We start from the raw sequence: 55,631 nt of genomic DNA, 5'->3' as shown, positions 1-55,631 counted from the left end.
ACCCTCCCCTAGACATACCCTCCGAGACCCTGGTAGAAAGGAAAACAAGAGCCTTGCTGGTGTAATGATCCTGACTTTTTTCCGAGGCCTCAGTATCACTCACGTGTGCTGCATAGTTAGGTTAGGCTGCTAGTGGGCTGAGACCACGGCCTACCATGCTGCCAATATTGCAGTTTCCTTTGGCTCTCCCATCTGTCTGTCTGCAGCCATCTCTTGGCTCCTATTTCACATGTAGACTGGGGCGGGATGGGCTTTTTGTGCTGTGTTTGTCCAGCTCTTAGCACACTGTGATCCTGGGCCACGACTAAGGCTCCTTAGCATGACCATGATCTAAGTAATAGCCACTTGTCTCCCCACGGCTGAGCTAGGGAGGCCGCAAAGGGAGATGTACAGCTCCACTTTGCTGTGCACAACCCAGTTGGGCAATTTCACAAAAGAGCTATTTCTGAAAAATCAGAAGAGGAGCACTGCACCCCAGAGAGGTGCAATAACACCACACTCCCCTTGGCTGGGAACTTGCTGCTGGCTGCTTCTGGGATGCAGCCTGGTCTATGATGCCAGGAGAGGCAGGATGCTGCCTTAGCACCCCCACTGCACTGCTGGCTGAGAGTTGCTTCAAGGTAAACCCCTCCTGCCCCAGCCCTGATCCCCCATCTCTAAAGCCAGAGCTGCCCCCTACATCCCAAAGTTTTCATCCTCAGCCTCACCCTGAAGCCCACACTCTAGTCAAATTATGTTGGGTCGTGGGCAACATCAATTTTCTTCAACTGGGTCATGAAACTGCAGCAATTAGCCTTAAAAAAAAGGTCAAAAGACAAAATACAAGCCAAAATAAATAAAATTGTTTACCCTGGTCTGGATTTTCCATTCTTAGTTGCTTCAGTGCTTTGTCTCCCAGGTGTATTCTGGTGCAGAAATTAATGCTGAGGGCCACTGCCCCTATATTTACCTGCACCTCCACAGGTATCAGGCGATCACTGCTCTCATTGGTTGCAGATGGCCGTTCACAGCAAATTGGACCTGTGAGACGGTGATCTATGGCCAATGAGAACTGCGATTGCCTGCCCACAGGCCGGAATTTGCCCACCCCTGTTCTAGTTCATCATAAAATTGAAAGGAGTCCTGACCCCTTGGCTGGTGGTGCGAAGCAGCTAGAAGAGGGGACTGAATGGAGGAAGTTGATCGCCTTGATTCTATGATGGTCAGAGGAAACGCTACAAAGAAAGATACACTGAAAGTGTATCTTAAGAAAACCGACGTGGATATTAAAAGCTGTGTAATGATAAGGCCTTGGCCTGTCGCCATTTTGGAAGACCTAAAGCGTTTGTCTGCAGATTGAAAAAGGAACAGCCATTAGCTGAAAAGCAAGAAGTTACATACCCATAGTCCATCAAAATCGCATTCAAATAGTATCATACCAGGCTATAAAGAAGAAGACCCTGTCCAAATGGCACCTGATGTCACCAGATATAGAAACAGATCTCAGGATGGTTAAAGAAAACTGAGTTTGACAGCATTTCTCTGGCAAGAAAATCCTTATCAATAGTTGGGGTTGTGAAATCCTCATTCTATGATTATGGTCCAACTATTTTCTTCCACTATTTGATCTGAGGAAGTGGGTCTGGCCCACGAAAGCTCATCATCTAATAAACCATCTTGTTAGTCTTTAAAGTGCTACATAGTCCTGTATTTTGCTTCACTTTCCTATTCTTTGTCTGAATGATCTCGGTCTGTTTTTTAATTGTTTTTGCCTGCTGTATAATTAATTTTGCTCGGTGTAAATCAATGAAAGTGATGGGATATAATTGGTTAGGGAATTATGTTACAATATGTTAAGGCCCACAGAAGAGTGAGGCTGGGTGCCTATACAGGCAGTCTCTGGGTTACGTGGATCCGACTTATGTCGGATCCGTACTTACGAATGGGGCTTTTCTCGCCCCGGAGGACGCAGGCAGCAGGACCGCCCAGACGCGCCGCGGTCCCGCCGCCCGCGTCCTCCGGGGCGAGAAAAGCTGCTCCGCGTCTCCCTGGTCTGCTGGGGGCGGCCCCCAGCAGACCAGGGAGATGCGGATCAAAGCCGTGGAGGACGCGGGTGGCAGGACCGCGACGCCCGCGTCTCCCTGGTCTGCTGGGGGGGGAGGGACGCAGCTGGTGCGGCCCCCCCCCCCCCAGCAGACCAGGCTTTTCTCGCGGACGCCTGTGGTAGAGCAGCTGGGGTGCTGCCGGTTGGTCCCGCAGCGCCGCTCCTCGGCGCTACTGGACCAATCCAGCAGCACCCCAGCTGCTCTGCCCCAGGCGTCCCCAAGTCAGCCGCTGCTGAAACTGACCAGCGGCTGACTACAGGAAGCTCGAGGCAGAGGGAGTACATGCCCTTTTTACCACAAATAGCATGCCATATTTGGTAGAGTCCAAAAACACCTGTCATGAACAGTGAGTAGGAGGTGTAAGAAGAGGAGGAGGAGGAGACAAACATGGCAGAGGTGGATCCGGCTATGTCACCACATGTGACCTGTGCAAGACTCCAAAAGCAGTCTAGCCAGTTCCACCACGCAAGCATGGACCAGCTCAACAACGGACACGAAACCTCAGGAAAGCATCAGTCCAACCTCAGGTATTGACTTTTCATTGTTTTACTCCATTGAGAAGTGATAGAGGTACAGCAAACAGATGTAGAGCTGTACCTTTTTTCATTTTCTTGTAGGGTTAGGCGGGGGGGGCACGTGGAAACTTTTATTTATGTATATCATGTTGTCCTGAGAGATCCTGGGGGCATTTGGCAGTCCTTTCTGAAAGGTTTCTAGGGATGACTGCCTTAGTTCTTCCTCTGTGGCCTTATTTCTTCCTTGTTCCTTTATCGTGGCACCCTGCAAGGACTTTAGGCACTTTTGCAGTAAGCAACTAGCAATATATACAGGCCTGGGCTGCTTTGGGATGCCAGCAGCTGCTCTGGAGTCTGTCTCTCCAAATGTGGCTATCTGACAATCTCTTCAGGAGAAACTTTAATAGCGAAACCCAGTTTTCAGAAAGATTGGGCCATTTGTTAAAGTTTCTCTTTTGGCACGTCACTTATACCTCCTTTATAAAAAGGTCCATCCACAACATACAAGTAGGTACACAGATTTTTTTCACTTCATATTGCTTTACCATTGACACCTGACTCCATTTGGCTGTCTCCTTTTCCTCCAATGTACATTTGGCACCACAGATGACTGGTGGCTCAGAGAATTTTAAAAGGTTAATAAGGTATATGAATGTGAGGTGTCTGACTGATTTTTCTGTGCCAAAAATCACAGCCTCTTTCCTTTGATTCAGGGTCTGTCACCTGTGGTTTCCCAGTGTTCTATAACTCCCTTCCCATCCCTAAATAAAGAGGAAGCTGTGCATAAAGTAAACCAAGATACAGTGTATTACGGAATGATACAAAATCTGGGAATTCGGGGTAGAGAGGTAACATACAAGAAAGTAAAACAACAAAGAAAACAGTGATACACTGACTTATTTAGTGGGACTGAAGCCCAGAACCAGCTTGATAAAACCTGGCCATGTCAAATAAGTCAAAGTAAGGAGACCCCTATACTAAGGCGTGATCTAGTGACCACTGGTGACTGCCCCTTGAAAGGTGCTCAGGACCTTCAACCCATGGGCTCCACAGTGCCTTTGAGGAGAACAGCTGATGGGTCCCTCAACGTTATTCAGGGAGAGAAGAGAGCTGCAGACGGTTCAGGGATGCCAGTGAGTTGATAGTGCTTGGTGTGCCTTTTTCTCCTCACAGGTGTTGATTGTGATGGTGATTGATGCGACATTGTGCTTGGTACGACACGGTGATTGGTGTGTAGGCCTGGCCAGAGTTTGCGGGACCCAACGCAGCACACTGTATTTGGCTGAGCTGCACAGCTGTGTGGCTCCCAGTCAGGGCAGTGAGTAAGTGGCCAGGTGGGCGGGGCTGGGATTTGAGCAGTGAGGGGCCCTGAATGCGTGCGGCCCAAGGCAACCCCCTCGCTCGCCTTGCCCAAAGGCCGGGCCCGTTGGTGTGACATTCTATGGTGGTGCAAGGTGGTGATCAGTGCAACATTGTATGGTGTTGCAAGGTGGTGATTGGTGCAACATGGTGATTGGTGCCACATTGTATGGTGGAGCAATGTGGTGATTGGTAGGACATGGCGATTGGTGCCACATTGCATGGTGGTGCAGTGTGGTGATCGGAGCGACATGGTGATTGGTGCCACATTGCATGGTGGCGCAGTGTGGTGATCAGTGTGACACGGCGATTGGTGCCACATTCTATGGTGGTGCAGTGTGGTGATCGGTGCGACATGGCGATTGGTGCCACATTGCATGGTGGTGCAGTGTGGTGATCGGTGCGACATGGTGATTGGTGCCACATTGCATGGTGGCGCAGTGTGGTGATCAGTGTGACACGGCGATTGGTGCCACATTCTATGGTGGTGCAGTGTGGTGATCGGTGCGACATGGCGATTGGTGCCACATTGCATGGTGGTGCAGTGTGGTGATCGGTGCGACATGGCGATTGGTGCCACATTGCATGGTGGTGCAGTGTGGTGATAGGTGCAACATGGCGATTGGTGCACATTGCATGGTGGCGCAGTGTGGTGATTGGTGCGACATGGTGATTGGTGCCACATTGCATGGTGGTGCAGTGTGGTGATCGGTGCGACATGGTGATTGGTGCCACATTGCATGGTGGTGCAGTGTGGTGATCGGTGCGACATGGTGATTGGTGCCACATTGCATGGTGGTGCAGTGTGGTGATCGGTGCGACATGGCGATTGGTGCCACATTCTATAGTGGTGCAGTGTGGTGATCGGTGCGACATGGCGATTGGTGCACATTGCATGGTGGTGCAGTGTGGTGATCGGTGCGACGTGGCGATTGGTGCCACATTGCATGGTGGTGCAGTGTGGTGATCGGTGCGACGTGGCGATTGGTGCACATTGCATGGTGGTGCAGTGTGGTGATCGGTGCGACGTGGCGATTGGTGCCACATTGCATGGTGGTGCAGTGTGGTGATCGGTGCGACATGGCGATTGGTGCCACATTGCATGGTGGTGCAGTGTGGTGATCGGTGCGACGTGGCGATTGGTGCCACATTGCATGGTGGTGCAGTGTGGTGATCGGTGCGACGTGGCGATTGGTGCACATTGCATGGTGGTGCAGTGTGGTGATCGGTGCGACATGGTGATTGGTGCCACATTGCATGGTGGTGCAGTGTGGTGATCGGTGCGACATGGCGATTGGTGCACATTGCATGGTGGTGCAGTGTGGTGATCGGTGCGACGTGGCGATTGGTGCCACATTGCATGGTGGTGCAGTGTGGTGATCGGTGCGACGTGGCGATTGGTGCACATTGCATGGTGGTGCAGTGTGGTGATCGGTGCGACATGGTGATTGGTGCCACATTGCATGGTGGTGCAGTGTGGTGATCGGTGCGACATGGTGATTGGTGCCACATTGCATGGTGGTGCAGTGTGGTGATCGGTGCGACATGGCGATTGGTGCACATTGCATGGTGGTGCAGTGTGGTGATCGGTGCGACATGGCGATTGGTGCCACATTCTATAGTGGTGCAGTGTGGTGATCGGTGCGACACGGCGATTGGTGCACATGGCATGGTGGTGCAGTGTGGTGATCGGTGCGACACGGCGATTGGTGCACATGGCATGGTGGTGCAGTGTGGTGATCGGTGCGACACGGCGATTGGTGCACATGGCATGGTGGTGCAGTGTGGTGATCGGTGCGACACGGCGATTGGTGCACATTGCATGGTGGAGCAGTGTGGTGATCGGTGCGACATAGTGATGCTCCAATGCAGGCGATGCCACAACGGCATTTGGGTCCAACACACTCAAGTGCAAGAGGGGCGCTGTCATGAGGTCACCATATTACACCCAAACATCTGGGCGTTACATGACGTCATCAGATCAGGCTGTGACGTCGGGTGTACTGGTCATAGCACCGGGTGACCCCACGAGCCGCGAACAGCGGCCGATGCGAGGGGGGGAGGGTCTGCCTCCCCCTCCCTTTTCCCCTCCCCCAACCCTTTCCGGGCACTTCCGCACTTCCGGGCGGAGGGGCCCAGCCGGCCGAAGGGAAACAAGATGGCCGCCGGCCCGTCGCTAGGAGACGCCCTGGCGTGATCCGGCTCTGCGGCGGACGTTCGCGTGCGCGGTGACGTCAGGGGGCGTGGCGGGCGGCTATTGCTACTGCGGCGGCCGCCGTAGGGGCTGGAGTAGCTGCAGGTAACGCGGGGAGGGGGGGGCCCGTTGCGGCAGGTGGCAGCGAGCCGCGGGGGCGGGGCTGGGGTCACCCGTTGTGCAGGGCGCGGGGGGGAGGGCTGAGGTGGCGGGTCCCCCCCCGGGCTGTGGGCCGGGTCACCCCGTTGCTCAGGGCGCTGGAGAGGCGGGGCCCCTCCCCGAAAGGCCTGGGGGGGCCCGGTTGTGAGGGTCTATGCGGGGTGCGTGGGGCGGAGCTCAGCCCTTAGTCCCCCCCCCCCAGGATTTCCAGGGGAGGGGCTGGTTCATTGCTCTGTGTCCAGCTGGTGTGGGCTCCTGTGCATAATCCAGCTCTGCTCCAGATTAGCTGCCCCCCCCCCCCCCCCCCTGCAAACGGGGGCTGTGCCGGGCATGGGTGGTGAGTCTGCAGCACTAGGCTCTGACTGTGGTTCCCCCCCCCCCATTATAAAGGGCCACCAGCGGCTAAGGCGCAGCTCGTGTGAGTGGCTAAACACATTGTTCCCTTTGATGCATCCTCATTGCTTTTTTTGGGGGGGTTGGGTTTTGATTCAAGTGAGCCAGGAATACGTATTTTATTATTCGAGTTCACGTGCCTGTTGAAAGGGGTATTTTTGCATTTTAAAAAAATATACTTTGAACCCAGCAGCAAATAATTCATCCAGTCAGTTTCAAGGTTGGTTCTGTAGCTTTCAAAATGGAAATGCAGTGCTTGTGGATGGATTTTTAATTACGTGCTCCTGTTCATGCAGTATTTGGACCTAGATAATGGTACAAACAGCACTGATGGCTATAAAGAGAGACACTGTCATACCAGCAGCTGATGCCACTCAGCATTATGAAAGCAAACATCCGTGCACATAGAACTGAAATAAAGTGTCATTCGTTTTGATTTTGGCCTATTAGGCGTACATAGTTTGAGCTAATAAAAATTCAGGACCACTTAGAGCACCATCTGCTTTAGCATCATCTTCTTTTGTGTGGCATTTCTTCTGTTTTCAAACCAGTTTTGAGTGAACCATCACCCTGCTTGTTATGATAGTTTGACAGACCTCTAGATAGCCTTTAGTTTTACCGGGGGCAGGGTGGAAATCACTATAAAATAGAGCAGCTGAATGAAGAGCAAAATAATGTGTTTTCTGCCCACAATGAGTATCAATGACAATGCATCTGACAAAGTGAGTCTCTGCCCATGAAAGCTTATGCCCGAATAAATCTGTTTGCCTTTAAGGTGGTTTTGCACTGTAACTCAGTATGCAATATGCTGCATTTTCAGAACTACTCCAGTGTTATCTTCTGTTCATGGGAGGGCTCCTCCCTGCCAATTCAAGGAAGCTGTCAGCTGAAAGTCTGCTGTTTCCTGGATGACACTTCAGTAGGCAATCTCTGGCGTTTTGGTGCCATGTGAGTTGGCTTGCCTGAGAGCTGCATGCTAAGTGCAAAGCTTAGAGCAGAAGGACAGCCCTGGAAGAACAGAGTTCTTAGATTGCTGAAGAAGAAAGTGAACGAGTGACAAACATTCTGTCTGTGGTGCTTTGCAGAGCCTGTGATGTGGCAGGTTTCCCCTTCTTCGTACCACGGGTCAGTGAGTAAGATCCATGATGATTCAACCAAGTGTGTGTGCCTAGAAAGTTATGAAATCATCAGGAGGTGCTGAAGAACTTGTTGACCTCTCAATCATCTTATGAAAGAATCATCACTTCCTCTCACTATTTTTAAATCAAAATATTTACATGAAGCGCATAGAGCTATTTCATGGAAATAGAATTTGCCACTCGTGTTTTCTACCATTTTTTCCTCTGATCATAGGAGGCACATTGTACAGGGGAGAACATGGGATTCAGACTCTGCTGTACATTCTAACCCCTACAACCTTTTTATTTTAGGGTTAGAATTCCACTTCTGGTTTGACCGTCCTTTCCTTTCATCATGGGGGAGCTTTTCCGAAGTGAGGAGATGACCCTGGCCCAGCTTTTCCTCCAGTCGGAAGCTGCGTACTGTTGTGTCAGCGAGCTAGGAGAGCTTGGAAAGGTTCAGTTTCGTGATGTAAGTGGCTACTTTCTTGTGTCAGTAAAATGCATTGGAGCGTTAAGATCCTGGCTGCTCTTTGTCTGGTCAAGGGTTATAATTAATCTTTGCTATCTCAGTGTGCACATGTGCAGCAGGCTCCTATATTCCAGCTAGTTGTTAATTATCAGTAAAGCGGGTTGTGCTGCACAACTTTCCATGCATCATTCTTTAAAAACGACCATCACTCCTGCCCAAGAAAACCCCTACTTGCCATCCTGGTAAACTTGTAATCCTGCTCCTTCACATTTAAACATGCCAAAGGAAACGTGTTTCTGTTTGCAGTTGAACCCCGATGTGAATGTGTTCCAGCGTAAATTTGTTAACGAAGTCAGGAGGTGTGAAGAGATGGACCGGAAACTCAGTATGTCCTGCTTTACTTAAATGCATGCCTCTAATTCTGTATGACCTCTACTAGCTTTGAGGGAAGAAAGCAGCCTAAACTTTTGAAATAATGTGCCAGAGCGACATGTTGTATTAGTGGTAAGGTAACATGGATATCACAGGAGGCTCAGCTGCTTTTGGAAAAATTTGTTTCACGTAGAGAAGATAACTTTGGGATTTTTTTAAAGCATCTACATGCACTGTATTCTGATGTAATTCTGCTGTGTATGGGATGTGTGGTTGTGGGGGAAGGATTTGCACCTGCTGGTCAGGTGTGCTGATGGGGAATACAAAGATGGAGAGAGTCTGATGTTGCAGTTTCTAGCTTTTTGTTTCTCCTGGTGATTCTTACTATGAAACATTTTCTGTCTTTAGGGTTCGTTGAGAAAGAAATTAAAAAAGCAAACATCCCGATCTTGGACACTGGTGAGAACCCAGAAGTGCCTTTCCCACGTGACATGATTGATTTAGAGGTAAGTGTTTCATTAAGGCTGAACTAGTATCTGAATCTAGCGAACACAACTTGTGCTAGCAAGTCTCAATCACTGAATTCTTTGGAATTTAGTTGTAAGAACATATCCCCAGCTGACTTAATTCAGCAAATTTCTGTTGTGTTCATTGTAGCTCCACCAGTTCGCATGAGCTCAGCATATGACCCATAAACATTTTGGGGTTTGCTGTAACTTCAATGTATGTATAAGATACAAATTAATACTTCATTTTAAAAATGACGAACCAAATTTAAAACTCCATGTAAAGTAGTACAACTCTAAATTGCTGGGGTTGTGCCAGTTTATACTCTGTTGGAAGATTTTAAAGAAGGCTTCCTGGATCCATACAGAATCTAGTTAAAAATTCTTATATATAGTAGCATTGTTATAATGTACTAATGTTTTAAGATGCACTGAGAAGAAAACAGGATGCAGATAGCATCTAGCAATTTTGGGTACCCTGAATGCAATTAGGGAAAAGATCTTGCAAAGTGCATTTGAAACTGTGTGTTTAATTAGGGCTAAATAGCATTTATTTTTAGTTGAACTTTACCTTTTTTCCTCTTCTTTTCTTCCCCAGGCAAACTTTGAGAAAATTGAAAATGAGCTTAAAGAGATCAACACAAACCAGGAAGCTCTGAAGAGAAACTTCCTCGAGCTGACAGAATTAAAATTTATACTGCGCAAAACTCAGCAGTTTTTTGATGAGGTCAGAATATCAGGGGGGTTTACCACTGAAACAGATAGTGGTTTATTGTCACAAATTGCCATTTTTATTCTCAAGAGTGTTCTTTTCAGTTGCTGTTTTGGATGACTCATTTCTATACTTTTTTTGGTTTAAGAAACTTTCTCAATCATTTCCCATATTTCATGCAATGCGTACACAGCCAATCATAGTTTTGCATTTTATGATTATTTATATTTACTTCGTATGTTCCCAGTAAAAACAGAGGACTAATTGTGTGGAGACAGGTTCTGAATTGATCATTTCTGTCCCTAACTTCTGAAAAATCTAAGCAGGTCAGTAAATTATAGCGTCACTGTGAGGGAGGGGGGAACCATTTCCCCTCCAATATGCATTTTTCTGTTTGGTACAAGTGTATAAGTAAATCCCAGAAATCCTCTGTTATGAGAGATGACATCCCAAGTTAATGCCTTCTTGATCAAGCTCTAGAATCTTACAATCTAGCACGCACTCGGAAGAGGAAACTAGCCATATACCTTTTTTGGAGGAGGAGGGAGATACTTTGCATGCTATGTGATGCATTCCATGCTAGCCCAGAGAGTTGGCTATGGAGTGCTTGAAGAGCTTTGTGCTCTGCTGATTGTGAAGGCACAAAGAGTATAATCCTGCATTGTTGGCTTCCTGAAAATTTTAACTATTCTTCTCTGATGTAAGCATGGTTTTTATATGAGTAAAAGAGTTACCATTAAGGTAAGCCTGCCCAGACTCTCACATGCATCATGGCTGATAACTGGGTGCTACTGGCTGTGATCAGCCAATGGGCTGAGTGCTGTATGATTATCTCTCTCCAAGTGTTGACTGTCACTTTGTAAGTTGCAGATTCCATTGTCTGAGTCTTTTTGGACAAATAGTGACAACCTGATAATCTGTTGCTTGACTGCAATAAGTAACAAGTGTTGTTGTCTGCCTGTTCTAATTGAACATAGAGAGAAAGTGCACTTAGTGTTATATAAAATCATTACTAATACACCTCTTCAGGGTTTTTATACTTCAGTAGTGTATAGTAAATAACACCTAGCTAATGCTTTTCCTCTGGTACAGTATTAACATCATATTTCAATATAATCAGCTCAAAATTCGTGTGGTGTTGAAACAAAAACTGAGAATCATTTTTCTCAACCAGTCAAAATCAATATCAATATTTATCCCTCCTTTAGCAGATGTCACAGCAGCATATAGATGATTGGTCGTATGGTCTCTGGATTAGGGATGTAATAGTGTAGTCGATTAACTGACAAGCAAAAGCTTATAGGTTAATGCTATAGACTACATGCATTTCTCCTTTTCCCTCCCTCCCTCCTCCCCCGCCAGTAATTTTTTTTAGCAGGCTGGTCAGGAGCCTGGCTTAGTCCTGGTTTGCAATGGGTCCGGGACCTAGGAGCTGGGTCAGTTCCAGCTCGCACCGGGTCTTGGAGCTCAGACACTTGTGCCCCCCTCCCCGCGACAGGGATTGCTGCCTCTTTATCAGAAGCAGCAGCACAGGAGGACAGGCAGCTCATCTACGAGGGGAGCTTTAAACTGGTTCTGCTCGCAGACCAGATCCTGCCTGGCATCGCACACTGCTACCTCTGATACAGAAGCAGCAGCGCAGAATGGCAGGGGGCTCCTTGGGAGTGAGGCTAGAACACATTGGCTGCTGGCCCCGCCCTCTGGGAACTATAGAATAGTTGACTAACCGCTAAGAATTCATGAGGTTACTTGACTATTCAGTTAAATATTGGTTAACATCCCTACTCAGGATAAGTACTCATTGTATTAATGAATTCAGTGGAATGTACATTTCAGGCTAACTGCTTAAGTTTACAGTGTATGTAGCTTTATGCCACATATATATTGACTAGGTCTAGACATTATCTGCCTTTGGGGAGACTCTTAAGATTGTGCAGTCCAGCTGTTATCACGGTTTTTTATTTTATCACTGATAAGGCCATCTTTACACAGTGCCTTCAACACTTGAAGACATTTTTTCATCTGTAACTTTAAGACTCTGTATTATTGGTTATTCATAATTATTTACACAAGAAATGGCTCATACTTGAAGTTACTTTGAAGTCTTTACTGTTTTTCTAGAATGTGCAGTGGGAGAGGGAGAATTAATAGAATATTGGTCATAAAAGAACAATTACATGTCTGATATAGCCATTTCTTGTCAGTTACGTAACATAACTTAAATATATATTGTTGCTGATTATGTTGATCCTTTTCTCAGTCTTCTTGTCTTTGCTTATGAAGAGCAGTATGAGCTGGAGAGATTTCTCTGAAGCTTTTACCTTAAGCATCCTAGAATAGGGGAGCGTAAAGAAGACTGGAAAAGTAATGGTTAATGGCATGCAGTCCCCTGTCTCCCTTTCCTCTAACTCCTCTCACCATTTGCTTTCTTTAGTTTTTGTTTTGCATCTGTCATCCCCCTCTGGGCTCTGGGTTAATAAATTAGATGGTGAATTGATTCCTTTTTAGTTGCTATGAAAATGAAGGTGAAGGGGCTTGAATTGGAAGTGCTTACTTACACCTGTTGAGAGCACTTGCAGAGCAGAACTTATTTCTTATTCAAGATTTTGGGTTTTTTCCACTAATCAAGGGAAGGAAGATGGCTAAATCTCTAATGTTGGGCCTGAAATCAAGGGACTCCTATGTGACTGATACTGAAAATGTGCTTTAAATGATTATTTGATGACCTTCACATTCTTTCTAATTTACATAGGTGTATACATGAATATATCCCTGGGTGTTGTTCAGAATAAGATGAAAATTCTCCTTTACAGTTCTGATGCTCTGATAGACCACTGCAAGCTGGTGGAAAATGATCAGAAGGGATCTTATGACCATTTTTCCTTCTTCCTCCATCCTGTTTAAGCAGCTCTTACTTTTCTGAACAAACTCCCAGTGGTCTGAATAGTCCTGCTACAGCTCCATTTCATAGTAACACTTGTTGTATTAACTGACCCTTTCAAAAGATGGCTTTATTACTAAGGCTTTGTCTATACTTAAATATTTTAATTCAACCTTCCAGGTAAGTCCAGCTGTGTTAATTGCGTAGCTGGAGTCGACTTACCTTAATTCAACCTTTGACACCGTCTTCGTAGCAGGTCTGCTCCCATTGACATCCCTTACTCCTTTTGAATTGAGGAATACTGGTGTTAATGGGGATGCCCTCAGCATTCAATTTAGTGGGTCTGTACTAGACCCACTAAATCAAACTCTGGAAGATTGACTGCCACTATCTGAGCAGGGCATTTACCAAGTGATCATCATCTGACAGGCTCAAGGATCTCCGAGCATGGCATGACTAGAACTAAATGCATTCCTGACTAGACCTAGGTAATAGACAAGTACAAGAGTGGTTTTCCCAGATATGTTTAAGCCAGAAACTATCCTTCTGCCTTGACAAATATTCTGAAACATAAAATGTGTTAGGCTAGATGAGTCACAGCTCATTTTTGCTAACACATACCTTACAAAAATCCAGCAACAATAAAATATTACCTTACTATCAAATACAATACAATACAAGCCCCTTTGGTAGAATTGATCTTATTTTGTTAGATCTGAGAATTCTGCCATTTTATTTTAAAAAAGGTCATTTAAAGTCATTCAGTTTGGTGTGTGTGTGTGTGTGTGTGTGTGTGTGTGTGTGTGTGTGTGTGTGTGTGTGTTGCTTGGGGGCACTTGTCTATTTTTGTTGTATTCTTTTATGAAATGTTAAGGTTTCCATGCAGTTTGCTCTTCTTTGGATTGAACGCCTAAGATGGTGATATGGATTGGCTTAAAAGGGAAAATGTTTCTTTATCACACTTCAAAAGTACACTACTGGTTACCTTAATTTTGTCATTTATTTTTACTTTTTGTAAACTATAGCTACGTGTTCATGAGCAGGCAACTGAGCTGTATCCTGTGTGTGGTACATCAGCCTGGCAAAATTCTTCTCTCCCAGAACAAATGACCTTTTTTGGTCGTCAAGTAAATCTTTTCAGGCTTTTTCATTTTGAGACTGGGCAAATGGATTTCGTGCCCTTACTGGTGACCTTGCATAACATTTTTACAAGGCTGTAGTGTACACACAATTTACATCTTTAGGGTCCAAATTCTACCTTGAGATGTGTGCATGGAGCACCCATTGAAATCAGTGGGGAACCCCATGCATATCTCAGGATAGCATTTGGTCTCTTTTTGGCACAGAGGAGTTCCTTAATTTCTCCATTTCATTTTATAAACTGCCAGGGTGGAAATTTTGGGACAGTTCTGAATGATGCATTATGTTAATGCTCTGAGAGGATGTGGTATGACCATCCTTCCTAACTTGAATCACAAGTACTTACACGTTATGTTCCCAGGAATTTCAGCCTGTAAATTCGTTAGAACCAAGTAATTTCAAAGTTTTTTCCATTTCAATATGAGAGAAGATAGGTGACATAGTATCTTGTACTGGGCTGACTTCTGGTGCTTCAAGGAACAAGTTTTTGAGCCACTCAGAAAGAAGCAGTGTGTCTGAGCTTAGTACAAGGTGGAACAAGCAGAAGGAGTAGTGAATATTGGAGGTGGTCACTTGAAATGAAGTGAACCATTAAGGGCAGCAGAAAAGGTGATTATAATAATCCATAAAACGATTGTCCCTGTTAAACTCATGAGCCTGATAAACAACAATGGGCTTACGTTCCCAGGCTTGTCTTTGGAAGGTGTGGTGCAGGTTTCCCTTGAGGATGAATGTTGAAAGATCAGGTATGGAGTGATCGCTTTGTGAAGGGTGCTCAACTAGGGGTGATATGATGTTTAGTCTTTTACTGATCATTCTAGTAAGGGATATATACACATCTCCAGGGTTTCCACACACACCCCCCCCCCTGTTATTCTGATAGGCTGTGGTGCTGCTTTGAATCAGTGTGTCTTGGTTTCTGGGGCACGAGCTTCTGATGATCATGGTGAAGTTGAGGGGTTATTTAAAGGACAGAAGAGGGAGTTCAGGAAAGATTTCTTTTCAGATGCACCCTCTCCCACCTCTCAAGTGTGGGTTGTCATTTTCATATCCTGCCTTGGTTCCATTGTGGAAAGGTAGGTGACAACTCAGGGCGCACAGTCAGTGAGTTTCTTTGTCCTGTATTGAAGCCAGTTATCCTGTATTTGGTTGGCCCCTTTCCGTGATGGCCAGCAAGTCAGGGGTTACTTTGAGTTAGTGGCAGTGGCATAGTTAATGGCATTAGGTCTGTTTACATTACTACAATAAATACTTATCTAGGTGCTGAATATATTACAAGAAAATAAGACATTCCCTCTCAAAAATGCATTCTTCAGGTTATAGGCATTGTGCATTTATGGAGGGCAGAGTCAGCATCATGGATTGAAAGAGGATCTAATAAAGGTGTAAAATCCCACTTAAAGAGTTAACCAGTTAAACAATATGGTTACCTGGGATCCCAGGGTTGGGGGCCACTCCAGGGGGTCTGCTGATGCACAGTGCGCTGTGGGCAGGGGCTGCTCGAGGCACCGTTTAACCAGTTACTCCGTAAGTGTGCTGGTGAGGCAAATGCTTCATAGGTAACACGAGTTAACATTTTACATTCCTAGCATCTAGCAGCCAGGACCACAAGTTTTTAGTCCAGGTTGTACCTCCCTAAGCCAGAACTCTCTTGTCTGGCAACATCCGTGGTACAGCAGGACCATGGATGTTACTGGACCACAGAGCCTAGGGATGGGGAGATCTTGTGGCAAGGCCGAGAGTGGCCCATGGCAGAGGCGTCTGGGGCTCTGGTGGGCACTGTGCTCTGTCCCCGGAGGCAGCTGACAGAACAGCGGGGAGCTCCAGCCCTGGCCAAACGGCAGGTGGGCTGGTGCCAGAGCCCAGCAGCAGTGGGGCCCAGGTGCAGGCTGTAAGTAGCCAGCAATAGGGAGGGAAGGGGGACTTGGAGTCCACTGAGAGGGCTTTTCCCTTGGTCCAGCAAATCCCTTCATTTGGGACTGGTTGGTCCCAAATGTGCTGGACCAGGGAGGTTCAACTTGTACTGGCTTTGCCACTGATGTCATATGTCAGCTTAGAAGCAGTGAGAGGTGAAGGGACTAGGCTAAGGTCAGAATGAATTTATTACTGCTTGTACTCCTCAGTGGGATGTTGTCAGGAGTAAAGATCCACAAAGCACGTGGTTCTTGGGTGCAGCAGAAGTGCGTGCAGGCTTTCCTTTTATTTTAGTCAGCTGGACTTACTACAGAAATCTTGCCTGGGCAGCAGAAATCTTGCCTGGGCAGCAGGCTTCTGAATCTGGCCAGAGGGGACTGAATTTGAGTGAGTGAATTTGAGTGTCACCTGACCACCATTCCATGTAAAAAGGCAACTGTTTGAAATGCTCATGGTCTCTGGTTAATACATAGACCATGCACAGGAATGCAGTGGTCATACCGTACATAAATTAATACTTATCTATACATCTATTCATCCATTTTTCCCTAAGTACTGATAGTAGCATGATGGGTCACATGATGCCATATTCAAAAAGTTAAGGGCATTCCTTGGGAACATAACTTAGGGTGAAATCTAACTTCCACCCATCTTCAGAATCCTATATCCCACAAGCTTCTTGGCTTTCTTTTGCAATCTCTTGAAGCTTTGCTGAGCCATTCTACTTACCTCTTGTTTTTCTCCTTCTTGTGTGAACCTTGGTCTTTGTTGTTTCATCTTCTTTGTGTGTGTGATTGTCTTTTGGGGGCATTTTTGTTTTGGTTTTTTTGGGTTTTTTTCCCCCTCCTCCTGCAAACTGTCTCCTGGTTCCTCGTTCCCTGCATGCCACTAACTAGTTTCATTAGATATTAATTGATTTGTGAATTCAGGCTGAATTGCATCATCAGCAGATGGCGGATCCAGACCTGCTGGAGGAATCCTCTTCGCTCCTGGAGCCAAGTGAGATAGGAAGAGGTGCCCCTCTACGACTTGGGTAACTGCAACTTTTAAGCATGAATTTAAGCTTAAATTCTACACCTTATGCCTAAGTTTAAACAAAGACATTAATTTTCTTACCCATTACAAAGATAGCTTCCTCAATTATCACCTCTAATATCATTAGCTCACAGACATTTACCTTCTCCTCCTCCCCCATCCCTCTTCTGTTCTGAAATTTGATTTGTCCTTTTCATATGTGTTCATTTTTTTAATTGTATCCTTTGGTATATATGGTTGTGACGATTTTCTTCCACTGTTTGATCTGAGGAAATGGGTCTGGTCCACGAAAGCTCATAACCTAATAAACCATCTTGTTAGTCTTTAAAGTGCTACATAGTCCTGTTTTTTGTTTTCCTTAAGTGTTTGAGACCTGATTTTGAAACACACTGAAAATTCATAGCTTCAAATTAGTCAATAGGAGAGTCATCTTTGAAAACAAGGCTACTCATTTTGTATCCCTTTTCATTAGTTGATTCCAAGTCACCTTTGACACACATGTAAAAGCCAAAGACACTTTTCTTGTACCACTTTGCTGACCCTAGGAGTTTGCACTAGTGGTCTTCTGACACATGTGCCTATGGTGGGGGTGAGGAACCTGTTTTAGGTTGGAGCCACCAACCAACAGAAAAATCAGTCGGGAGCAACCCATAAGAGAAGCAAAAATACCCCAAAACCCGCAATCCTCATTGACCTGATTCCTAATTGAGAAGCCGGGGGAAAAAAATACTCCAACTCAAACTCCAGCCCCATGAGGTGGTGGGAGGGAGCAGGTGTTGAGGCTCAGGGCTTATCCCCAGGGCCAGATTAACTCTTCTGAGGACCTGAGGCTAGTGGATTTTGGAGGGCCTGCTAAGTTCTGGGGTCTGGCTAAAAATGAGAAGTTTATTGTACAAGAAGGGGCTGCTGGGGAGCAGGCTGGGGCTGTAGGGTATGGGCAGGGTGTAGGAGTGGGTTGGGGGATGTGTTTTGGCAGGAGGGAAGGTACAGGAGCAGGTTGGGGAGTCTGGACAGGAGGTGGGTGCAGTTGGGGCAGGGATTTGGGGTGCCTATCTAGCACAATTCCTGGGGGCTGCAGCTGGCAGAGTGTGACTGTTTGCACACTACAGAGAAACACTTCCTGTAAATACCCCCCCCAACCAATGGGAGCAATGGGGATGCAGTGCCTGCATGGAGTACTTCCCTGCAGCATGCAGAGCCGCTTCCTCTCTTCCCAGGAGAAGCTTGTGGGCTGGATCCGGCCAGCAACTTGCTTTGATCAGGCCTGCAAGGCTCAGGAAACCCTCCTTCCAGAGTGGGGCGAGCTAGCACTTCATCCATGGTGCCCCCTTGCTGTGGGAAGTAAGTCCCAAGCCTCGCGAGCCAGATAAAGGCACACTGCTGGCCGAATCCGGGCCATAGGTTTCTCAGCCCCTAACTTATGGTCTTTGAAAGCTGTATGGCCTGTCGCTGCCCTTCCTGCCTTGTATAGCACTTGGCATGGAAGTGACAGGCGCGGCATTTAAACTGACAGCAACAGGCATGGAAGTCATATGACTGAAGGGGAAACGAATGCATTCAAACTGGAAAGTGCTTTTTATTTTTTAAGCGCTTAATTTACGGTCAGTTAAGGCTTGCTTTCAAAAGGGATGGAGGGCACTGCCTTTGATATGTTCCAGCTGTTTCCTCTCTGTGTGTCCCATTTTGATTAAAAATCTAACCCAAAATAGGTCAGCTGGATTTTGTAACTTTAGGCCTGGATTGATTAGCTAGCCTCCAATTAACCTCTTGCGGCCCCAGGTTCTGTGTGTGCCTGTGCTCTGCAAATTCTACTAGAGGCAACATCCTAATTCACAATTTTTTTCTGCCTTGTGCAGATTTGTGGCCGGCGTGATCAATCGGGAGCGAATCCCCACCTTTGAGCGCATGTTGTGGCGAGTGTGTCGAGGGAACGTGTTCCTGCGTCAGGCTGAAATCGAAAACCCCCTGGAGGATCCTGTGACGGTAAAATGAATTGCTTTGTGTGGAGGCAAAATATTGTGAGATCCCAAATTAATAACAAACATACAAGCAGACGTGGGCCATGATCCTGCAGTGAGCTCCGTGAGGGGTGGGTCTCTTCACTCCATTTCTGCCAGCATTGTAGTATCATGCCCTGAAATGACACAGGCATTTGTACTTGAGAAGTGGTTTCCCCCTGATACGCCCTGAGGTCAGAGTTGTTTTTCACCTGCATTGATAGTTTTTCACCTTGCATGATTGCACTATCATTGCTGTCGTCTTCCCTGCCTGCTCCCTGTGCTAGTCACCCCCTCCTATCTTGGAACTAGAGTTCTGGTATGTAAATTAATCATTAAAATTATTAACCAGTTAAATGATACAATTATACCAGTTAACCATTGGCAGGACAGCAGCCAGGCCTGGGTTTCCGCCCATTCTCCCAGGCTGTCAGAGTGGCTGAAGTCCTGCCTGATGGCCTGTCTGGGCCTCTCTGGCGCAGCCAGCTATACTTAGCCAGGACTGATGCAGCCTGGTGCAGTTGGCGATCCAACCAGTTACCCAGTAAGCATTCCGGTAACTCTGATGCTTACTGTGTGACCGGTTAACCTCTTACAACCCTACTTTGGGGTGGGGATTCTTTATAAAGTGCCGTGCCAATCTGCAGTTCTGGGTAAGTATTATTCCTGTCTGCAGCAGAGGCTGAATGTCTTTGGCCTTGTTTGGGTTTGGTAGAGACTCACCAAGTTGGGAGTCTCTACATGGAGTCTGTTACTCTTTTGCACTATTCTGTAAAAGTCTTTCCCTTTAATCTTTTGAAGGTGGTCACCAAATGTGAGCTTCAGGGTCTTATACTAGCTTTTAGTTCTGTTGCTCTTTCTTACCATTTAAATGGAAAGCTTTCTAACTAGGAGGAATACTACTTGTATTTTGTAATGGCATATGCCAATGTATAGTACCCAAGCATTGGAAATTGGGCAACTCCATGGCAGCTTCAGTTAAGAATTTAGCAAAAGAAGGGGCTGCAGTGAAACACAGATTTGAAACGTCATTCAGTTCTTCCTTCCTATTTTCCCTATCAGTTTGGTTGCTGTGTTGCTCTACTGATTGCTGTAACTGAAGTGAATACCAGCTGTCTGACAGAGGCTATATTCTTAAATTAAGGAAATGTTGGACAATGAGGCTACACCTAGTGTAATTTATTCTCAGAAAAGTTAAGCTAAATTTCCTATGTAAGGTAGAACAACATCTTATTAACAAATGCAGGAAAGGGGAGTTTAGATATCTAAGTCCAAACAGCTGCACAAAGAATGTGCTGTTGACTTCCCTGGAGAATTCCAGGTTTTTAGGCTCGGGGCATTCCTGTGATTAAATAAACCACATACATCACCTTATTTCCATTCATTCTTGTACTTGCTGCTTTTTGCCAGAGTTGGTCTGGTTGGAAGAGAAAGTGATACACACCTCAGTACAGCCAAAATAAAAATTTAAATACAACAATAAAATCTTCTAATTTCCCCATGATTTTTCAGTTTTTATTCTTGCATAGACTTTATAGATCTGTTAAGCAAACAGGACATTTAGGCTGTACTTAGGTCTGGTAAGGAGAGACCATTAGACTTAGAGAGGCTACAGGGAAGTTCCTTTCACAGTGAAGTTTTTGTCATGATGTTGGGATATGTTCTTGATTCAATACATAACTTCCTGTGAATTTGTACATGCAAGAGGAAAAATAAGGAACTGTGTTGTAATGTGCTATAATAGCTGTCTTATACTGCATCTGTTTTTGTTGGTTCTAGGGTGACTACGTGCACAAGTCTGTGTTTATTATTTTTTTCCAAGGTGATCAGCTAAAAAATAGAGTCAAGAAAATCTGTGAAGGGTAAGTAGAAATCAGATTTCAAAACAGCTGGTGCTCGATTTTTTTTTTCTCAGCACTTCTGAAAACTGTCACTCATATTTCTAATGCATCTTGAAATTCAAATTGAGTGTCATAATATGCACATTAATAGTTCCTAACATTTGTATTAATCAGAAAATCTATGATGCTGCTGCAAAAAATAGCATAATAGAAATCCTTAGTTGACCGTGACAAAGTAAGCCTAACAAACATCACATGGTATGTGTTACTGATGTGTAGTGGACAACCAAATTAGCCACCCTCCAGGTTTTTAATCCTTAAAGTGGATGAATTGCTTTTGCTGGTACAGAAACACATCTGAAAGCAATCCAGCTATCACATACTGACGTTCGCTCCCACACATTCTTCTCATTAGAAACATGACACATTTTCTGCTTGGGGAGACCAGTGCTTCTGAATGGTAGCTATGTTGGTGTAATGTCTCTCATTTTAAGCACCACTGGTTATTAGTTGAAGATGCTGTTACGACTTGTGGTGTTGCCTAACCTCTCAGCAAATTTTTTCCTGGTTTTGTTGTTTCTCTCTTGCTCAGAATGAATCTTACACCTGCAAAATGCACTGTTAATGTCAAGGGCTGGACTTTGATAAAATCCCACTAAAGCCCATAATCCTAAAAGGCTCTTTTACAAAGCATTATGTGTCAGTTTGGCTTTTCATCTGAAACCATTCAGGTGAACTAATTCCCTGCGCTTCATCAATATCTGTTTTCCACTGAGGAGCTTTGCATCTCCTTTAGGTTCCGTGCTTCCCTCTACCCCTGCCCGGAGACCCCGCAGGAGAGGAAAGAAATGGCTTCTGGAGTCAATACCAGGATTGATGATCTTCAAATGGTAACCATGCAGAACAAATGGCGTCATAGCTGCTTTAGCCTACATAAGAGCAGTCATACTGGGTTAGACCAAAGGTCTATCTAACCCAGTGTCTTGCCTTCCCAGAGCAGCCAGTGCCAGCCATCCCAGAGGGAATGGCCAGAACAGGGAATTCTCAACTCATCCATCCCCTGTTGCCCATTCCCAGCTTCTGGCAAACAGAGGCTAGGGACGCCAAATGTGGGGTGGCTTACATGAACTTAAGGGTGGATTTGCCAAGACGAATTGGCCAAGCTTAGATAGTTTGCAGCTAAATGAGGCAGAGAAGCTGCTGTGACATTAAACAGTTTTGACATTGCAAGATCAGAGAACAGTTTTCTTCCTCTACTTAGTTCCGTTCAGCTGCGTTGTTAGGGAGGTTCAATTTTTCCAGGAGGCTGAGTGAACAAATCTGTACATACTGGCCTTGGTAGTGAAATTCATACTATCAGGCAAGGGGTGAATATGCACCGAGAGTAAGAGAGGAGTGCATCTTCAAAGCTAGAAGTGTGATGCTATGAAGGGTCTGGTAGATGATGATGGTCAAATCTGTGTTCACAGTTTGATTAACGAGCTGGCATTAGTTCATTTTCTGCCTGTCTGTGTGCTTTGGTGGTGTGCTGGAGTATTAAAACCTGATCTCTCTTGCACTGCAGCTCTGGGTCAGTGCAAGCAATGATTGAATACATGGTGAGCAAAGAGCTGAATTGCAACCTGTGAAGGTGCTAACTCTGTCCCAGCTAAATCCAGGGGGAGGGAAGCAAGATGCATTGCAGGAAGGCTGACAAGGATTGATTGGGTGGAGAGATGTATGGAAATAAAATGTCAGGCGAGGAATCAGCTGCAAATGCTGCAATGGAAGGCACTGAATGCAGGGCATTGTTTTAATATAGATGCCAACTCTCCAGCATGAAGGTGCTTAGAGCAATTGCTTAGCAATCAAAGAAGGGGATCTGGGCCGGGGGGGGGTGGTACCTACAGGCATGGGCCAGACATGGTAGCCAGTCCTTGAAACAGTTCAGAGTCAGAGCAAGGGGCAGGCAGGGAGCCTACCTCAGCCCCGCTGCACTGCCACTTGAGGTAAGCGCCACTTGGTTGGAGCTGGCATCCCAACTCCCCTGCACTCCAATTCACTGCTTGAGATTGGAGCCCCTTCCTGCACCCATACTCCTTCCTGGAGCTTACACCTTGAACCTCCTCCCACACCCCAGCCTCCTGTCTTATCTCTGCCCCAGTTGGAGCCTGTATCCCCTACCCAACTCCCAACCCTGAACCCTCTCTGGGACCCCAAACCCCTCATCCCCAGCCAGAGCCCGCACCTCCTTGCAGACCTCATCCCACTGCCCGTGCCCAGAATCCCCTCCTACACATTGAACTCCTAATTTCTGGCCCCATTCTGGAACCCAGAGGGAGCCCAGAGTCTCTGTGCCCCTCTCCCTTGCTTCCTGCCTCCCCACTGCAGGGCTGGGTGTGGCCCTTGGCCGATATCTTTCTGTGGGTTTGTGGCCGCAATAGAGCGAAGGTTCCCCACCCTGCTGTAGAGTGAGGAGACTAAAGTGCAAGTTCCAAAGATGCAGCAGTGAAGGGGCATTGGGCTCTTACCCGCTTAATCAGGCCTGTCCATGTGCTCCTGCCCCTAGCCGCTACTGTCTTGTGCCCCCCCAGCATAATACCAATTGCAATGGAATACCACGCTGCTGTCTGTCCCGCTTTTCCATGCAAGGTGCTGAACCAAACAGAGGATCATCGCCAGAGGGTCCTGCAGGCCGCTGCTAAAAATATCCGCGTCTGGTTCATCAAAGTGCGGAAGATGAAGGCCATCTACCATACCCTGAACCTGTGCAACATCGATGTGACCCAGAAGTGTTTGATTGCTGAGGTCTGGTGCCCCGTGACTGACCTCGATTCCATCCAGTTTGCTCTCCGAAGGGGCACTGTGAGTATCTCCTCGCGCTGGAACTGCAGCTGTTGTCGTTCACCCTTGCCTCCCGCACAAGTCTCAGTGGGCTGACCCCTGACTAATCATTGTGCTGGAGGAGCCAGGATGGACTGTGATGTTTGAAAGGCATTTCTTAGGCCAGGATGGGCAATAACTTTTGGCGGGGAGGGGAGGGGGCACTTCAGAAATCTTTGAAGTAGCCCTGGGCCACCCCGGAAGGGTCAGGGCCTAAAACAGAAGGGGCGGGGCCAGGATGTTTTCGGGCTTCCCCACCCACAGACCATGATTGTTCTGGGGGGTGGGGGAGCCCCTTTGCCCTGCCCCTTCCCACTAAGCACCCAGGCCCTTAGCAGGGTGGGAAGAGGCCAATTAGGGCTTGAGGAGCAGGGGAGTGTGTTGAAGTTTCCTCCTGCCCTGCTAGGAGCGTGCAGCACTTCAAAGTGTGATGTGCTTCTGGCAGGGCAGAGGAAACTTTGTGCACTTCTCCCTCCCCCAGGCTCTAATTGGCCTTGGGGCAGGGGAGCAGCAGGGCCTCCGCAGGCCAGGTCACCCCGCTTGGGCCACATCTGGCCCGCAGAGGCCCTTTTGCCCGCCCCTGTCTTAGGCTGTGCCTAAAAATGGTGACCACCTTAGAGGACACTTTTTACTTATTTAATCTGTAACACTACAGTTACCAGAGATGTGCATGTAGTGAGCTCCATGGGGCTGGAGCAGCTCTGTGCCTAGGACAGGCAGGGAGCTGCTCCAGCCCTTGCAGTTAACCGGAAGGGGTAAGCGTTACTTGTTTAGGGTGAGACTAACCGGTTAACCTTTCACATCCCTCGAGGTAACTTGTCCAGAACAATAGCTGCACTTTTTCCTGGGATTTGGCAAGTCTGCTGAGCTGCTTGCAGCTTGGGTTGCCTCTGCTCATTGGACTGTGGGGATTAGAGCTCTGCAAGTTGGCAAGCCCAGCCAATGAGCACGCCCACCAGCTGGTCTCCAGAAATGCTTGGCTGCTAGGATCTGGGACGGCAGACACGGCTCTCCTCAGAGATTCAAAATCTGCCATTGAGACACAATTCCTGTTGTCAGTGTTTTAATGAAACCTCCCTTCCCCATCGGCTGCTGAGCTCCTTGGTGATCTATAGGACTTCCCCTCCTGCAAAACTCCAACATACTTTTGGGCCCTGAACTTCTTGAGGACTAGGCCCTGGATGATTCTTGCCAGTTCCCTGCAGTTTTCCTGATGCCAACAAGGGGCAAACCTGCCTTTCTGTATCCTGCTGGTCTAGGGAATGAAGCGTTTCTAACCCCAGTTTGTCTGTTTTTAAAACAGGAGCACAGCGGGTCCACTGTTCCATCCATTCTGAACAGGATGCAAACCAATCAGACCCCGCCAACTTACAACAAAACCAACAAGTTCACTTCTGGCTTTCAGAATATAGTAGACGCCTATGGCATTGGAACCTACCGAGAGATAAATCCAGGTAACCACACAACCTGTCTGTTTGTCCCTTTGAGCTGCTGAGTAAATGGCCTTGCTCTCTTAATGTTCATAGTCCTTGCACAAGATTGACCCAGCTATCTGAGCAAGTGTATTCTGCTGTTACTGTGAATTGTAAGATACATTATTGCTATCTGACTTTGGAAATATGTAGGCTAATGGGTGGAAATATGTAGGCTAATGGGTATGTTAAGTCCTTGGCATCTTCCTTGCAAATGACAGGTACTTTGCATGAGTAATCAGGATCTTAGCCCAAAAGGGCTGAAGAGGAAAGTAGGACCTGCATTTCATTGCTCAAGAAATTATATCTGACCCTTTGACTTATTAGCATACACTCTGGTTACATTATATTCATGTTTTACTATTTTTTTAGATCTACTTAGATCAGTTGTAATAACCCCTAAGTGTATGAAATTCTTTCTTGTGCTTAAATTCCCCCCTAAAATTACTGCCTGCTTAACTGTAAAGTTTCCCAAAGTTCTTCATGCATAGAGCCCTGCATGAAGACGAAACTTATATTTGTTTCTGCATCTGTATCCGCAAAAATGAGCCGCAGATATCCATATCCATATCCACTGATGTGGATATTTGCTGGGCTGTAGTCACGCTGACCAGTTGACCTTAGCTGACTCCTGTGCAGTTACTGTGTGTCTTTATAGGAAGTGTGAATTGTAGGAACCTTTAGCTTTGCAAATGTTGATGGTTATGCTGCACCACTTCCCTTTGCAGCATGTTGCAAGTGGTGTTGGGTAAGGGGAGTGTGATCTTTCATAAAGTCTTCAGAAAATGTCTTGATGGCAAATCGGTGTCTATTGACTGAGGGACAATGTTTTAGGAGATGCAGAAGCTACCCTGTTCTATTTAAAGTTGTTTTAAGGATAAACTCTCATCTGCAAAGAGCTATTTTCTGGATACTGAACCAAAGAAGGGTGATTTCAAAGCAAGAAGGGCTTCCCATCAGTTGTAAAATGCATTTCTTGGAGTGGTAAACGCAGAAGTGCTCCGAGAGATCAGTCTTATCAAAAAACATTGCGTGCTATGGAATGAATAGCATCACTTCTCCCTTTGAGCTGTGATTTTCAAGCTAAATTGTCCTGATGGTCGTCGGCTTTATGCAGGTAGGTCCTTTTACAAGAGAACTGGGCCATAAAATGTCAACTCAAGGCAGGTGTGGATTTAGTGGATCAGAATATAATAGCAGCTGGTCATAAGATATAGAATCCTAGGACTGAAAGGACCTCCGGAGGTCATCTAGTCCAGTCCCCTGTTCTCAAGGAGGGACTAAGCATTATCTAGACCAGGGCTATTCAACACGTGGCCTGTGGGCCACATGAGACCTGCGGGTGGGAGCCAAAACAAAAAAGTAGTCAATATAATGCTCTTCTGTTGAGATGCGTTTTAGTAGCTAAATTCTTGGCCTGTCATTGCTCATTAAAAGTGCTTTTGTATGGGTGGAAATCAGATAAATATTGCATTTTATTAATATCAGCAGAGCTGACTTACATGGGGCCTGTCTGTTGTGTAGCCTTGCCTTAATTTTTGTATTCATGCCCATCAGTGTGAAAGAAGCTATTTGCATATATATTTGCCTGTATATGCAACCACACTTAAGTTGTGGCCCTCAACATGTGCTGTGAGTATCATTGTGGCCCCCAGGACTTCCAAAGTTGAGTAGCCCTGACCTAGACTATCTGGCAGGTGTCTGTCTAACCTGCTCTTTCCGTGAAACCTGCACATAACTATCAGACACAATCGAGTATAAATAGGTGCTTGGATTTTGGAAGTGGCTGGTAGCGCTAGTGGGAGCATTTAAAAATCATGTTTTAATCCTTTTAAATGTGCTTTCCCAATAGAGGTGCTCCCAAAAAGTAATCTGTTGCAACTTCTAAATTTAAAGGTGTGAATGAATAAATTCCTCTTGTCCCCTTGTAGTCCTATTTTGTGTTTATATTAAAAGATTTGTCTACTTTGTAGCTTCTGTGCACTGCAGGGGTGGGGAATCTTTTTTGGGTTGGGGGCCCCTGGCCCACAGAAAAATCAGTTAGGGACTGCACACAAGTGAGAAGCAAAAAAGGGGGAAGAAAACTCCAAACCTATTCCCCTCGTACCCCAGAACCTCGAGGGCCCAGGCTAGTAGATTTTGTGCTCCAGCCCTGTAGAGGGGTGGCAGGGGACTAGAGTGCCAGCATGGGCTCCCCAATGCTAGGAGGGGAGCCCTGAGTCTCTAGGGCTCGATCCAGGCAAACCAGGGACCACATCCAGCCCCTGGGCCATAGGTTCCCCACCCTTGATATACTGGCAGCAGTTGTGATCAGTTGCCATGGTCGCTTAGAAGTAGCACGAGTATTTTTATTTTATTTTTTAAGAAGTTAACATGCCAGGTTTAAAGAAGTAAAATGCTGCAAAATGAGACTAGAGAGTAGAAAAGCGTTTTTTTACCGTAGATGGAGGAGAGATGATTGAGGTCATACATAGTCATCTCTGTTGGACAGCCCAGGCTAGGGATCGGTGCCTGTCTTCAGTCTTATTTCTCAATGTCTTGACAGTGGTGTATCCACTGGGGAGATGAAGGTGAAAAGTAATGGCTGTGGTGGGAGAGAGGAAGAAGTCAGCACGGGCACAAATCTGAGACTCGAGGAGCATGGGAGGTTAGATAACAATTGCCAACTTCAGAGAAGTTATACAGATCTTGCCTTTTCATTTAAGTCTCCAGAAACTTATTTCCACACATGAACAGAGCTACTTTGATAAGTCTCATGATAGCGCTATATAGTTTTTCAGCATCTCCACTGGAGGTTGCTGTGAATGAATGTCTGAATTGTACTGCTAATAGAAAAAGTGGAAATAGCCAAACAGAGAAATGTCTGGTCTGTTTTCCCCTCCTTTCCAGCTCCGTACACAATTATCACTTTCCCGTTCCTGTTTGCTGTGATGTTTGGAGACTTTGGCCATGGAATCCTGATGACGCTAATTGCTGTGTGGATGGTGGTTAGGGAAAGTCGCATTCTGTCGCAGAAGAATGACAATGAGGTAAAGAGTTAGGCCAAACTCAGTTTGCTTTTAAAGCAGAGACCTAAATTGATTCTCTCTCTCTCTCTCTGCCCCAAACTACCAATAGTACAACTATTTTTTTCATGTAAAGTTTGTCAAACACAAGCAAACTGACAGCAAACAAAAGTCCATAGACCACAAGATGAGTAATGTCCTTTCTCAGAATTGTGGGGATTTCTTTTGGTTTGCATGTAAGTGTCTGAAGCAATGATTCAGACAGTGTGGTTTGATGGTTAATTGGTGAGGTTTTTGCCGCGGTGAGTGCTGGTTCCTTTGATAGGTGATTGTAAACAAGAGACTAAGCTCCAGTTGAGCTTGCTCTTGCTTATGGTCCACCATCCTAAACCTCCCCACAACATGGTTAAATTGGCCATGCTTGTTTAGGGCGTGGAGTGATGAAAATAAACAGGTCAGCACTGAAACACGTTGGCAGAGCATGGGAGAAGTTTGCACCATACCTGCCCATGCTCTGAGGATCTCTGGAAAAATACTCCCTAATACCTGGTCACACTGAAAGTTAAGACATTTGATCAAAAGGGATATTTTCAGTACATCCCCTGAGCTGGGAGGTGTGACAGACAGACATGATACACGCGAATGGGCTGGCCATCGGTCCTCTGTGCTCAATTTGCATCCTCCTTGCAGTTGTAATTCCTGCATCCATCGTTCATGCCGTGGAGTATCAAAGGCCCACTGGATTTCATCCAAGACTGGCAGCCCTTCCCTGGAATTGGATGGTTTCAGCCTGTCTGTGTGTGTTTCTCACAAACTTCTTCTTTTTTTTTTAAACAGATGTTCAGTACCATTTTTAGTGGCCGGTACATCATTCTGCTGATGGGAGTGTTCTCCATTTACACCGGCCTTATCTACAATGACTGCTTCTCCAAAGCACTTAATATGTTTGGCTCGTCATGGAGCGTCCGGCCGATGTTCTTGAAAGGCAACTGGACGTAAGTTCTTAGGTGCTTGAAAAGCAAAAGTATGGGGCAAATTCCATATGCCAAAATCAGTTTTGTAATCGCATAGGAATGTATGCATGGCAGGCCCCTCAGCAGTGTTATTTCTTTAGGAAACGTTTCCTAGGAGAGCAAAGCCCCATGCTATGTAAAGAAATACAAAGATTTGAATGGCCTTTGGATAAACGGTGTGTCAGTTGGCTCTTCCTGGTCTAGCTCCCCAGAGGCACTATTAAAATGCATGGAAAGAGGCAAATTGCGTGGTGTGTTTCTCCCTTCCTCCTGTGTGTGCATTTTGCTTCCACCCAAAATAGTTATTTAGCTATGTCTTGCCAAAGAACCCGGGTATTCCTTCATGCAGGCTGTTGAACTGAGGTGCTTCCCCTTTGAGGATCAGAAGGAAGCCAGTGATGTGTGTGCTCCAGTTTGAGGGCAATTTTTACAGTTTATGAAGCTTGATACCTCTTTATACCCAAACAGAGAAGACTTACTTCGGGACACCCCTGTGCTGCAGCTGGACCCTGCTGTGCCAGGAGTCTTTGGTGGACCGTATCCATTTGGCATCGACCCAGTAAGAGTTCTTCCTTCTAGTACATGTGGCTTATGTAGCTGTAACTTTCTGGTGCACAGTTAAATAAGCTAAAGGCTTGTATGTTCTCTTAGCAACTTCGGGGCAGTAACTGTTAAGGGAAAATACTGAGCTGGGGGGTGAAGTAGGTTCCATTAGTGAGATCTGAGACGTCACCTATTAGTATAATGGCTTAGGGTATGGGAATGGTGACCAGTAGGATTTCTGAAGATCTCTGACTGACCCCTACCCTAGCTGTTTAGGACTGCAGTATCCCACTGAATTGGCTTTAGGCGTGAGACCCTGTCATGCATTTCCTAGTGAACTTGTAGCTGCTTCTGCAAAAAGACACCCAGGTGCCTTCGAGGTGTGTGGTTCTGGATAACACTAGAATCTTTCTAAGCTACCCCAATTCAGAAAACTGCCCTTAAAACAGATTTGAATTTGAATTGATCCTGTGTAGACATTAGAGGGGCATGCTGGTGGTAGGGGCCAAATGAGGAACGGCAAGGTTTTTTTCCCAGGCAACATCGTAGATCTGAGAGCTCAGTTTTTCTCTTGCCACAGCTGATCACTTTGAAAGCGAGCCAGGTACAGACCTTTCTCTGCTTGAGTGCTGATAAAATCAGCTGTTACAAGGGAAAATAAATCACTGAATTTAAAGTTGGCTGGTAGGTGAAGAAACAACCGACGATGGAATGTTTTATTTAAAAACATGTCTGTTTATAGTGTCTGTCCCGTTAAACTGGACAGCACAAGATAGTTAAACATAAGTAAATGCTACTTTGGTTCATCTGTCTTCCTGACACTCACTGATTCAGACTGAATCCATGCTGTTTGTGACAGATTTGGAATATTGCCAGCAACAAGCTGACTTTCCTCAACTCCTTTAAGATGAAGATGTCTGTGATTCTCGGCATCGTCCACATGCTTTTTGGTGTCACACTGAGCCTTCTCAACCACATGTAAGTGTTCTGCTTTTACTAGGACATGCACTTCAGAAGAGTCTTCCTTGTATACAAGTGCAGAATGTCTGTATTAGACTTATCAGAATGAGATTAGACTCTTAGGTTTTCACATCTAACTCCTTGTGGCTCTTGCAGCAGCTTTGAAGATGGAGAGAATTCAACGTGAGTTACTTCATTAGTCAGGAAACACTGCATTATGGTTATTTCTCCTCCTAGGAGACTATATCTATGTATCAATTACAGCTCTTCAAAAATTTAGCATTAAATATGGTTAGAAATATAGAAACTCACAATTCATTTGTTTTTACAACTCTTCCTTTTGCATGATCCATTGAAAGTTAATGTCACTATTTTGGTCTGTATTAAGGTTCTCTCACTCCAGTCAAATATGGTAATGTTCTAACATCTGTCAAATTCTAATTCTTTCTCCGTAGCTATTTCAAGAAACCATTGAACATCTACCTTGGATTTATTCCTGAAATGATTTTCATGTCGTCATTGTTTGGCTATCTTGTTATCCTCATTTTCTACAAGTGGTCTGCTTATGATGTTCACACTTCAAAGGATGCTCCAAGCCTTCTGATCCATTTTATCAACATGTTTCTCTTTTCCTATAATGATCCCAGTATCAAGATGCTTTATAAAGGACAGGTATGTGGTCTCACTGTAGTGAGACTGGATGACGGATGATTTGTAATACTAGAGAGCCTTTTGCTCCATAGAGCTTAAATTCTGAAAAGGAGAGAAAACATGAAAAAAGAACAGAGTGATTTAGCGTAGCACGCTTTATCCTGAAGCACCCCGAGGCATTAGTGACGCTCTTTGTGCATTATGTTCTCAGAAAGGCGAGCAAAGAGTAACTAATCCAGGTGTACCTGAAAGTAACTACAGGTTGGACCTCCCTGGTCCTGCACCCTGGGGACAAGGGAATTTTCCAGACCAGGGAGATCTGAGAAGGGGGCACCAGCCTCCCTGCTGGGCTTCTCTCCCCAGCCTTCCAGCCCCACCCAAGCTCGTGGTGGCCTCACCGTCTTCCCTGTCCCGCCAGCTGTGGGCTTCGGAGCTCTGCTGCCCCTCTGGTCCCACCAGCTGGCTCCACTCAGAGCTGCCAGTGACCTCTGCCACTAGGGTTCTCTAGGCCCACAACAGCTGTGCTCCTGCCAAACCACGGATGTTGCTGGACCAGAAAGTCCTGGACCACAGAGGTTCAACTTGTAGCAGATTTTGAGCATGATCAAGACACCAAATACCCTCTCCTATTTTTCATGGTACTTTTATGGGTTTTATAGGAACCAGAAGAGATTAGGACTTACTGTCCATTTCAGTCGTCTAGTGCTGTCTGACTCTGTTCTAAGACTCTTGTCTAGGACAGACTTAGGAGAGAGTGCCAGCTTCCACACAGCTGCTGCATGCAAGTCTACTTGGATTTCCCATAGTCATCAATGGATGACTACACCTCCCCTTGCTCAGGGTGCACAGTGCGATGCGAATGCAGCTTGAGGTGTTGCAGCTTCAGACAAATAAGAACGGTTCAGTCTGCTGGTTTGGGAAGTGATTGTTCTAATAGGATCTGTGTGCCGGGGAATCTGGGAGTTAGGTTGCGATATGCAGGAGCCCTGTTCTGTGAAGCACCACAAGGGGAAGGGGGCATGCACATCTCACCTCGTACCATGTCTCTGTTTTTTCCACAGCTAGGGCTTCAGTGCTTCCTGGTGGTTGTTGCGCTGCTGTGTGTGCCATGGATGCTGGTAGTTAAACCCTTGGTCCTTCGCCATCAGTATTTAAGGAGAAAGCATTTGGTGGGTGACTCTTCTGGTTATTTCTGATTGAAACTATTAGTTCAAAAGCTGCAGGCTCCATCTTGATATGTTTATATAGGCTCACATTGAGTCACGTTCTCGGAAGCCCCTTTGCGTGCTCACCTACACAAAGACAAGTGGGTTTTGTCGGACACAAGGTGATGCCTGCCTCTGAGATCTGGATCTAGCTCTGATTCTGCACTAGAAAACCTGTGCGTGGATACTGTTGTAAAATGAACCCCTCCTGCTTGGGTACTGTCAGCCCACGTAGGAGCGCGGAAGCCATCGATGGTTGAACTCGTTTCTGTGGCTTGGTTGCCAACGTGCAGAAGCAGAGATGTGTCTGTTAGTGAATTGGTTGACAATAACGTCCTCAACCTGATTAAAGGAGCTTGGAGATGAAAATGAGACTAATTTTTGCTTGTGAATGTGGGAGCTTTTCTCTTAGGTTTCCTTTGTCTTTGGTGGCTATGCAACTGTGCTTGTGTATGTACAAAATGTAGGAACCTGGCATACATGCACTGAGGCTACCTGAAATTCTCCCTGCATGTACGGCAGACAACTGTTAGGATGTTACAGTCAGTCAAAATACAGTTCAGTTAAAGACACTCCCTCTCCCTTCTCTGACCATCTTCCATCCTCCCATGTCCCCTCCATTCGTCTCCCTTTCTCTTTTGTTTTTCTTCCTCTTTCTCCTTCCTTCTTCCATTCACTATCAGGAAGGGCAACCCGTGGCGGGCCAAGTCAGCACAGTCCAGAACGAGCAGGCACTAGAGGCAGCAGCGGCTGCAACAGTGAGTGGCTTTAAAATCACGTGACGGATTTAAAGATGGGGAGTTGGTTTAAAAAAAAAAAAAAAATTACACTCCATAACCTCTGAAATAGTGTCTACATATCTGTACTTCCTACGAGATAATGAGATCCCCTGTGGGGAAGCCGATCCTGACTCAGCACGATAAAGTCCAGTATCCTCAATATAATTGTGATGAATTCTTAAATAGTTGCGTACACAAATGAAGGAGAATTACCTTGTAACCCTTCTCTGAAAAGTGCTGGAGAGATTCCTAGCCCACAAGAATGCCTAGTCTTCCTACCTCCAAGATGAAATCTCCTTGTTTTACATTCTTGCATATTTGTTTTTATAAACTAGAAACTAGATTTGACCTCTTCTGTTTGAAACCTTTCTGTTTACATTCCATATTCCAAAAAGTCATACATATGTGTGGTCCTCTCACCAGCACTAACCCTATGGCTTCCCATCAAGAATTATTAGATTTTTTTGAGGGGGGCGGCTTTGTGGGGACTTGCAGAGCCTGATGTTCTAATGAAATGGCTGTGTCCTAGACAGAGCTAGGTGTAAATTTATTAACTACCACCCACGGCCAAAGCCCACTGCTAACTAGTGCATTAGGCAACCGAAAGGACACTTTTCCATTTTTTGTCACGTTTTTTAAATTTGCCTTTTTATCCAAAGAGACTAAATTATGCCAATAAACGATCTGAATTGGATTTTGTGCTCAGTTTTATAATAAGTGACCAACTTAAAATCAGGTTTAGTCTTCAGATATTAAATAACCTTACAAAAATCTTTCAGGAGTGATAAGAAAAATCTAATAAATTGCATTCTTTTGAGTGTGTGATACATCCATTATATTAAGTGCATAAGGCCAGCTGTGAATGAGGCTTTTTGCACACTTTTTCTAATAGTCATATCCAGTGCACAGCAGAGGGTCAGATCCCCATGTGATGGGAAAATGTCATGGCTTTATTGACAGGAGTTGCGCTAAAGCAGTTGACACCAGCCCCAAAGAACATACATTAGCCAGGTGCATGTGAGAAGGCTGTATGCTAATCATGTGGTGATGAACTCTCAAGCACAAATCTCTAGTGACTAGAAGTGTGACCAGCAGAACACCACTTAACATTTGCAGATTTGGTAATTTGTAACAATTTGATGCCAGTTTTAAAAAAATGGAATCCAAACACAAGTCTTATCACTCTTTCCAAGAAATATACAGCTTACTATCTTAATGTGTATCGCTTGCTTCTGTCTTTTCTTTTTATTAAAGTAAGCTATCTGGAGCCTATTTGAAGGTAATCTGATAAGAATTAGATAAATCCATTCCAAGTTGGACACCTGGCCTGACAATAAATTGTATCAAGACAAAAACAAGGCTTTCAAAACCAGCCTCTTATAACAAGTGCGTTATACTAATAATTGGTGCTTTAATGTGAAAAAACCAAGCATGTTATCTGCATTGATGAACTATGAAAGTAGAGATGGAGGACACAAAGTTTGATCTTTGGTTTTCATAGTCATACTTAAATTATAGCATGTTAAAGTTTTGATTTTAAAAGCCATGTTTACATTCCATACCCCCAAAATATTTGTGCACACACTGAAATGCTTCTGACACCTAGATATGATAGAGGCACCTAAATAAGTCCTATCTAATTAACTTTTCCTGTTCTATGGGAACTTTTCCAAAATCATTTTTACTTTAGGAACACCTATAACTGCTAAATGCACCACTATCTAAGGGCAGGTGCTAACTTTGTAGGTCAGAGTGTATATTGACTGCATTTCAGGTTTGCACCCTTCAGCCCTATCAGGTTTTGCAGTTCTGAACATACAGAGTTGAGTCTCAGATTTCCAATAAAAAATTTTCCTCTGTTGTTGGATGTTCTTGAATGAAAATAAATGGAAAAAATGCTTATAGCGTGGGAAATTGGCTGCTGGCTGTTTAGAATCCTGAAAATAAAGTTAAGCGCAAATTAGATTTTAATTGTCTTTCTACATTCCACTTGCAGTGCATGAAAGCTTTATTGTAAGAGAGCCTCTTGAACAGCGAATGTCTTCATTGCTGATGTTAGCTGTTACGTGGAAGTATAATCCTGTAGCAGGTTTAATGTAACTGAACAGGCCTAATTTCCAAAATGAAGCAGTCCTAACTTGATCAGATAAGACCAAATGAGTTAGAACAGAGTCTCCTTTTTAAGTATGACCTTTAAAGTTTGAGAAGACACAACCATCCTTTGGTTCCTCAAGTACTGAATGTCTAAACAAATGCCTATAATAGAATCATTTGCACAGTTCAGGACTTCCATGTAAGGGAAGGTCTGATTCTTCTTCGAGGATGTCCCCGCGGGTGCGCCACTATGGGTGCTGGGCTTGCCCCAGCGCCGCAGACGGAAGCTTGTTAGGAGCAGTATTCGGCCGGACCGCTCATGTGCCGTGGGGCTCGCGGCTTTCGCGCTCTAAACGAATGCCTAGAATGGAATCGTTTGCACAGTTCAGGACTTCCATGTAAGGGAAGGTCTGATTCCCACCCCAATGCCATTCCTCCCACTGTGCGTTGTGGACATGCCTGGTACAAATTGGTGTGGTGCAAGGGTATAAATATTGGATATTGGCATATGGGATAAAGCTGCTTTGTGACTTACCAGTAAATGGTTTATTTAATATACAGAAGTATTTGCCTTTCTGGCAGATTCCAGGAGTTCCAAAAGCTATTTGAATTTTTTTAACATTGTTGTACAAACTCCCTCAATTTCATCCAGTGTTCCACTTTGAGAGTCTATAACTCTTGGTCAAAGGTGAAGATGTTTTATGTCAAATTTTATGACATCAAAAATCAATTCAAAGAGGTTTTATTGTTTTTCAGACCCAGCAGTTGTAACCACATGTCTCCCACTCAAGCAGGAACAGCAGTATACTCCATTTGTGAAACTTGATTGTGCCTTGACTTTTACCATTTAATATGAGGCTTTCTTTGAGCTGCTGCTGCTTTCTGGAGGTGTCCAAAATGCATTCTCGGATCCCCTCCAAGTGTCACGCTAACCCACAGCAACACTCTGCTCTGTCTCTTTGCCCACCTCTTAGGGAACTCACAACTTCGGTGGGATCCGGGTGGGCAATGGACCGACTGAAGAAGATGCAGAGATAATTCAACATGACCAGCTTTCTACCCATTCTGAAGATGGAGATGAGGTAAGCTTCCAATCGGTCTTAACTTGGCTGCTCTAAGATGAAAGGGGCTGTTTCCTGCTTAATATATTGACCAGTGTCTAAGATCCTAACTTGGCTAAAACTGCAGCAATTTTAGATCTGGTCTTAATTTCCTGCTTCCTCTTGCTGCCTTTCACTTATCCTCCCGAATGAAAATTCTCTGCACAGGTCAAGGAATGGCTCTTTCAGTCTTAACTCTCAGTACAAAGAGTGGACATCTGATAGCCTAACTTTTTATCCCTTTAGGCTCCATAGTAAAATCTAGGCAGTTGTTAGACACACTTTATCCAGTTCAGGCTCCAGTCAGAATAGTAATTGTGTTTATTATTTGAGTCGCCCTATTTATTTATCTCTGGCATTATAAGCCTGTGTTAAAAAATCCAAATGCACTCAAGTCTTGTTTCAAATTCACTTTGATTAACATGTTTCCCTGATTGCCTTGCCTCTTCTAACACACATGGGGAGAAAAAGGAAAAGTCGTGATTTCTCATCTGTGGGATTTTCTGCTGCCTGTTTGGATAGGGTAGTAGACTGTTGTTGCCATGCATTACACAGCCTGCACGATGTATGCTGTGCGCTACCGTTCAAATATGCCATGTTAATAAGGGATTTGCTCAACTCGTGTTCATGACTAATGTTTATGATTATGGGACTCTGCACTAAATATAAATTTATGTTTACAAGCATGCAGAGGATGAGGTGGTAAGATGACAGCCAGCTTTGCATTCATATGTATTTGTGCCATTTCTCATTGATGTAAAATCATCTGCTGAATTAACACAGTTTTTTTTTTTTTTTTTTTTCTGCTATGTGACTTGTTTTTCCATACTAGTTATTTACATGTCACGAGCTGTTTCTGGTATTCCATACAGCATCATCTCCATTTTAAAATCCCTTTTCTGAATTGCTGCCTCTCTTTAAATTGTTTGCTTTTTTATCTCCCTTGATTTTTAGACTGCAAATCCTGCACAGTTGTCAATCAAAAGATCTACAAGGGCCTTCTAAATGTTTATATTGTAGAGTTGCTGGAGAAGCAAGACTTCGTTATGCACTTGGCCTAAAAAGATACAGCAGTCTTTGGGAATGTCTGGGTTTTATGCAAACTACTTATAGATTCTCTTCACCTTCCTCTCCTCCCCCCCCCCCCCCCCCCCCCGGCTCATCCAGAGCTAGGTATTGTATTGACTGAATATTGCCCTAAACTGCAGCCAAATATTGGAACCTACAAAATTAGATTTGCAGATGTCCAGAGAATTAATATTTTCCTCTTTTAAAGAGAGGGTTTATCAGTGAGAATTGCTCATATTCAAACAAATAGATTATCTGAGAGTTGGAGACACACAAAATACTGTTTTGGAACAGACTGTTAAATCTAACCAGCCTCTCTGCTCTTCTTGGTACTGAAAGATCATTTGTTCTTCCTACCTTCCCTAGTCCTAGAATTGGTCTGATATGTTGGGGAAGATCAACGCTGCTGTGGTTGATTTTTCCGGGATTTGATTTAGCAGGTATAGTGAAGACATGCCAGCTCAAACTTGGAGGGCTCCCCCCACCGTCAGTGCTAGTACTTCTGCTCCTCGCATGGAGTAAGGGAAGCTAGTGGGAACACTTGCTCCTGTTGCCCTCCTGCTGTGTGGAAAGCAATTTAAGATATGTTGACTCCAGATACGCAACTTAGCTACGTTAATTGCGTATCTTAAGTTGACTTCTGCTCCAGTGTAGACCAGGCCTTTGGGTGAGTGTGTTTCTAGGCTCTAGCAGGGCCGAGTAACTCTGGAGGTAATCTCTTAAAAGGGCAGTTGTTCGGTTCATGGATTTGTGCTGTGGGTGTACTTGTTTTGTCTTTAATTGAAATAGACTGGAATGTGGGGAGTGTCCATGCAAAAGGCCCTTGCATAGTCTTCTCCAAGCAAGCTGGTGCATGCACTGATAAAGATCTGGGATCACCAAAACATTCATCAGATTTTTTTTTTTTTAATGTAAAGGTGATTCTTGATCTTCATGACACCAAATGATGATAAAATGCTAAGCGATAGACTGTGCCCTAGCATGGCTCCATCTTCACCCAGCCAGGAAAAATACAAATTCGTATTCTATTCCAGTTCCCACAAGACTTATAGATCATTATATTTTTATCAAGCCCTCTAGTGTTTGGGGCTCAGATGACTGTTGATACAATGACTAAATTGGTCTGCTGATGAAATAACTGTAGAGTTTTTCTCAGCCTTCAAAAACAAGGATATTCAGTTCATTCAAACAGCAATACAGAGAAGCCTAAGCAGATAACCTCCTCTGACACTTAGCACTTACTGGCTTGTTTCAAGATGTGATGTAGAGGGTCAGATTCCAGTTCCACGCAGGTAACCCCAATAATGTCAGTGCGGTTCACACGTATAACTAGAAGCAGACTTTGGTCATATCCCTCCTAAGGATGTAAAAGACTAGTTGATATTCTCCCCCCCCCCCCTTGCTGCCTTTCTATCAAAGGAGGGGAAGGGGTACTTCAAAGGGGCAGTTGCGGCACAGCTGATGAGCTGTGTGGCGGCTTCCCCTTCGAAACTGCTGCCTCCACCCATTTTTAAAGGGGCAGTGGAGCATGGGGTTAGCTAGGGACTCCCCAGCTGACCCTGGGTTCTGGGGAAGTGCTGGGGAGAGCAGGGGTCAGCTCAGCTGCCCCTTTAAAATGCCGTGTCTGCGCATTTCAAAGGGGCAGCTGCCATGGGATGTGCTGTGCTGAACCAGGGGTCAGCTAGGGACTCCCCAGCTTATCCTGGGCTTCTAGCAGCATGCAGTGTAGCATGGAGCCTGGGGTCAGCGAGGGACTGAGTCCCCTGCTGAGCCCAGGCTCCATGGCTTAGAAGTGCACAAGAGCCCCTGCTCCCCTCGTGCATTTCAAAGCAGGCATGCTACGTGCAGTCAGTGAGACCTGGCCCCCGGCTGCACACAGAGTTCTGCATTCCTCCTTTGAAATGTACAAGAGCCCCAGAAGGGCTCACGGCCTGCCGGATCAAAGACCCCCTTGGAGGTCACGACCCATGGGTTGCTCGCCACTGGACTAGTCGATGGAAATTCCGTCAACTAGTCAATTAACCACATTTTAACATCCCTAATCCATCCTAGATGTATGACTGAGGCTAATTTTCAGGATGTTGAATGGAGCAAAGTCTCCTAGTGTGAACTGTGGTGATATACTAAACATACCACCATGATGTACACTCTACCCTTTATCAAGTTGCCTTTTTTTTTTTTTTTTAATATAGCGCCATGTGAGGGTAGCACTTCAGAAATGGGCAAATCTGGAATGCATAATTCTGAAACAGCTGTCTCTGCAGAAAACCCATGGACTTGTGGAATCTTTGCAGTGAGACACTTTTGCGTCTGCAAATTTTGCTCAACATGGATCTTTTGAGAGAGCTGTTACCCATAGGCATAAATCAGGGGTGGGCAAAAGGGCCTCCGTGGGCTGGATCCGGCCTGCCAAGCTGGTGGATCTGGCCCGCGGAGGCCCTGCTGCTCCCCTGCCCCTAGGACAATTAAGGCCTGGGGGCTGGGGAGTGCACATGAAGCCTTCTTCGCTCTTTCCCCACCCTGTGAGCAGTGCACGGCACTTCAAAGCGCTGCTCGCAGGGCGGGGGCAGAGTGGAGGAGGCTATGCACGCTCCCCAGGCCCCAATTGGCCTGGGGGCAGGGGAGCGTGCAAAGCCTCCTCCCGCCCTCCCAGAAGCATGTGGCACTTTGAATTGCAGTGCACTGCTCACAGGGCAGGGGTGGGGAAGGAGAGCGGAGAAGCCTTCACGTGCTCCCAGGCCAATCAGGGCCTGTGGGCGGGGGAGCTGCGTGAAGCTTCCTTCGCCCTGCCCCAGCCCTGCGAGGAGCCCACAGCATTTCAAAGTGCCACGTGCTCCTTTCAGGGCAGGAGGAGGCTTCCCGTGCTCCCCTGCCCCCAGGCCCTGATTGGCCAGGGAGTGGGGGAGCATGCCAAGCCTCTTCCAGGGCATGGGTGTCTAGTGGGCGGGGGGGGGGGGGCAAAAGGGCTCCCCTACCCCCAGACCAATCATGGTCTGGGGCGGTGGGGTTGCCCTTCCATTTCCTGTTTAGGCCCTGCCCCTTCCAGGTGGCCTAGGGCTACATCAACAATTTTTGAAGTGACCCCCAGGCAAAACTTATTGCCCACCCCTGACATAAATCTTAGAGCTGGTGAAACAGGCATAATGCAGATCTAGCTGATCCATTTGAAGATACGTGAACGCTGCTGCTTTTAAAAAAAAATAAGCAAACTGAACAATGAGCCAAGAACTCTGCTAAAGCCCATCCCATGAGAGTCCTTGGGTTGACGCACAGGAGTGGTCCTTTCCCTGGCAGTTATTCACTAAATCTGCCATGCACCGAACTTGTTTAAATATTTGTTGGATTCAGTTTATTTTACGCTGACTGGTTCTGTGTGCGCTGGGGAGAGGACTCTGTTTATCAGAGCAGGTTATACTGAGAAATTCTTGCAGTTTATACTCCTGTGAAGAGGCTGATCTGGGCTCTCGACCACTAGTTTGACGTATTTGTTTGAAATGTTTATGGCTTTGACTATTTAAGAGGGGAGGGGGGAGAACAAGAATAAAAATAGCATGCTGTCTGTACACCTTTCAGAACATGATCACTTGGTGTCATAAAATTCTGCATTCCCATTAATAACATGCCTCTGAGAAGTTCTCGGAACATGGATTAGATGCAGAAACATGGGACTCTTTTTCCAAGCTGCAGTGTTGCAAATGCCTACGTTTATTTTGAGTTGATTGCCAAAATGTTCGGAAGGCATAGAGATTGCAGATGAAACAGTGAGGAGAGTTGAGCTTTTTCAAGTTAACTTTTTGTGCATTATTTCTTCCTTCAGAGAGCTAGTTTCAGCTCTTATAAGATCACTTCAATTGTGACCCCCCACAGTGCTAAAGATTCAGTATTGTCTCAGGCTTTTTCTGATTTTTTTTTTCATACATTTATCTCATGCCTATGGTGAAGGAAAGCTGTATTTGTAATCCCCTTTCTTTGGTAGAAGTAGACTCATTACTAGCATGTTCCTAGGGAACCACTTCTGAGCAATCTTTTCCTGGTAAAATCCTGGATCAGATCATAAGTTTTCATTGCCTGCCATGTGAAAAGACTTTTATTAATCTACAACTTGCAGTGTTGAAGGATCAGTTCTAATTAGTCTCACATTTAGCAAAAAGTGTCAACTGCAACTGTGGAATTCTGTCTATGTTCTTCCTAAAGGATCTGAATCCAGGTGGCCAGTAGAAGTGATCCATAGGAGCCCAGATTGTAAATATATTGCCTTTGCCATAGCCCCAGACAGCTTGCCATTTCCCTGATGTGTCAGCCCTCGCTCACTACGACTGCCTTGCATCTGGCCTCACTTTCTTTTTGCTCTGTTGTTCTTTCTGCAGTTTGATTTTGCGGATACGGTAGTACATCAGGCCATCCATACCATTGAGTATTGCCTGGGGTGCATTTCCAACACAGCGTCCTACCTGCGACTGTGGGCTCTCAGCCTGGCCCATGCACGTAAGTACCTTTCCCAAAGCTGGCCCTTTGGTCAGTGTCTCACCATCAGCCCAGACAAAAAGGGCACTGGGTGTTATGTGTATGTGCCACAGAGAAGCTGCTCTGGTGGGTGTGTCATTTATTCTGCAGTGCATTCCAGAGCAGTGAGGGGTTGTCACCAGCTGGCCTGCAGCCTTGGGTGCCTCACCATGCTTTGCTGGTGTAACTCACATTGGGAGCTGCTCACAAGCAACCAGACAGCACGCAGGTCACACCCTGAGTGCCTGTGTGTAGCTTCAGTCCTACTACAGCCACTCTGACCCCAGCAGCTTCTCAGCAAATACCAGCTACTCTCCCACTTCCAGCAGCCTTGGTTGCTGCCTGCAGGGTGATCTCAACACACTCCCAGTCCCAGATTTTCCACCAAAAATGTGTGCTTGCCTCTTGTCTTTGAGGAGCCAGTTTTACCACTCCTCTTCCCCAGACCAGATTTGTCTGGTAAACCTATTTCAGTTGTCATTTCAGCTCCTCTTCAAAACTGCATGTGCAATATTGCTACATGAATTCCACCTGATATTGGCCAGTAAGTTCTTTGCTTTTTGAATGATACCTCACAAGGCATATTTTGTACAGAGATGATTACGCTAGTGTGGAGGTTGTGACTACAGGAATGTGCTTGGTCAGTGTGATAGGATCGGGATGGGGTGGGCATATGGTTGGGAAGAGGGTATTTACTGGTGTAATCAGAATTTTAGCCTCTGTTGTTGAAGCTCGGTGTGCCATTAAGAGTGTGTGACAGGCTCTCGAATGTAGTTGTGGTGGAGGCTGCAAGAGCAACTTGTGAGGAGCCCAAAGAAATCTGTGCAAAATGGAGACGGTTGTAGTTGCCTTCAGCACAGAGCTGGGTCCTCCTTTAGATGACACAGGCCAAGCTGAAGAATCGTCCACTGGATGAGTGGAATCTATTGCAGAGCTCCATGCCGCCGCCTTTGGCTCCGGGGCTGTGCTTCACTCGGCCTGCACTGCGGGCTGCATGCACCGATTTGGGTTCATTGAACAATTTTTTTTCTAGTCTACAGGCAATTACAAAAAAAAAAATCCTTGGCCAAGTTTAATCAGGAAGTTCCCTGCTGCAGTGTCACACTGTTCTTGTGTGGGTGACTAGTGAGACGCAGGAGCTGCCTGGGGTCTGCTTGTGCATGGCTGTTTAGGAAAAGGTCCCTGGCTCGGGCAAAGTGAGAGGAATTTAAAGCACTTAGTAATGGCAGTGCTGGTCTCGGACTGTGTGTAAGGAATTGGGGCTCAGGTCCTGATGGCCTCAAGCTCGTCTTGTTCTTCACAAGCAGCCCAAGGAGAACCCTCCCTCCAATTGCTGCAGCACTGGGAGCAGCTGGAGCCGGATAGAAACAGGCCATTTCTGAACATTCCCGTAAAGCCAGTGCACAGTGAGATAAAGCTTCCCCTTCCAGCCACCCAAAAACAGCTGCTACTTTTCTCTCTACAGAGCTTTCCGAGGTGCTCTGGACAATGGTCATCCACATCGGCCTCAGCATGAGAAGTCTGGCTGGAAGTTTAGCTTTGTTCTTCATCTTTGCTGCTTTCGCTACCCTGACCGTGGCAATCCTTCTGATCATGGAGGGCCTGTCTGCTTTCCTTCACGCACTCCGTCTGCACTGGTGAGCTTTCTGGAACGTAGAAGCTTTAAAAATATTGTAAGCAAAACGAGTACTGATAATTCACCACCACCAGGAGTGCTGTCTCCTATGGTGCTGCATACACTCACCCCCTCCCCCCTTCTTGCCCCCCTCAAGAAAAGTTATGAAGTTGGGTTATAAAATTAAGCGTTGGTAATAGAATGCTGAAACCTGTGTTGCCTGGTGCTGCTGGGACATTGCGTGGATAATGGTACTGAGCAATGCTCCATTCATGTGCAGAATAGTTTTGTTATGTGCACTGAGGCACGTGCAGATGTGCACCACCAATAGAAACACATGGTATCAGTTGTGGGTGACTGGGCGCTCTACCAATCAACTGGGCGGTACCTGAATCTCCTGGGCAGCCGACCAAGTGCTCAGCTTACAGGGACACTGGTACTGAGTGTAACTAAACTAAGTGTTTGTTCTACAGCCAGCAGTTTTTGGCAGGAAGAATGTTTTTAAACCTTTTAGGGACCTTATTTTCTGTTTTGATGGTAATAATCCTCACTCCTGTCCCCTACAGTTAAGTCACTAGGCTTTACTTGGAAGTAACTGTTCTGTGCCACGAACAAGTTCCATTGAAACCAGCTGAACTTTTCTAGGCAGCCTGTGTTGGGATGTTGAAGGTTTGGGGTTTTGCTGTGTTGCCTGATTGTCACTTTTCTCATTAATGGTGTTACACTGTGCCCAGTAACTGCAGTTCCATGTGTGGCCAGCAAGACAGTCCATTCTTTATCCAGAAAATGGGGTGGAAGAGAACAAGAGCAGTTACACCGTGAGGCCTCAGCCTGGGGTGATCATTTGAGATATTGGGCTGGGATCAGAGAACTGTCTGCCTTGGCCCTTTCTCCTGTAAGAGAAGTGGACTCGTTTCCGGAGAGGCCAGCTGTGTTTTGAGAGACAAGATTAAACCAGTGGTCTGGGCAGAGGTCACTGCTGAACCCTCCTTCTTCCAGTAATTCGTTATGTACCTCTCAGTTGGGTAAAAGATGCAGAAAGCCCTTCCAGTGAGGGCGGGCCCAATGGAGAAGGCTGTTGTTGCTCCCTTGGTAGCGGTTAACAGATGCAGAGGCTTGCTGCGGGAGAGCTCGGAGGGGTTTCTCACTTTCAAGTAGTGTATTGGTGATGATCGGGGATATCATTTTACACCCAGCAGCAAACACGCTAGTGAGTCGGTGTCAGCCTGATGAACTGTTTAGCTGCTGATTTGCTGTTTAACCCATTTTAATGGGAGATGAAGTAGCCCTTTACGGTGGCGGGTCTGGCTGTCTTGAGAGAGTTTATTCTCTTATTCAGTGCGTGGTGACTACTCTCCCTTGCTGCTTCATGGCTTTCAAAGCAGAATCGGGAGCTACAAAACTTTCCTCTGGGAACTCAAACTGACTTCTTAAAATCTGATTCTAGGAGCTCTCTGAGCTCTAGGCCCTTGGTCCGTTGCAGTAACTCGATTTTTATTCAGCCAGGGTAGCAGATTCTCTCTGGTGTTTCCTCTGTGTCCATTGTTCTTTACATTACACCTTTCCTTCCAGTGAACTTGCTGAGAGCACATTTAATTTTACTCTTTTGTACATCCAGAGAAAGCCCCTTTGCCACTGCTGTTAGCCCTGCTCAGCAGGGAGTTCCGCTTGTGTGTGCAGAGAGACTCCGTAAGGGAAGAGACGTGAGATTAAGTGAAGCATAATCACTTCTCCCTGCCCAGGCTCAGTAAATTCCTAGTCCCTGTTTTTTAAAGAGCACTTAGTCCACTTTGAACTCCATCTGCAGAGTGGCTGGTGCTCTCTCTGGTGTGACCAGAGGAATGGTTTAGCTGGCTTTTGGGTTCCCCTCAAACTTCACCCAGAAGTAGACAGGAGAGATTGGGAGTAACTGCTCCTCCTCCTCTTCTCCCATCTCCTTCAGTAATTTTACTGAGTCAATTCTGAGTGCTTCACTCTTTTGTCCAACCCTAGAACAAAGTACCAATGTAGCTTGTGAGGCATGCGCTCCTGCTCATCCATTTGCCATTCTGTCTGCTTCCTTGTGTGAAGCGAGCCAGTTACAGCCTGAAAACAGGCACTAAGGGCTGTTGTCGGCACTCATTGAAAATAAACACAGCGCCATGTTTTCTGTTCTGGGTGCTTTGGAAATCCCGTGGGTAGAAAGCCAAACTCTGTGTCTTTGAGACGGAGAGAAGAAATAAAGCAGTTTAACGTGGTGTTTTTTTTCCCTCAGTAAGAAATAAACTCTGATGGTAATGCCGACTGCAGCTTTTGGGACTTCCTCTGATTTCTTTTTGGGATGGAAACTTAACACTTTTGCACCCTCTAATGGCACAGTTTTCAGATATGCGTTGAAACTTTCCAGTACAGTCAGGGATCTGCAGAATTCAAACCACAGTCGTGATTCATACAGGAATTCTAAAGCGTAGCCATCTTCTGTGGGGAGGGGCTCTCTGCAACTACTGAAAATGGCTGCGGGGTTTCTGTTTTTCCTGGCATCCAGCCTAGAAAACTTCACATTAGTTACGTTAGAGCCCGTTGCTTCTAGCTAGTGTTCCTTGTCCTCTCACAACTGTCATTGACCGTATGTAACAAAGTCCAACAAAAATAATTTTGATCTTTTACCCACTGTAGTGTGTTTTTGTTATCGGCCAGGGCCAGATAGCGAGCCGTGTGTCAACTTGTACATGATGTTCCCACTCTTCCGATGTTTAATTGCATCTTTGAATTAGTAGCTGGCCTTCTAAGTCGCCTCTGAGTTGCAGCATGCGGTCACACTTGGCAAAGAGGAGGTAGAATATATTTTTTTTAAATCTTTAGACGTTTTTTCCTTCAAACTTAAGCACTGATTTCTTTTTTCCACAAGAAAAACATTCTGAAAGCATGCCCTGAAACAAAGCAGGTATATTTTTAAGGCATCCACCTCTTTTGCTAAGCACTCGTAGCCTCTAGACGTATGCAGATAGGGCCTGATTCGCAACCCCATGCAAGCAATGGCTCAGCTCGTACAGTAATACAGGCAGTCCCCGAGTTACGCGGATCCGACTTATGTCGGATCCGCAGTTACGAACAGGGATTTTCTCGCCCCGGAGGACTCGAGCGGCGGGACGCCTGGTCCCGCCACCCGCCTCCTCCGGGGCGAGAAAAGCTGTTCCCCGTCTCCCTGGTCTGCTGCGGGAGCCAGCAGACCAGGGAGACGGGGAGCAAAGCGGTGGAGGACCCGGGGCCGGACCCGCGACCGCTTCCAGATCAGCTGGAAGCGCCGCGGGTCGGGCCGGGTCCTGCGCGGCTTTGCTCAGCGTCTCCCTGGTCTGCTGGGGGGGGGACGCAGCTAGTGCCCCCCCCCCAGCAGACCAGGGAGATGTGGAGCAAAGGGAGACGCTGAGCAAAGCCGCGGAGGACCCGGGCCGGACCGCAGCGCTGATCTGGAAGCGCCGCGGTCCGGCCCGGGTCCTCCGCTGCTTTGCTCCGCGTCTCCCTGGTCTGCTGGGGGGGACGCAGCTAGTGCCCCCCCCCCCCCGCAACAGACCAGGGAGACGTGGAGCAAAGTCCAGGGCCTGTGGTACAGCAGGTGGGGCGCTGCCGGTTGGTCCCGCAGCGCCGCTCCTTGGCGCTACTGGACCAACCCGGCAGCACCCCAGCTGCTCAGCCCCAGGAGTCCTGATTCAGCCGCTGCTGATCAGTTTCAGCAGTGGCTGAATCAGAACGCCTGGGGCAGAGCAGCTGGGGTGCTGCTGGGTTGGTCCAGTAGCGCCAAGGAGCGGCCGCGCTACTGGACCAACCCAGCAGCACCCGAGCTGCTCTACCCCAGGCGTCCCCAAGTTAGCCGCTGCTGAAACTGACCAGCGGCTGACTACAGGAAGCCCGAGGCAGAGTTGCTCTGCCCCAGGCTTCCTGGAATCAGCTGCTGATCAGTTTCAGCAGCAGCTGACTTGGGGACGCCTGGGGTTCTTAAGTTGAATCTGTATGTAAGTCAGAACTGGTGTCCAGATTCAGCCGCTGAATCTGGACGCCAGTTCCGACTTACATACAGATTCAACTTAAGAACAAACCTACAGTCCCTATCTTGTACGTAACCCGGGGACTGCCTGTATATTGTCCACAACATATTGCTGAAAAGGCATGTTCCCTGTTAGCCCAAGAAGGAGCTTTGCACAATGCCAAGGTTTTTTTTAAGCACCATGTTTCAAATCTTGAACTCATGCAAGTCCTAAAGGGAAGGTGGCCCGGTGATTGGCAAGCTGACCGATACCGGTGGCAGTTCTGGAGCCAAGAAACAACTGTAATAGCATGGAACACAGCTGCCGTGTAGAACATCTGCAGAGCGTTTACCGGAAAACTACAGCGCATAACTCTAGAGTGAAGTCCCATTTCTGCTGAACATGGGAGCCTCTCACCTGTCAACTCTGTAAAAGCAAATCTGCTCATCCATCTGGGGGGGGGGAGCAACTTAAGATAAAATGATCTCCAGTCCTGTGCTGAGCCTGGCACTTGCAGTACTGTTACCACTGCGGAACAGTCATAAGTCTCTTGGTCTCCAAACAATACACGGTTAGCATTCCTTTGTATTCTGACCAGGGAATCCATGTGCTTCCAATGTTGTCTTCTCTAACATGGAGCAATAGGACCAAGTACAGTTGTCCTAGGAGGAGTGGCTTCATAGAAGCTTTGGGTAAGATTGGCTTTTGTAGCTGCGGAGGAGTCGACTATCTGGAATTCTAAAGGGGCGGGTGAGTAGTGCAGGCTTCAGGGAAAAGAGAAGTCATTTAACATATGCTTGCTGGTGGAAAATAGATTAATCTAAGAGGTCTGCCTGGCACGCCCAGTTGGAGACCATTTATTTTTCAGAAAATACAGATGCCTCCATCAGTAACTTGGACTAAGTGTTTTGTGGCAAATGTTTAACTGCCTGTTGAAACTGAGTGCTCAAACTTTGGCAGTGATCTTGACCTAGCGCATCTTTAGTTCCCCTTCTTATCCCATCTTTGCGCAACATGAAGAGCTGCTGATTCAGCTGAACAGGAAACGTGGACTGATTTTGATTTCCGTTTGGCTAGTAACTTGACTGCTTGTTTTCCACTCTCCTTTGTCTCTATTTGCTTTTCGTGAATGCAATTTGTGGCATCCCTGCTTAATTCAAACACAGCCGGGCACGTCGTTCACTTCCTTGAATGCTATGCCTAGCCCTTGGAGAGGGAAGCAAGTCTCTAAACCGCTCTCTGAGTGGGACTGGCAGCTGCCCCTTCCCACCCATTAGGAGTAGGAAAATTGATTAAATACGGAGTCATCTGCGCAGACTTTGAATGCGAGCTGACCAGCCTAATTGTTGTTGTTGTTGCTAGAACTCAGTAAAATGACCAGGCTTTGCCTTAGCAGCCAGTCCCAGTTCACTTTCTTGCTGGAGGCACACAGCCATTTCCATCACCCCGCCATCCACTTGTCTGCACTGATGTACACTGAATCATATCTCTTTGACAGGTGTTGCTGAATTCTACTGAGGATTTTAGTCTGTGTGTTTCTTTTCTCTGCATGTACAAGGCAGGTTCCTACGGCAGATGTTTGCAGCAGGGACTGTGGAAAGCATTTTTTTCACGCTCCGCGTTGTCTGAACTGCATGCTGCTGCTGCTCAGATGTTCATAGAATTGGCTGTTGCGCAGCCATGGGAGGGCAGTGACATGGCTCTGAATTGGCCCCTTTGGCTGTGAAGCATTTAATAACTACTTCGAAGTCACACCATGTCTGGATCCCGTCACATGGCGAGGTCCTGCGGGGCAGGGAGGGTCACGATTTTGGGTGGTGACGCCAAAATAGACTTCAAACAGACACGACAAACGTGGCAAGCCACAAACAGCTGTGCAAAACCCACAAAGGAGTATTAACAGGCTGCTTCGTGGCCAGCTGTTCTGAGCTGTAACCTGAGAGCGAAGCTCGGGATGACCGGACAGGCGCACACCGTCTGCCCTAGCAAAGCTGTTGGTGTTCTGCAGCCAGAGGAGGAGGATTAATTTCCCGTAGGGGTGGGTGGGCTGTAACTGTACTCGGCTTGGAATGCCGGGGGCAGACGTGGGTGTAGTGAGGCTCAGGTCCCCACCCACTGGGGCAAAACTATTTGTTGGCTGTCATTTGTAAAAGGCTCGCGGCTTTAAAAGGGTATCGCCATGTGGCGTAAGCCAAGGGAGGGTGGTCAGCCCTGCTGGAGCTGAAGCCTGGCCTGTTTTTTGGGGAAGCCTGATAATGATGAATCTAACCACAGGACAGGCAAGGGCCACTTGACTTCAAAGGGAAGGAGAGGCCACTTTCCAGAGCAGGCCCTGCATTAAGTTCCCAAATTAACTCTTTAGCACCTACTGAGGCACCTGGGCGATGCACAGCAGCTTCCACATGCGCATGGAAATGTGGTTTTGTGGCTTAAAACACCTTTGCTGATGCTTGCAGGTTGGGAAAATTGCTTCACGTGTGGCCCTGCAGTTCCAGGGGGATCTTGCTAGAAAATCCCCCATGGGCTGTACTGTAGGACAGTTGGTGGCACAGGCCTGTTGATATGAAAACCCTGGGGTGTTAGCACAAGCCCAAAAATCAGTTAAGTCCCTGTTTGTTTAAAGAGCAAAGCTAAGGACTTAGTGAATTCTTCTGCAGCGCTTGATCGGAAACCAGAGACGCCCTCCCGCGTTATGCAGCGGCGCTGGCATGCTGAGGAGCAGCAGGCATCTAGCACTGCAAAGCAGATCCTTGTACTCTGGCTCTTCTGGGGCGTAGATGCCAAGAAGCGTTGGATTTTATTTGGTAGATGTTTATTTCGTTGGAGTTCAGAGTTCTGTTAGATGAAAGTGACCTGGTCTCGCTGTCTATTCCCATGCGGCAACAGCGTGTCGGACTCAGGTATCTACGGCTGTGACAAGGACTTGGAGCTTGCCTGCACAGAGCAAATCAGAAAGATTAGCAATCATGGTTATAATTTCATCTAATTGTGCTTCGGTGTGAGACACTACTCTGATTTCCCCTCCCTTACAGAATAGGAATTAGTCACAGGAGACTTAGTGTCAAGATTCCTGGCAATGAAGCTTTCACTCCTACGTGGAAACTCCTGCTCACCCCCAAGGATTCCTTAGCAGGGAACTCATCCCTGTTTGCGCAGGCAATAATCTCTCGGCAGAATGTCCGTCCGAACGCTTCGCTCCTTGGCTGTGTTTTCTTTGCAAACTGGGCTGCAAGCGACTGTGCTATATTGTCATTGTTGCTCACGCCCTCTTGCATGCAGTCACTTTCTAAGGACTGTTACCGGTGTCCTTGGGACACTTCAGTTTATACCATTTAAAAATTCATCATGCAAAATGTGTCCTAAGATCATCTGAAAATTTACTCTGCTAGAGCCCCACTGTGTGCCAATTGGGTTCCCATGGCCAGGAGACTGGAAAGTGTTTCTCATGGGGCGCACAGAAACACTGCGCTTGTTTTTATTATGACTCATGGTTTCTCTGTCCATATTTGGCAGTGTTCTGACCCTCTGGCAGCTCTCCAGGGTCATTCCTTTCCAATTTAGTTTTAGGGAAAACAAACGAAAAAGTGAAGTTAATGCCGAGATTGAGACTGTGCATATCTCTGTTTCTTCAGGAGCAGCCAGGGAAAATGTGCTTCACCAGCTAAACCCAGATGACTGAGTGAGGGGGGCAGGAGGAGGGAGGTTCTAAAATATTTAAGTTAAAACGTGAAAGGTTCTGGTGGGTGTCGCACACCTTGTCCGCCGTTGGCGAGAGGAGGAGACATCCTGTCCCCATTTGTACCATGTCCACATAATATTGACCCTGACTTTAGCAAGAGCAACTCTTTGTGTGGACTTACTGGCATTGCAGCACATTGGCCTCCGTCTGTGGGAGACCAGATGCTCCTACGTATGGGTGGCAGCCCCCAGACTGACCATTTCGCTCGGCGTGGCTGTGTTTTGTGGCCAGCGTTCATGCTAGCAGTGCCTGGCGCTTGAGGGCTCCCAGTGTGGGGAGTTGCTGGCTGAGAGAACCACTAGCGCAGGTCAAAGACTGCGACATCTGCTAGGCCCAACTGAGATCAGGCCCCTTTGGGCCAGGCATTGTTCATCCACTTAGTAAGGGTCTCTGCCCCAAAGGCTCGCCCTGGGCGCAGGGCTCCAGCCAACACGGGGAAAGGGCTTGAGGGGGCAGGTTTTAACCTCTTTGTGTCTGGGGGAAATACCCCAATGGTATGGCCAAGGCAAGTGAGCAGAAACTCGCATGCACAGGCTGTTTTAAAGCACAACTGGGCAAATCTCTCAATCCTCTGCAGAGACCCGTCCTGGCCCTCCCAGGGGCTGGAGGGAGCAGACATGGGGAGAGGCTCTAGATGATCCCTGGGTGTCTGTCTGATCTCTGTCCTTAAGTTTTCAAGAAAAATGCTGAGACTATGGAGAGAGCACTGAGGACAGCAGGCATGGTACAGCCCTCGGACAAAGGGAATGAGAACATATACACCAGGGGCTTTATACTTTTCAGTATTCGGGGAGGTTGGCCGTGGGGAGCCCCCACATAGGATCACGAGATCAGTGTGTTATAAATGTGATCTATAGAATGTGATTTTTTTTTTTAAAGAAACAATATTCTGGAGGAGACGTATGTTCCTTTCATTATCTAAATGCTTCCGTGTGAAACCCGCCTCATGGATTTCTCCCCCCCCCCCCTTTTTTTTTTTTTGTATCTTGCTCTTTCTATTTTTGTATTTTGTCCGTTTTTGTCTGTTCTGCCCAGCAGGTGGGGGAGGAGGGAAGTTAAATTTAGGTTAGTTGGCTAATCGAATAGTTGATGCAGTTTGTGTTGACTAGTCGATAAGGGCGCCTCTGCCTCTCAAGTGTAACAGCCCCAGGGCGAAAGCGCTGTGGAGTGCACAGGGCCAGCGGGGGACTGCTCTGTCGGGAGCACTGGCCCTGTGTTCCCCACGGCGTTTCAAAGTAGCAGCACTGCATGGAATCCCCAGCTGCCCCGGGCTCCACGCAGCACCCTCCCCTTGCTCCCTCTATCAGAAAGGGGGGGGGGGAAGCGATTATTGGACGAGTACGTTGACAATACGATAAACATTTGCTTATCGGGTAGTTGACTAGTTGTTCACGTCCCTATGGGGGAGGAGCGATCTGAGCGGGGCATGTTTTGCTGGCCATAGTTTGATGCCTGCTGTCTTACTGAAAGCTTCATGTCATCTGCCAGTCCCAATACACTGAACTTGGAGCCAGTCCCTGCAAATAGCAGCTGCTGAGGGTGAGGAACGCTCATTCTTTCTTTGTCTCTTTCAGGGTTGAATTCCAGAATAAGTTCTACATGGGCACTGGATTCAAGTTCCTCCCCTTCTCGTTTGACAACATCCGGGAAGGAAAATTTGACGATTAGAAACCTCATCACCCTAACTGAGCGGTGTTACTCCAAGGCTGTTGTGTTGTGCAGTGGCTAGCCCTAGTCGTGTGTGTGTGTGTGTGTGTGTGTGTGTGTGTGTGTGGTGAAGTTGTGTGTAGCTCTCCCCACAGTGATGTGCTTCTTCTGCGAAATTAACTTATATTGCAGTTCCCGGAGTATCTGTCTGAAGTGGCACAGTGGAGAGCTGTGAGCAACACGGTAGCAAGCTTAGCTGACATCACGTCTGTCCCTTCTTTCCTAAGTGAACAGCTTGCCGAGTGCTGCGCGTGTTTACAGCCAGGGTCTCATAGGAACGTCCAGACTCGGTGTATTTAATCATGTATCCAATGATGCTGTACAAAAACTGGCTCCTTGGCTAAAGCACTGAGGGACAGACCCCACCTCCTATTGCATTAGGAACAGGCCGTGCAAACTTCAGCCTGCCCGTAGCCCAGCTGATCTGAGGGGGAAGCCTTTAGAGGGAGGAGTCTAGTGTCTTTGCCACCTTTTGTTTAAACCCACTGATGGTCAAAGGCGTTTGGGGGAAGCTGGGGCCACGTACAGCCCAGAGCAGTCACTGTGGCTTCTATCTGTACCGTGATCTCGCTGAGCTGTTCTGCTCACAGATTCAGAATGCTGCTCTCTTCCCATCCTGCTGCTGGGCCTGGGTGCTTCCTGGCTCAGGGAGCTGGGGCAGGGGGAGGGTAGTAGAGCATGCTTCCCTCCCCCTGCTGGGGTCAGTTCACTGTGTTCTCCCCTCCCCCCCCCCATCGGCCGTTGGTTTCTAGCCTTCCTGCTGCCTGGCACTGGGGAGCCGGGCAGATGGGGTCTGACGTGCTTCACACAAGGGTCTCCCCTCACTTTCCAGCCCTGCCCGTGCTCACAGCCTGTGGCATCAGGTCTCCATTTCCTCAGCAGTGTCCCAGCACTTCTCAATCCGGACACAGGAGGCTTGTGCCCAGAATTTGTCCACCACGGGCTGCACCTGCCTTACCTAAAGCAGCGCCCAGCAGCCACCCTCCCCTGGATGCCGAGGGCAGCCTGCCAAGAGGCCAGTTGCCAGCAGGGAATGGCTCTCCCTAGCCAGGCCCACGTGTCTGCCCTGCTGTCTGTGTAAAGAGAACGTACCTGTTTCCCCCAGCAGCCCAGATCCAGACACGTTCTAGGCGCACAAGCCAGACAACCCAGGGCTGTTGCAGTGAAGCAGGGAGTGTTCCCTGTTCACCTCCTGGCCTCAGTGCCCTTCCCTGCAGAACCAGTCAGTGCTGCTTGGGCTGCTGGCGAAGTGGGGAGCCCAGCAAGGTCCCGGGGTATTCAGTTCCCTTGGGCTGTGCGCTGCACTTCCACACCATTCCCAGGCCCAAGGCCCTGTATTCAGAGGCTTGGGGCTGGGTCTATGGGAGCTGCAGGCTACAGTCGGGAGGCGTTTCTCTCCTTTCTGCCACCTACCTGCTGTGCACAGAGGACAGCATCTGACAGCCGGGCGCTGGCTCACGGGCTCTGCTCAGAGGCTCTGGTGCCCACGCTCCATCGCAGTCGCGTCTGTCACCGCCCGGCTCGCTCCTCGGCCAGCGCTGCCCTGTTCTGAGCAGGCGCACAGCCAAGGAGAGTGAACTCTTGGCCTTGTGGTGGTCTCGGTGCTGCCCCGCTGGACGCTCAGCGCTGGGGGGCTGGTAACCTTCCCAGAACCATGTGACACTCCAGGGGGGTGCGAGCTGTGCGCTCCCTGCCCTACGGGCGTGGCCCAAGGCACCTTAGACTGGGGCTTAATGAAGCTAGTAGAATTCAGGGCTCTGAGGATTGGCCTGCTACTGTCTAGGCAGCCCCCTTGCGAAGGGACCAGAGTCTGGGAGCCCTGAACAGGGGCCTCGGTGGGAACAGGGCGTAAATAGGGGCAGCGGTGCCTTGTGCAGGGCGCAAATAGTCACTTGCCTTCCCCCATTGGAACCAGCCTCGGCCGGGGCGATGCTTTGTTCTGCACTGTTTGCAATAGATGCACTGAGGGGTTGGGGGGGGGGGGAGAATAGATACTATTGAAATAGTCACTGGAGCCCTTTCAAACTGGCCTCCAATGGGAAAATGCCCCACACCGGAGAGGCTTCTCCAGGGTGGGGTAGCACTGAAAGGCTCGTGCGGTCTGTGCCAGGCGGGGGTGAGGCATGGGGGCAGGGCAGCCATGTTTCTAGTCCGCAGCCGGTGTAGGTGTCCCATGGGGTGGGGGGTGCGCATTGTGCGACGTGCCCGCTGTTTACGTGCTGATCTTACTGGGTGTTTACAATGCTGTTGTGTGTGAGGTCTGGTCTGCAGCCGGAGCAGTAACACTACCGCCCCTCCCCCTGCCGCGCCAATCCCTCCTTACACATTAAATTGTTGGAGTTGAGTGCAGCCTGAGCTATCTGCGTTCCTTCCTTCCTTCCGTTGAGCATCCTGAGGCTCGGCCTTCCCTGCCCAGCCTCTCCGCCCCAAGCTGCTCTCTGCAGGCGGGGCCTTGTGGGCAGAGGCCCTGACTGGCTTTGCCGGGGTCGGAGATGCAGCTGGGCAGCTCTGCCTCTGTCCCCCAAGGAGGGATGGAATCCCAAGTGGGGCTGGCAGATGAGCCCAGCTGGGAATCTAGAATGTGAGCCCCCAGCACAGACAATCTGCCTGGGCTCCCGTGTC

At 47.2% G+C, this 55,631-nt stretch overlaps 1 protein-coding gene across 6 annotated transcripts; it reads left to right on the top strand.

The window, feature by feature from the left end:
* The first annotated feature begins 2,591 nt into the window (after window positions 1–2,591).
* Window positions 2,592–55,358, top strand: ATP6V0A1 (ATPase H+ transporting V0 subunit a1). Of its 6 annotated transcripts, XM_025179732.2 has the most exons (22): window positions 6,045–6,257; window positions 8,135–8,294; window positions 8,601–8,679; window positions 9,075–9,172; window positions 9,771–9,899; window positions 16,749–16,852; window positions 18,711–18,837; window positions 20,631–20,713; window positions 21,489–21,582; window positions 23,324–23,536; window positions 24,858–25,008; window positions 27,916–28,055; window positions 28,869–29,026; window positions 29,513–29,603; window positions 30,447–30,565; window positions 31,003–31,219; window positions 32,260–32,367; window positions 33,087–33,161; window positions 36,251–36,358; window positions 41,812–41,929; window positions 43,413–43,584; window positions 52,877–55,358. In XM_025179732.2, the coding sequence occupies exons 2-22, from the start codon at window positions 8,178–8,180 to the stop codon at window positions 52,968–52,970; spliced, it is 2,595 nt and encodes an 864-aa protein (XP_025035517.1). In that variant the 5' UTR covers window positions 6,045–6,257; window positions 8,135–8,177; the 3' UTR covers window positions 52,971–55,358. The 6 variants fall into 6 exon arrangements, with proteins under 6 accessions (XP_075767538.1, XP_025035517.1, XP_075767539.1 ...); XM_075911423.1 differs by lacking the exons at window positions 6,045–6,257; window positions 33,087–33,161 and adding an exon at window positions 2,592–2,611; XM_075911424.1 differs by lacking the exon at window positions 33,087–33,161 and having other exon boundaries at window positions 6,048–6,257; window positions 16,767–16,852.
* Window positions 55,359–55,631: the final 273 nt, after the last annotated feature.

Source organism: Pelodiscus sinensis, chromosome 29, assembly GCF_049634645.1.
Source record: "Pelodiscus sinensis isolate JC-2024 chromosome 29, ASM4963464v1, whole genome shotgun sequence".
Taxonomy (NCBI): Eukaryota; Metazoa; Chordata; order Testudines; family Trionychidae; genus Pelodiscus; species Pelodiscus sinensis.
The sequence above is the reverse complement of the archived record's forward strand: the minus strand, read 5'-3'. Positions and strand labels throughout refer to the sequence as shown.

Coding starts and splice junctions, on each gene's coding strand:
- ATP6V0A1 (XM_025179732.2), top strand. CDS start 8,178: ATGGGGGAGCTTTTCCGAAGTGAGGAGATGACCCTGGCCCAGCTTTTC. Junction 28,056..28,868: donor CGCAGAAGAATGACAATGAG/GTAAAGAGTTAG, acceptor TTTTTTAAACAG/ATGTTCAGTACCATTTTTAG. Junction 30,566..31,002: donor CTGAGCCTTCTCAACCACAT/GTAAGTGTTCTG, acceptor CTTTCTCCGTAG/CTATTTCAAGAAACCATTGA.